The sequence below is a fragment of the Notothenia rossii genome (genome assembly GCF_949606895.1).
Source record: "Notothenia rossii genome assembly, chromosome: 4".
Classification (NCBI taxonomy): Eukaryota; Metazoa; Chordata; class Actinopteri; order Perciformes; family Nototheniidae; genus Notothenia; species Notothenia rossii.
The window spans coordinates 31,055,007-31,118,689 of record NC_136902.1 but is presented as its reverse complement, the minus strand read 5'-3'; the positions used below and the strand labels follow the sequence as shown (position 1 = coordinate 31,118,689).

At 39.9% G+C, this 63,683-nt stretch overlaps 1 protein-coding gene across 2 annotated transcripts; it reads right to left on the bottom strand.

The window, feature by feature from the left end:
• Positions 1-3,618: 3,618 nt before the first annotated feature.
• On the bottom strand, positions 3,619-32,006 carry LOC307037227 (neuronal acetylcholine receptor subunit alpha-4-like). 2 transcript variants are annotated; one of them, XM_079678007.1, is made up of 6 exons: positions 31,870-32,006; positions 10,753-10,904; positions 9,023-9,067; positions 8,830-8,939; positions 5,354-6,788; positions 3,619-4,508 (listed from the first exon to the last, which is right to left on the bottom strand). In XM_079678007.1, exons 3-6 carry the CDS (start codon positions 9,050-9,052, stop codon positions 4,383-4,385), a joined length of 1,701 nt encoding a protein of 566 aa, XP_079534133.1. In that variant the 5' UTR covers positions 9,053-9,067; positions 10,753-10,904; positions 31,870-32,006; the 3' UTR covers positions 3,619-4,382. The 2 variants fall into 2 exon arrangements, with proteins under 2 accessions (XP_079534133.1, XP_079534132.1); XM_079678006.1 differs by lacking the exon at positions 31,870-32,006 and adding an exon at positions 14,466-14,739.
• Positions 32,007-63,683: the final 31,677 nt, after the last annotated feature.

The following is a 63,683-nucleotide window of genomic DNA, read 5'->3' as shown; positions in this document are numbered from 1 at the left end:
TAACCGTAAACTGTTTATAACTAGTCTACTAACACTCTCTGTTTTACAAAGCCCAGGAGTTTCCAGAGGGATACAAAAATATTAATTTGGCAAACAAAATGTATGGCATGGCCTAAATGTAAGTACTTCATACCCATGTTTCGGTCAATTGTGCACACCAAATGTGTATAAAGCGATACTATACCAGACCAGCCTTTTTTCCCAAATGAAGTACAGTGCACCTGCTTAAGTATTGGTATTATTATTATGCAAGGGTTACACAGGTTGCTAGCTCATGAAGATGTAAATTATCCTGGAAAGAGATAACCAGTTGTGGAAATACTTCATCATCATCATCATCTACATAACGATATAATCCTCAAGCTCTCAATGTCTTCGCTAATTGCCTTTTATCAACAATAATCCATTGCAGAGCTAATGTTGTCAACATGTCTCGTTAACTCGTCCACGGCTAATGTAAAGCTTAATTAAAAGGCTTCTATTTATTGCCAACTAAAACTAAAGACATGTGTCTTAAGCAAGTGGTGGATGGAATCAAAACATGGGAACACTTCAATTAAATGTAGGTAACGAATGAGTGTATATCTTGTTGCCACAGTTAGTCAATCATTAGTTCAGCATTCATATGTTTTTTTCTTTCTATGGCCACTCCCAGTCTCAGTACTGCTTCAATGCGCACCTAAAATAAAATAAGGATTTGCAGTCAGGACGGTGGGGATTATTTTCAAGAACAGCACCTTACTGAAGCAAAAAGTTCCCCATGGTGTCACTGTTGGAGGATCCACTATTAGCACTTTAGCATTTTGCCAGGTCCATGGGTGGCATGTGGTGGGAGGGGTAATTTTGGTCACAGAGTGTGGCTGTTGGGTTGTGCATTCGTTTTTTTTTAACCATGCAGACATACAATAATGCTGTGCCAATAACTACAGTATATAATTTGACAGTTGTGAAGTCATTTTTTTTTGTGCAATCCATGATTTGACGTGGTTTGAAAAAAAAGCTTTACCTTGCAAGGTCTCGAAGTGTGTGCCTGATGTGCGTTTTTGTCAACTTGAATTCAGTTAAAGAGGACCTATCATGCAAAATACACTCTTGTATGTCTTTTATACATGTATATGTGTCCCCGGTGTGCCAGGGAACTCACTAAGTGTCAGAAAATACAACCCTCTCTCTTTTCCTCTATACCCAAATAAAAAATAAAAAGGGGCAGTAACAGATCTGATACAGACTGATCCAGATTTGAATTATTTTCTACGTCACAAAAGGGGTGCTCCGCTTAGTGTTCCATTCTCCACCTATCAGGGGAATGAGAGGTTGGGCCACGGCCGGCCATTGCCGCTCGAAAGTGCTGGAGACGCTGTAGTACATATGCCAGGCCTGTCAGTGGCGCTGTAGTCTGCCACAAAAGCAGCGAAGAAGACTTCCCTTGCATGGTTGCCATGGTTGCCCTTTTGTTTATTCTCCGCTGTGGCTCTTTTTCTCCCTCACCGAGGCAAGCGTTTGCGCCTCCTGCTGAAATATCATGCTGAAATGAATAATGACTCTATATAATCATATGTAAGGGATAATGGGCAGCGACGCGGTCATTATGGGGAAAAGAACACCGACAGGCTGATCAGGAACCCGGCGCGAAGCGGAGCGATCTAGATCGGCATGAAGGTGTTATTTTCCCCATAATGACCAAGTCGCTGCACATTATCCCGCTTATTACATGGCCACATTCTCAACAAAGTAACAACATGACTCCCAATATTAATTTAAATGCTTTTACGGATTTAGAAAATTATTTTAATGATTTAAAAAATAGTTGTATTGATTTAAATTTACATGCATCCGCTAAGAAAAATTGTCCGTTGTTACTGTTTGAACTAACGTAGCAATGGCAGGAACTGCTTCGATAGAGTTTTTGAGGAGCTTTTTGATTACAGATTTGAATACATCGTTGCTCGCTTTAAAAGTAGCACAATTCATTATGTCAAACCTTGGAAAGTATCTAGATATCCCTAGCCTAATGCCAAAGTAACTGGCAACTGAATATGTGTCGCCGTTTGACGTCTATGTCTGGACCGCTGCGTAAAAAGGAGGGTTTCTGCCCCGTTACTTCTCTTCTTACTTCTATAAGAATAAAACACGGAGGACGGAGATCTCTTTTTCTCCCCCTCTTCTGAGAGCCCAGCAGCTGATCTCAAAGCACGCTCCTGCAGGGGGGCGTGGTCAGCTCCAGCTCACAGAATCAGCCCCTGCAAAAACAGTGCTCGAAAGAGCAAATAGAGCGAAATGAGGCATGGCTAAAATGCAGGACCTGTTTGGTATTTTGAAAAAAAACCTATATTTATATACTTTATATAGGTATGGCCCTACAATACATTGTTCAAATATAGCATGATATGTCCCCTTTAATTTGCCAGTTTTGGAATGAGCTAATCACACCGTAATCTTAAAAGCAGTTTATCAAGCTCAACTTGGCCTTTACCCAAAGAATAATAAAGAGGTATTTACTCCTAACACTTGCATTACTAAAACTGAAGCAGAATACGAAAGTATCTTTACCTGACTGCTGATACATTCTTAAATTGACCATCATAGCCTTACACTGGAAAATCGTAAATAAATATGTAGCTAACCTATTTTGACAGTAAGATGGACTAAATAACGTTGAAAAACTAAAATGTACTCAGTATTCTGATAGCAATCTAGTATATTGCATAGATAGAGGCAGACTATAAATCGGTGGTTGACCAAATATACAAATGATTGGAAAACATGAATAATATATTGTTGTCTTCATCCTTGAGATCAAATAAACTGATCCCATATTATATGCATGCATTATTCAGCTAGCTTGTTAAAAACTCATGAACGTGCACACAGAGAATGGCCAAAGTGTGCACTGCTACCTCCTGCAAAATCACACCTATCTAGACTTTGTTCAAGTACCTGAAGTGAATGCGTTTCGTTTCTTGCACCCCTGTACCTGTTTTTCTCCCCACTATATGCAGCCCATTATCCTCTGGCAAGTTGTTTTCTTGCAGTAGAATTCATCTTTGCTTCATAGTTGTAACCGTTTTGTGCAGAATCAATGGTCTTATCATAAGTTTGCAGATATTGAAAAGGTTAATTAAGCAAAGCAGCATAAGTCAGGCACTATCTAAGTTAACACAATGTGATGCTATAAAAAAAAATCTGGACCTATTCAATTATAAAATCTCTTAAAAAATCAGCCTCATGTATAATAATAGCATACTTTTTTCTGTATGCTAATGTGTATGCCCCATTTTTTACGTTGGAATATGTAATATATTGGCGATAATTAACATTTGTGATTTGCCCCCTGGCATCGCTTCAGAAAAGTTTCTCTTTTTTTATAAATATTCAATAGTGTCTTCATCAGTCTTTGTACTCTTGCCACTGCCTGAAACCTCCAACTCATTGGCGCTTCAAGGACTGCTTCTTCATGTTCAGCACTTTTAAAGCCATTTGATTTCCTGTCAGATCTGATTCCATTGTACAAGGTATAAAATACAGTGTAGGGGCTGGTTATCTTTAATCAAGATAATAAATACAAATATCTCCCAAAATAATGTGGCAGTTATTTATTGATATTCACCACTCCTGCTTTACTCATTTATCAAGCAATAGAAGTAGGAAATAGGTGGCCAGGTTTGAGGCGAGGAAGGTTAATTTGCATGACTGGAGAGAGTGACTTTAATTCCCTTGCTGTTAACACCAAAGTGCTGGTTGGTGACAAAAGGAGTATTGAATAGATGCGTTTAATTTAACTGCTGCGATTAGAAAATCAGAGAGCTTCATGTGGGCTAAACTGTGACGACTGCAAAAAAAGCGTCACACCTGAACACACACAAATTCTTCAAAGATTATTCACCAAATGCTGCCAAATCAGGCAGCTCTGAAACGTATATATTTGATGAATATTGTCAGGGTACTATATCATTGAAAGTAGGAATGTTATTGTAAATTCAAACCAAACCTTATACAGTTTTATAAACATCTTACGTTCTCAGAAAATAAAATATTCTTCCTGAGTCTTTGATTTTTCTGCAGTTGTAAATGGTTAATCTCTATTATTTTCTCTTTATGGTGACAGCATGAGCTATACTGCTCAATGTCAAAATGGAGTGGTGTGAAAGGATATTTTTCACTGTTGGCCTTTTGCCCTCATAAAGAATTGATATGCCCCGCTGGAATCAATGGAATTTATTTCAACTCGGTTCTCCGTGAGTAACCTTTTGATAACCCGGGCAAGACTGAGAAGTAGGGCTAGTAGTTCTTCTGAAAAAATGAAAAGGTTAATGATAAACCATTCTTTTTTTTATACAAGACAGTCATTGTTTGTTGCCTCTCTTTCCTTCAATGGGGAGCTTCTAGATCATTCCAGCCAGCCAAGGAGGAAGGAAGAGTCCAACAGATCCCAGTATACACACCAGGACAAACATCCAGAGGAATATCCTGTCAATGACCATGGCCACATACTTCCAGTCCTCTTTCACCTAGCAGAGGAAAGAGACACAGCAGAGAGGGGACATTTCTATTTCCACACCACACAATCTCTCTATTTTTTTTTCTTCCAGATGTCAGTTTTTACCCTTGATGATTTCTCGAATGGCAGATTTTTTCATTATGAGGCACCTATCGCCTAAAGGTCAGTCAATTTTGGCTCGTCTCTTGATGAAAAATTCAAGGTCAAATTCAAGTGGTCCCATTGTCCCAAAGACGGGGGTTCTCTGGCTAGATAAAGACAGTGTATTGTAGTACTAACAATGGCTGGTGTCACTGAATACAATACCTTTTTTATTTAAAGTTTGGTATGATTGGTATGACTCCAACCTCCAATCTTCTCAAGAGACTCAACAATGAACACTGAATCAGAACTGTATGGACAAAAGCCTTTTGCTGCTTCCTTATCAAAATCAATTTGAACTGATAAGCATTTAAAATAAATAAAGATGAGTAATGTAACTATTTACATTGTCATCACCAGAGAACTACAGTATTAACAACCAGCTCTTAATTATTTGATGAACACTGGCTCAGGGAAATTCTCAATTATGTTATGCAAGTTAGTTTTGTAACAATTTGCAAACTTGAAGATTGTGCTCGTATTTCATTTCTACACAATTGCGGATATAATATATATAATAATATCCTCTTTTTTTCCCAGCAAATCTCTGGGGACAGCCCTAATGTATGTGCTCAGGAGATTGCACTTTCTATAAATAGCTACAAATAGTGTGTATATTTTTTTGAATTATAAGCATTACATTAACATTTAGAAACCTTTATATGTTTAACAAGATTTTACATGATTACTTAAATGAAGATGATTTCAACTCACTGAAAAATCTTCATCCTCTGCCCTGAGATGATCAGCGACGTACTGAACTCCCTCTATGGCCCGCTGCATGGCTGGGGAAATGATCAGACCCAGGGTCTGTTGGCTACACATGTCTTTAACGGGCTCCACTCTGAGGGGTTCTGTTGGTTGATCTGTGGCAGGCTGTTTCTTCACCCAGCCTGCGATTCCCATGATTCCTGGTCCTTCATCGTGCAGACAGCAGTACTGGAAGCTGCTGGAGCGACATCGATGGCCAGCTTTCTGAGGAAGCTCCTTCTGTTGGTCAGACATCTGCTCTGCGCTGTGGGAACGACCATTTGGGGCCATTGTGTGTATTTCTTCCCTGGATAGGCTACGGAGTGGGCACATTGGTAAAGTAAGGGGTAAGGACGTATGGGAAGAAGACGAGGTGGCAGAGTTGAGAACCCGTAGGGGTTGTTTCTCAGAGAGAACCGAATACTGTCCAGATCCAGGGCGGGAGAAAAGGTTGGCCTTCATTGGGTGATCATTCCCGTTGTGGTTCTCAAGAGGGGAAGAGGGTGGGGAGGGTGAGCACACATGGATGCTTGGACTGTCGGATGGAGTCTTTGGAAGGGTATCGTTTACCTGGCTCATCTGTCTTAACCCCGTCTCTAACCCTGTCCAATAGGCCAGAGAGTTGCCCGTTGCAGATATGGTGGTTGGACGGTGCATCATCTCGATGAGCTTCTTGCAGTTCTGCTTGGCGGTGCCAGGCGGACGCTTCATGAAGAGGACTCGAGGCACCATGTCCAAGAATACTCTCCGCACCCAATGAGGCATGCCGTGGGTTTGTGGGGACCGGTGATGAACGTTTAACACAAAGACAGTTATTACGATGGAAAGCGTGACAAAGACCATGGTGAACAGAAGGTATTCCCCAATTAATGGAATCACCAGCGATGTGGACGGTATAATCTCTGTGATCAGCAGGAGGAATACAGTTAGGGACAGTAAGACGGAGATACACAAGGTGATCTTCTCTCCGCATTGCGATGGCAAATAAAACACCAGCACAGTCAAACAGGAGATAAGAAGACAGGGGATGATGAGGTTAATGGTGTAGAACAACGGAAGCCTCCGGATTATGAAGTAGTAAGTGATGTCCGCGTAGATCTCCATGCAGCACTCGTACTTTTTGGTATTGTACTTGCCCACTGCGTTGATAATGACCCACTCCCCGCTTTCCCAGTAGTCCATCTGATCCACATCACTGGCCATGCTGATCAGATCGATCTTGGAGCGGTCGTAGGTCCACGACCCAAACTTCATCTTGCAGCTTTGCTGGTCAAATGGGAAAAATGTGACGTCTATGCTGCACGAAGACTTGTAAATGGCCGGTGGCATCCACTTTATCCGACCATCATGGAACAGGTGGGCCTTCGTGAGGTGAGTTACCGCAAAGTCGCCATCAGCGCTGCACATAAGAGGGGAGGAAAGTGGATTTAAAAAAAAAAAAAATCTTTATTAAAATCTTATTCCTGGCCAAGTTCTTCAAGCTATACATTTCAGAGGACTTAAAGTGGACCGTGAATCTTACATTAAAATGTTCTTGTTTGCAAACACACAACTTAGAACAATTATAGAACTTTTTTAGTCCTAAAGAAAATTCCGTAAATACTTAATTCGAGCTTGACTTTAAGTAACTACATGCTAAATGTTTTTTTTTTTTTTGAATAATTAACATAAGAAATAATGAAACCTTCTGTGCAAAGCATATAAATATACGTTTTATAGACCTGATGTTTAAAAAAAATTATAGCAGAACATAAAAGGAGACTAAAGTACTATGATTTTGTACATGTCTGAACATAGGATGTGCAGTGCTGTGCAATTTAGAATACAAGGAAAAAAAGAAATTTGGCGCAATAAATTGTTTTTGGTGCCAAAGATAAAATACTGAAAGCAGGGGATGTAATCTCTGAAGACGGTCATGGGGACAGCTGCCCCATCCTGCTCTCTGCTCTCCCGCCTCTGTAGTCTGATCCATCTTTGTTAGAACCCTCTCATTACACACCTGAGGCTCACCCATTACTTCTCGCTCAGCTCATCTTCTAACCTATTCGTCTGTCCACATTGTTGCCAATATCTTCAGCAAATCGAGATTAGTTTGGCCTGTATGTGTTTTAGACATATGCTTGCCCAGCCTCCTGGGTTCTTTCTTTTTGCCAAATGTAAAATTGTGTTTTTGACGTAGAAAACGACCACTTAAGGGTCAATGTAGTCTCACAAAGTAATGCAATAAAGTGTATTCAGTTATATTGCTGTATTTATAGTTTCAAGGCCTAAATTCAGGACTACACCAACGTCAGCATTTTACCAACAAAACAATATATCAGATATAAGAAAATAGTTGACTTTGTCAATATTTAGTCTATATCTTCAGTAGGATTTGAAATCAGATATCTATAACTCCTTCTGAACATTTAGTTTCTCATGTCTAAGAAAGCTGAACAATTAGTAAATTGAAAAAGGTTGAAGAAAATGTGTTTGTTAAAGAGGCCCTATTATGCTTTTTGGGGTTTTCCTTTCCTGTAGTGTGTCATATAGGTTTGTGTGCATGTTTGGTCTGCAAAGCCTAACATCCCAAAGTTCTCTCCAGAGGGCGTTCATCTCCCACACACTCCCCCCCTGCCTGAAACGCCTCCATTGGAATCCTTTGTTTACTTTCGTAACATAGTGACATCACTATGCAACATTTGAGATTTTATAGGCTAGTGCTCCAAGATATTATACGTGATAGAAATGTTCCAACCCTTAGCCTAAGTGGTTCACCAATAACAATAGAGCCGTCCAGCTAACCAATCAGAGCAGACTGGGCTCTGGTTTCTGAATGAGTGTGCAAAGAGGTGCTGCAGACCGATAAAGAGCTTTTTGAACATTAAAGCATCTAAACATGTCACAGATAAGGCACAAAATACAAATATTAACCTCAAAATCAGCATAATATTTCCTCTCATTTTGTTAGTCATCCTCTTATATGAAGAATTTACAAATATGATATTATATTAAATGTGCTTACAATGAAGTTGCAATGCGCTAACTGAGCCTTGGTTCATATTTGTAAAACGATGTGAATATAATGATACAGTTTTTCATATCCATTGATCTGTGGAGTGAAATAAATACAGATCTACCTGAGGCACGAACATGGATACTTTTAATCTGAGGCCCTTTGAAAACCATCCAAATTAAATGTCATCGTCTAATTTTTAGCCTAATGTAATGCTTTGTGTGATGTTTCGAGCGTAGTTTGTAACCACATCCATTAAGGCTGACCTTGTCCATTTATTCTGGCTAAACAACATTGGCAATGGACAGTTTGGCACCACAACAAAATCTTCTCTTCCATCTGTTGGAACTAAATCATCAAAATGCAAACATTTGTTGCTATATATTACCGGTAATAGATAGCAGAATCCTCTTTACATAACAACGAGCTATTGACACGTCCTTACTTGTTGTAGAGGACAATGTCTGGCCTCCAGATGATTTCGGAGGGAATCCGGATGGAGGTGACGTTTTCGTATTCCTCCGGGTTCCAGCTGAGTTTGTAATCATCCCATTCCTGTTCGAAAATATTTGTAATTTACTGTAGTTTTATATTTGAATGTATCTTTAGCATGCGTTTTATATTTCAATATGACCTACTTGCTTGACCCAGACATTTGTGGTCATCATCTGGTTCTTCTCATCCTAAAAAGGAAGAGAACATTATTTTGGCATTCATCTTCTTTAAATTTGGAATTGTATGTCTGGACATCATCCTCGCATAGGTCTTTGAACATATTGATATTTCTATAGCACAAATCAGCAACACGGCCTTCTTTTTATAAAGATATTATTATTATTGAGTTGTGTAATACACTGGGAAAAAACACATTCTTCAGCCCTTTGTGCACAAACGCCCTCACTGCACTGTGTCTGTTGCTTTGCTGCAACTTCTGGCATCTCCAGCTTTTTCCCAGCAACATCTAACACACAGCAGTCTGTGTGAACCCACTGTTGGAGAAGACACCTTCACCAAGAGCTGACTGTCAGGCATGTGGATTATGTTCTATCAACTAATTGTGTGTCAAAACGTATAGAATCATTGCCAAAGCCTGCAGGCTGCACATATTGAAGCTGCACCAGGCATTTTTGCATGGCTCACAGCAGTTTAAAGTGTTTAAAACAGTTTGTACCTAAGTCAACAGAAACCCTTTACCATAATAATGTCTGTAATGCAGCGATAAGACAAGAATGAATGAAAATGTTTTTTTGTTTAGACCAACGGTGGCTGGATTTGAATATTTACTGCCAGTGTTAGCATACTTGACAACTGAATTTAATTTGGGAAAATAATTCAATCTATTCTGTTGTGGTTTTCATATCCGCTGATAAGCGATCTGTATTTAGATTTATCTCTCTTAGCTTTGAGCTGGTTGCCATTATGAATCATAATGAATATAAAACATGAGACGGATAGAGTACAATTGAAATGTATCGTTTACTCAGCTGCAATGCACCGACATCATGACATTCATAACACTAAATCCAATTTTATAAGGCCACACAGCTTCTGAAGTGATATTTGCAGGTACGTTTATATGTTTTATATATGCTGCATTTGATCAGTTTATTGGCTATTCACCATGCAAACTGGCATTAACAGTGCACATTTTTGTACGCATGTTTGGTGGCTCGTTCCACAAGCTGAGGTGTGAGACAAGATGTGTGTTTATGTTTGTGAGTTGGATTATAAGGAGACTTTAGCAGGAAAGCTAATATCAGAGGTCTTTGGCTCTGGTGTTGTGTGACAGCCTTCTGTCTTGATGTTGTAGTGGTGCCTATGATAGAACTGTGAAGCAGCTTTCTAAAGAAATTAAAAAGGAACCAATGCAAAACCAATCAGCCAAGTTGCAGTTAACATCCATGTCCAAATTGTAATCTTAAGGTATTTGTATGTAATTTTCATAAACAGCAATTCAATTAATAAGTTGTGGCAAAAAATGTGTGCTGCCAAATTAATCTTGACATTTGACCGCCAAATTCAGGTCGGATCTTTCAAATCAGTTCATCCTTGAGTCCAACTGGACGTTCGTGCCAAATAAAAAGATATTTCCTCAAGGCCTTCACAAGAATGGGTCAGACAGACGGACATACAAACCAAAAACATAATGCCTCCGGCCATGGCTGTTTCAGCATTAACATTTAATTTTCAAAATGTTTCTTCCTGATTTTTTCCTCAGAGAAGACCACAAGACAATATTTAAACAGAGCAGATATGAATTCTAATAAGTAAAAGAAGGAAACTTTTTAAAATATCAGTTGGACCTTAAAACTGGTATCCGGTGTTTCACTATTGATTGCACTTAGCAATGCCGTGTGGTTTTACTCACCACATCGATCAGCTGGGCGATGGACAGTCCAAAGTGGACGAGCACTGCGTCAGTTGTGTTTTTCACAGGCCTGGACAGCTTATTGTAACTTGCAAACAAATCATGGAGAAGTCGCTCCTCGCCTTGAGCCCAAAGTCCAACTTGGGAAAAAGCTAAGGGGAGAGAAGAAGAGATTAAACCCACAAGGAAAGCTCTGTGGCTTCTCCTTTAAATGTGCCATTTAATACCTTTGCTTAAGACTGAATGTCATTGTACATGCATCAGATAACATTGTTCCTCCTTTGTGCCCAATCATGACAACGCCTATAGACTTTTTTTGCACATTTAGACTTAAACCTTCATTTCAAATGCATAAGATTAATACTGGGTATATTTTCAAGCATGTACAATACATTTGTCTATAATGGATTTAGCTGATCCTTGCCACCACCAAGAATTCACTGTACAGAGTGTAATCTGAAAGGAGGGTGACCTCTATTATACAGGTGGCGTATGGTTACAAGAGACCGTATCTGCTGAGAGATGAGGGGGGTGGGGGGGGGGGGGGTGGCGGGAGATGCCAGCAGAGCAGGTCTGAGGACATCCGTTGCGTCTCGGAACAGACGTGCAGATGGAGGGATCTGTGCAGATGGAGGGATCTGTCCAGACGTCTCACTAGCCCCCCCCCCCTCTCTTACTCTCCTCTGCCATGGAGCAACTCAACCCCCCCCACACTGAGGATGACCTAACAAGGTCTGGGAACAATTTAGGAGATGAGGAGCGTCTCTAAACTACCATAGCACAGTGTCCTTTGTATTCTGATCTTTTGTTTCATATTCAATAAGGCATTTTTTCCATTTTGGATACTGTGCTTTTGTAAAGTAAATTCATCAAAGGCTGGGATTTGATTTCACCAGCCTCACTGAAAGTACATTATGCCATGCATATTTCGATGTCCTTCTTCTGTGGAGATATACTGTATATGTATTATATATATTGCATATATAGTCATGCATATGCAAGGAAGAGTCTTGATTCATCTATGCGTCTACCTATGTTCGTCAGAGGTGCTCTGTTGTTCCATTTGTGTTCCTAAATCAGGGACAGCGGTATTGTTGTCATGCTGTCGGACTTCCTCTCGGGTTCTCCTATGCTATCAATCAAAGCTGATGGACTGTCCTTCAGTTGCCTGAAAACTGGCACCCTCTGTTTCTAAAGGCTTGGGATCAATAACTTATTAAACGGATACATTTTTTTACTTTCTTTACGTGTCGAGCCGCTCAACAACCTTGAAACGTCACTGGGTTTTTCAGATGAAAAAAAATAGACAGGGGTATCTTTGTTTCATCACATCAGCCGCAGAGTGATATCTGTTGAATGCCACTAATATTCAATAAAACGGGGACGCTTCAATAGATTCTAAAGCAGCGTGGCAACTAATGGGTTTAGGTGAGGGGAGCTTGCAGGGTCTCATGACTTTGACAGCTTGCGGGTCAGAGCGGTGATGTGTGCGGGAGAAGGCAGGTAAGTGTTGGATGAGTTTACTTCTGGACAATGTGCTCTACAGGACACTATGAATAGGTCTGGTACCGACTGTGATGTACCGGTCACTCAGACAGCTGGGATGTTCAGGTTTCTCTATTCTGTCACATCATGACTCAACTTTATTTTTTCTATTTCAGTGAGAACATCCAGATTGTTTACTCTAAAACAATTACTTTCCCTTGGATGCTTCTCTATGGTATCTGTTCTGAAGTGTATTAATGCATATGATGAACAAAAAAGGAAACTAATAATGTTAGTCATCTGAAAAAAGTCTTGTTGAAAAAGCAAATATCCTTCTCCAGTTAGGTGTACTTTCTGAAATGTTCACACCAAAGACAAGCCATTACATTGTCAGATCTGCCAGTTCTGTCCTCATAAGATAAATGTTCTCTAGTTGGCCACATTTTGGAGTTTAAGCAAATATCACTGAACAGACAAAAATATCGTTACCAAGTCACTAAGCAACAGTTTCTAACTCCTTGTCCAATCAAAACAGCAACGTTTTTGTGAATTGAAGGTTGTGTGGCCTTTCAGAAATAATAAATCAAGGTTTTGTAATGCAACATTGGGACTGGAGCAGATAAATTGTGCATGATCATTGGAATCGAGAGGGTGGTGGGCTGAACCTTGCATTTAAATTGTATTTAAATAAATTAAATCCTCCTTGTTTATATTTTCTTTAGACTTTATTTTCTTACTAAAAACAACATTATCTCCAACAAAAGTTCCTCGACAATTAAACTGCACTCTCAAATACTTTTTTCTGGAAACACATTTTCTCCTGGATTACCGTTCAAATCACTTAATTAACGGCGTAATTGAGACAAAGAGCAAGCAAGACAAAACAACACAACTACTCAGTTATGTTTAGGTAACACAACTGGTACTTTAAGGTTGGTTAGAGATCATGATTTGACTTATAATAATCATGTTCGTTGCATTATTGAACTGACTGATTTTCATTGAAATAACTGCACATAGATTTTTTGTTTCATTTGGGACTCGAAGCAGCGGTCTGCCGGAAAAGCTCCATTGTTCTGTTTACCCATCCCTCTATCAATACTGACCAGACTACGAAAAGTAACGAGAGAAAATAAATGTATCTTCTAATGTGACTGACATTAAAGGACAGTGAGGAAATCTCTGTGTTGTAACAGACATTTTCTGAAACAAGGCTGCAAAGTAAATATTCATTGCATAAACACATTTCAAAGAAATTCAGGAAATAAAACCACTATTATCCATGGTTAATAGGGATGTAACGATATATCGAATATTGCGATAAATAAATGTCTCAATACCGTTGTGAGAATGACTAAATCTACCGTGATTTTTATTTTTTAAAATCTTTATTTAACCAGATTTGTCCAACATGGCAGCAAGTAGGTTACAACATGAACATAAAACAACAGATAACACAAAAGGACTTTGTATTTACAGGGCTACATGTACATACCTAGAGACATTGAGAAGTACCAACAGTATATTTATATCTCGCCCTGTCAATAAGCCTCACCTTCTTGGCAAAAACTGTATTGTTTTTGAAGTGGTGGAGAGACAATGCAGTTTGACCCACTGCTGTCACCCATGACCAAAGCATATCTCTCTGTCACAGCAACATCAGTACCAAGCAAGAGAGTTCTTTCCACAGCAGGGGATATTGTAAACACCCAAACATCCCAGCTTCTACCTGGAAATGTGGACATGCTCATATTCCTAAAAGATAATCTTGATGATGCTGAGTGAGTGAGTTAGAGTTGAGTTACCTGATAAACCAAAGTAAAACTTGATTTATTTTATTGCAGGGTCTGATTATTATATTTTTGACACATTAAATACTACTATCTTACTAAAATGCTGTACAAATCAGATTTATTATTTAATAAAGAATTGTTTTTCAAGTAAAAAAAAGAAAAAATATTCACATTTTCTTTTTTCTTTCTTTTTCAATATCGCGATAAATATCGTACCGTCAGTTTTTGGTATCGTTACATCCCTAATGGTTCAACTTAAAAACAGGACATTATCTGGGATGGAGCACTGCAATATTTTTCTATTTTTCAAAATAGAATGAGTAAAAGTTCCCTGTTCTCCAAATATGAAGCACCCCCTCCCCAAAATAATCGTCACATAGTCCCTTAGGTTGTTAGAGACAAGTGGAAGAACTGTCAGAGGATTCAAATATTTACCTTCTGAAGGGAGAATGAGGAAAAGTACGCTCAAACATTTGTATAAATCCATAGTGAGCTCCCCCCAACTTCTGCTGGATGTCATTCCCGATGGTGGGTTATCAGTCCGTCAGGAGGTTCGGATCAGGGTAAACAGCCAGATGGGGGGGGGGTCATGTCTCAGCTGAGGGCCTGGTGCTCCACCTCGCTCCATTCCTCCATCTCTTCAGTGTGCCGAACGAAGGACCACGGATTCCCCAGATCCAACACTTAGAAGTCCCTCCTCGTTCCACAGGAATCCTTCATCCAAGTGTGGCTTCTCCCTCTCTTCTCCACCCTCCCAGTCTACACCACTCCCTCCCTCGCCTCTCATCTCTCCGCCTCCTCGCCTCATCTCCCTTTCTCTCTCGCTCTGTCCAACACACATACACACACCTCATTTCTCTCTTTGGATTTCCCTCCCACTTATTTGCTTTTCTCCTTGTTCGAGTTTTCTATCCCTCCTTCACTTTTTTCCCCATGAACTTTCTTATGTGCAAGGGGAAAAAAGAGAATATATATACAGGCCAGCATATACTGTATACATGAGCAGTGTTGTGTGTGTTTGTCACTGTGTGTTTTTGCTGACCAGATATTAGTATGTGAGTGCAGCCTGCATGTTCATGTCTGTCAAAATCCAGTGTGGAAGAAGTGCCGTGAGTCATAGGACCTCTGGATACTCTCTTTCTGCGCTGTCTCCAAGGAGCATATTATCCCCCCTCTCCCTTTATCTTACCCCCCCCTACTTTTCTCTTTTAAACCCCCCCCGCCCCCTCCCTGACCCTCACCTGCTGTACATTTTTCTCCCATCATAATGCCTTACACACGGACAGAGTTTTCCCTTTCTCTGCCACCACTCCATGCTTCACGGCCAGTCTTCTTTACAGCTTGTATACGTCAGCAGGGCTCAGTGCCAGGGCTGGCCATCTATTGAGACACTTACATTTGCTTGAGGTTTGTTTACTGCTGTCGCACATAATTTTACATTTCACCAGCAATGCCAAAATGTCATGTTTTGCTAACACAAAGCAAAAGGGAACATCCAGATTCACTTAAAAAAAACCTTGACTCGAGAGTCATGTTTACTTAAGATTGGAAGAAGACGTATTTTGCCTGTGTTACATGAGAGAGTGCAACAAAAAGCGCGCCTGGTGGAGATATATTTTGTCAGATGCACATCTTTCAATAAACTCACAGAGCCCACAGAGAAAAGCCCCCGCAGTGTACACATTGATTTTTTCTAATCAAAGACACGGCTCTCTTGATCCGATGATGACTAACAGTGACTTGACAGATGATGAGATTCTCACCGGTGTGCCGCCACATCGCAGATGTACGTTTTTAACCATTAGAGATTCGAGAGCTGATTACTTAGTTGGCTGACAGGAGTCCAACAGCAATTTCTAAAGTGGGACAACGCAGCAGCATGGGGGCCACCGGAAGAACATTCACTTTAAGTACAGGGCAGGGTTCAAATATAGGCCAAATAGAGCCTGGTGGCTGTCACATACTACACATTATTTTATCTCACACCCACATATAGACACATATAAGCTCCCTCTGTGGTCACCTCAGCTGAGAAAGACCTACCATCTGTGTATGCGATCCTATGGCTGTATTCCTCTCTTTTAACAGCTTCCTTAATAATTCAACAAAAATCCTGATATGGGAAAGGATTTTTTGAACCCAATGCAAGCCTCTGCTTCAGATTGTTTCAACCAAAACACAATTGCTGACCCTTTTTGTAAGGGGCAGAGATGCATGGCTGCTATATAAAAATTCCTGAGGTTAACAATCGGGGAAAAAAGCTACAATGAGTGCATTTACATACAGTTGCAAGAAAAAGTATGTGAACCCTTTGGAATTACCTGGATTTCTACATAAATTGGTCATAAAATGGAGGAAGCCACTGCTGTCCAGAAAAAACATTGCTGCACGTTTGAAGTTTGCAAAAGAGCACCTGGATGTTCCACAGCACTACTGGCAAAATATTCTGTGGACAGATGAAACCAAAGTTGAGTTGTTTGGAAGGAACACACAACGCTATGTGTGGAGAAAAAAAGGCACAGCACACCAACATCAAAACCTCATCCCAACTGTGAAGTATGGTGGAGGGAGCATCATGGTTTGGGGATGCTTTGCTGCCTCAGGGCCTGGACAGATTGCCATCATCGACGGAAAAATGAATTCTCAAGTTTATCAAGACATTTTGCTGGAGAACTTAAAGCCATCTGTCCACCAATTGGAGCTCAACAGAAAATGGGTGATGCAACAGGACAACGACCCAAAGCACAGAAGTAAATCAACAACAGAATGACTTCAACAGAAGAAAATACGCCTTCTGGAGTGGCCCAGTCAGAGTCCTGACCTCAACCCAATTGAGATGCTGTGGCATGACCTCAAGAGAGCGATTCACACCAGACATCCCAAGAATATTGCTGAACTGAAACAGTTTTGTAAAGAGGAATGGTCCAAAATTCCTCCTGACCGTTGTGCAGGTCTGATATGCAACTATAGGAAATGTTTGGTTGAGGTTATTGCTGCCAAAGGAGGGTCAACCAGTTATTACATCCAAGGGTTCACATACTTTTTCTTGACTTTTGCTATCACTCCCACAGTGACATAGCAACCCCTTGCACTGCTTTGTTCAACATATCACCTCACAACAGTTTGTATGATATCCAACATAAAGATTTTTTCTTTTTGAATTCCGTTTTCTACAACATGGAAAAGTAATAAACATGGAAATGTTTATTTTAACCCAGTACACAAAATATACTCTAAATATACTCTAAATAAGTTAACTTGTTTAGTGATCTTCTATCATCACTCACGATAGTTACGGTTATGTATAGTTATGGTGAATCATTTTTCTTTGGTATGAGAAGGAACACTAAATGAGAAAAGACGGTTTTCTTGTAGAGCTATATAGTTGTATGGTTATAATAAAGTGGAACACCACAGACTTGAGACTCAAAGGTTATTCAGACTTGAGTCACATTTGAATTCCAAAACACATTTAAATTAAAAATGTAGAACTCTTGCTTGACTTAAACAACAACAGGCGCGTTCACACCGCAGTACTTTTCCCACTTTTGTTCCGATATAGTTCCGAAATGTCGCGTTCACACCAAAAAGAGCCAGAACTCAAATTAGTTCATGAGAACCTTTTTTACCCCCTTTTTCTCTCTCTCTGCTAGAGAGCAGGTACTTTCGTGGTAGAAAAGGTTCCTATGTCTGATTGGCTGGGCGTGGCGGAATGCAAACCACGCCCAGTAAAACTCTGAAAAAGTTTTGTGAAGCCGCCATTTTATTATCCTCGCATTAGCATTATTAGCATTATTAGCATTAGCCCGGCGCAGAAACGCAGAGAGACTAACGCAGCATCCACACGGCAGCGTGCGTTGAAGCGTAACTTACGGCAACACAAAATAAAACATGGGAGCGGTGGAGATGAGGAGGTCTCGGCGTTCTGGCGATTTACTCGGAAGGCTTCAGTAGAAGCTGCTGTGAGTCCCAGCAGCTTCTACTGAAGCCAGTCCCCAACTGGGGACTTCCGGCCGGGGACTTCGGGTGGCAGTATACGCCGTGAAGTTGTTTGTGGCCTGCCAGTGAACCCAAAGCAGCAGAAGAAGAAGTGACATCAGCTGCTTCATTTGCCTAATCCTCCCCCAGGAACTTTTACACTTTTCCACGGGTGTGAACCCGATCTGTACTTAGGTCATGAGAACTAAAGAGTTCTCATGAACTAAGTTCTCATGAACCTTTGTGGGAAAAGTACTGCGGTGTGAAAGCGCTTAACCTCTCAACACTCCATTTGGGCTTTAGCCTTTGGCTTGAAATGAGCCGAGACTCTGCCAAACCTAGATTATTCATCGTGATAGTGTGATTCTGCTTATCATTTTGTTACTCATGGGGGAAAAAAGGCAAGATTGTTAGAGGGCAAAAACAAAACACAATGTACCCTCATAAGAAATACTATGCCTATGCTGCGTCAGTCTGTGCATGTCATTTTATATCCGAAAACTGAAAAGGACAAAGGTACAATTGAAGCAGAAGCTTCTTGGCCCTTTGAGTCCTGTGCTAAGCGGTCCAAAGGTAAGCTCAAAGAAAATTGTTATAATGTTATAATCATCAGTATTATTTTAAGAATTGATTGATTGGTACATTTGTTAAGGGAAATTATATTGGGTTAAGTGTACATAAGAACTGTGTTTTGGGACTTTAAAAAATGAAATTGCCTTCAATGCCACGACTTGACATTATCCCACCTGAGCTTTCCTGATGTAGCTTTGCTTCAGGTGATGTTTCTTAAAGTAAGAAAATGCCTCAAGATAATACCCAGTGGAGTAGAAACTTAGTAAATTCAGATTGAATAGAGGCTGACAACACGTCTTGCTTTAGCTGAAAAGCTTTTAGGGGTGCACCGAATGGGAAATTCTTGGCCGAAACCGATACCGAAAATAGGAAACAGTTGGCCGAAAACCGAATACCGAAAATGATTAATAGAAATATATATATATATATATATAATGTATACATTTTTTACCAATGTTGTTCAGCTGCCTGATTATGGAAAAATAAATGATTATGGCAAAGCTTAACTTAAATAATAATCACTATTATGGGTCCATAAAACATTTATTCAGCACTTTTGAATGCATAGAGTACATTCATTCCAAGTCAAGTGCATTTTCTTTTCTCTGTAGGATAACTACAACAAAGTGCATTCAGAACAAAGCCAAGGTGCTTTAAAATAAACATCTAGGCCAGTAGGCCTACAACAAAATAGTGTAAATAAAGACCTTCAACAACAACAAATGCACCTATAAGTGCATGCATACAAATGTGCAAACTGGATAAATCCACATGAATGTAACTATTTACAAATGAAATTACAATTCAATTTCAAGAATCTGTAAATAAGGTGGTCTGTCCTCATGAGCAATGTAAACAACATTGTATCATTTAGATACCGAAAGTACAATATATTGAACACTGTGCTGCTGTCATTTCCCCCCAATGATAACCTGAGATGGTGAATTATAACTCACAATGAAAAATGTTCAGGAAAGTGGGTATAGAGTAGACATGTAGAACTAGATAAGCTTATGATAAGCCAGCCTTGTCTACTTATTAAGGAAAAGTGGGAGGTTCTTTTTAATGAACATTAGCTTCTCTGCTTTATCAGCCATAAGTCTGTTCCTCTTCTCATCAAGCACATGAGAGGCAGCGCTGAACAGTCTCTCGCTGTCAGTGCTTGTGATTTGATCTTACTCCGCATATTTGTCCGGGTGTTTTGATTTCAAGTGGTGGAGTAATCCCGAAGTGGTGAAAATCTTTGCAGTTACACCCCCTCGAGAAATGTCAGCTGAACACGTTTTACAAATCGCAATCCGCGCCTCTTTCTCTGATATTTTTAAATATCTCCAAGCGGCAGACATGTTGGCTGTGAGCCAGCCGCGAGCATCGTCGCGCGCCGTGCTTGTCGCCGCGTTTTGATTACGTCATCACAACAACACGTTAGCTTACCAACGTAACCCTGTTCTCTGACATTCGGTGATATTTTTTCGGTGCCGAAAGCCGAAAGGGCCTTTTTAACCATTTTCGGCCGATAATTTTCGGTGGCCGAATATTCGGTGCATCCCTACTTTATACTGTAATTTTGGTCTGGCCTAAATGATATGTTCTATTTGATTTTAGGTTTGCTGATAAATAACCAAAGTTATACATTGTATCACTATGTAATTGAAAGCATTTATTAACCACACAATGAACTCATAACAATGACAGCTAGAAAGGCTCTTGGCAATATCGTTTAAATGTGGTGAAAATGGCACATCATTTCAGACAGCCACTCATGGGAGACATTCATTGTGTTGCACTCAGTTGTATACACAAAGTGACAGAAATAGTTTTGTCAATAATAAAAAAAGCTGGAGAAAAAAAGTTTAAATGCTGCCCTCTTTTTCAACTCCCCACAGCTGGCCAAGTGGGATTGAGTGTTGGATTGTAAGCCTCTAAAAAGTTACAGAAATAGTCTGACACAGCCAACCCAGCATCTGAAAGGCTGGGGGTCGGGACAATTGGACCATCCAAAAAAGCATCTCTGATGTAGTATGCTGGCCCCTCAAGGGTACGGCATGAGGTGCAAATGGAATGCCCATCGTAAAAATTGAGCAATGTGACCATTGGGAAAAAAGCCAAAGGAGTTAGTGCCCATCCTTAGAGTTGCTCCAACCTGCAACTGATTGTCCTTCAGAAACTCAAGCTTAATAACCTTCACTAACAACTTAACGCTTCAGTTCACTACGCTACTCTGTGGTCATTAACAATGATAACGACATAGATCTTGTACATCGACGTAGCCTCGTAGCCTCGTTGTTGACCAGACAACTCTCAGTAACCATAAGGGGATTGAATCATACGTGGGAATAGTAGCATTATTGATGTGCCTGAAACCGTGAAGCATCTGTAATATAACTCTCTCTATTGATCCCAGAGAGAGTTGCCTCTGAAGCCAGCCTCTGTGAGGATAGCTCCCTGGAACAGCCCCAGGATCTCAGATCACCAGGTCAGCTGGCGCTCAACAGCCAACGTTTTGCCTTAGTGACTCACAAAGCTCTCTTTGTTACACTCACACTAACATGCATCCACACAAGAAACCCACACGGACACAGGGCCTCATCCCATGCATGCATAAACACCTAGCCCACTCGGATTGCCAAGACCACACGTCAATCAGGGCTGCTTTTCCTGCATTAAGTCTATACAATTAAAAGGGGTTGTTTAGCGTGTTTGAATAAGGGTTGTTTGAGGTAATCAGGTAAACCGCCAACAATGAACAATTACCTCATACCGTACAACCGCCCTTACAAACTATTCTTAAGGTGTTTCAAATGAACCTCTCTGTGAAATAAATGTAGAAAGTAAGCTTAAATAATAATAGTGTTGTAGCCCTTTGCTGCACCCTGATGCAGTGGATGGATTATGAATCCATTCTGAATGCTGTGGGCAAAGGCAAATGTTGACAAAGTCAGATGCCAAGTGCTTAGGGGTAAACCGAGATGGCCGGTGAACAGGTATCAACAAAGATGGGGCCCTTGTGGCACCTGTGAGGTGAGTGCCATCTGTCAGCCTATTGCAAACAGACAAAATGACATTAATTTAACTCCATTATTTATTGAAAGACATCAAGTTTATCTTTACTTTTACAACAGTGGGACAATTTATACTTTCACAATGGTTGGTGCCAGAAGCTTGTATTGGTGCTGTTGGAGGTCAATATGATATTGATTGCAGTAAAAATCAATATCAAACACCATCAAACTAAATGATTCTATGTCTTGGGATAATAGTAGCTCTGCCTTCATGTGTTCATTTGGTAGTTGTTAATACATTTATCATCAAGATGATATCACAGATCCATAACAACGACCTTATAATTGTGATAGTGGATGTCACAAGTTAGTCAAAGTAATGATAGGCGCTCTTATGGCAGAAAATTGTCATGTCAATGTTGGGGCATGCGCATTAGAACGTATGAGTGTGGGGCGGAGGGCTTGTCTTGACTTATACATTTTACATTTATAGAGAAAATTGTGTGGCTACTTCCCTGATGACTGAATTTATCATGCAATTTTTTAACTCACTAACATGGTCAACAGCAATAAATGTTTTATTTTTTAAATACAATGATAAATTATTTGCATATATAATGGCAGTTAACCTGCTTTTTAAAAATGGAAACACTAGTTCAGTGATTCTACATGATTATTGTAACATTGTTTCAGCAAGGTAAAGCCACAAAATAGCACACTTTATTACCATTCTTTTTTTATGAGCCAATACTCAACTGGCTTGTTTGCCATGATTGCTGAAACACAGTTTTGTTTTCCTGCGGCAACAAATACAAAACTCCAAGCAGTATTCAGGACACCCATAGCGTGAATAACCTAGCCCTTCCATTTAACACAGAGTACGTTTTTCTCTAGGAACATATTGACGCATGCCTAACAGAAGAATGGCCGTTTTGTTATTCTCCATAAAGGAAAGAAAACAATTGTAATGGTAGTCAGAATATAATTGATCAGTCATGTTTAAGATGGGTTAAATGCAGATAAACAGTATGTGTTGAGAGGAAAAGAGGCTGAATGCATTGGCCAAAATGTTCTCTTGGAAAAAATGTGTTTTTTGTTTGATAATGATTTAGCTTTTCTAGCAAAATATTACCTGGTAAACTGGCTAAATGTGAAAAGACAAGTCATTAACGTTGTCTCTTAACTCCAACATATTTTTAGTGTATGCTAATCGGACTGTAAACAATGCGGTGTGCACTGAAAAGAAACATTTTTCATACCCCGATAACCAATGGCTTTATAGTTCAAAATCAAAACCACAATAAATATGTACCCATGCCACTAGCTCTATAGAAAACATCCTGTAACCGTAATTACTGACAAGGTTGTGTGTTGCCTCATAGCTTTGTAATTGGAACCATGGTCTTCATTTATTTCTTTATTTTTCAATATCTATATTAGACTTAATTACCTAAACAGCACCCTGGGGCAGGTAAAGCTAATACAGTCAAATATGTTTGTACACAGTGGGTGTAGAAATAAATCAATTAATGTTTAATTTCAATAAACAGAAGATTTGAGCCCTGTATTCTTGCTGACTGCAGTATTTTCCAAGCAAGGGCATGCTTCTTGTAGATATGCACACAGAGGGACAATGTGCGTAAGAGATGTTTACGGACGGAATAATTCAGTGACATTCTTGGATAACTATTTTTGCCTCTGTAGAATACTCATACTCACTCTATCTAACTTCTCAGGTAATAGCTTGAGCCCTGGAGGGAGGCATTTGACAATAATGCAATATTGCTTTATATGACATACATTTGCATCATAGTGAGTTTGTGAATGCTTGGGGCATGGCATAATTACAAATGTTAAATCGCAGGAAACGGTAAGTGTGCTACTATTGTTGTTATTCCAAAGGGACATATTCATCCGCCTTGGCAGAGGAACACCCAATGTAATGTGTATTCACCTTTAACCCTTTGAGAACTGAAGCCTCGCAGCTGATTTCCCATGGAACCCACTGTCTTACTACTGTACTCATACATATTCTAACCAATGTTTGCTGTCAGAACATTTGCAATATACTGCCAACTGAATTTATTAAACGAGAAAAACTAATGTTCAACGTTATCCCGATATTATGGGTTCAGAAAAGTTCAGAATAAAAGCTTATTATAAACATATTTGAAAATAAACAGTTTGAAAAGCATGGTAAAGATCATGCGCAATGTCTTCAAAGGATGAGAATTCATGTCAACACTATTCATACTGTGCATTCACACCCACTTGATGTTGAGTCATGGCAGGGGCTGTTGATGCCTCTGCTTATAAACCATATAGGAAGTATACTCACATTGAATTCATACTTTATTTAAACTAGAATAGTAATAAAGATGTGAAACATGCCCAATCCTTTCAAAGGGTTGTTTGTGGCTACACCTATATACTTATTTTTCTATAAACACGAGCTGGGAGAAAGACTGTCATTGACAAGTGCAAGTCTTATTCAAGAACCAGCAAAGAAAGCCAGTGTCCTACAACCCCTCCTCTACTTTGATTAAAAAAGGAATCCAATTGAAATGCTCACAAAAGCAACAGCAGAAGAGACAATAATACGTTGTGGGTTAAGCATACACATATGTTTCCCTCATGTTTCTGTATTGCCCTATAATGCAATAAAAACCTAAATTAGCCAACAATATGGCCATAAATCAACGTCCTAATCATGTTTCTGCAGTAAATAGCCATGACGAATATTTGCTGCATGCATCATCTCAACAGTATGCCACCCTATAGTGATATATCTGGAGGATGTGTTTAGAGGATAGTGTTGTATGTGGGGGAGTATGGTGTGAAGTCCTCGGTGTGTCAGCAACATATCAGTGAAACAGCTGAGGAGGCTCCTCTGGGAAACAGTGCCGGGGCACAAATTCACCATTCTCTGGGGGGGGGGGGAGGGGATTCAATTATCTTCTTTCATTTTACTGTATTGAGCACATTAGTTTATGTATGCAAACTACAGTGGATATTTGTTTTAATTATTAAGAAGTGTTACGAAGAACCTTATCTACAACTAACATTTGACTTTAAGATTTGAAATAAACTCATTTAAGGCAGACTGCACATTACGTCCCCATACTGTGTATGATCGCTCTCCTTAAGAGTTGTTGTTCATAAATGCAATAATTCAGCAAGATATCTACACACATAATATAAACATAAGCAGCAACAAACAATAAAACTGCCAACATTGACTACATCAAAAACATATAACGTTCCCATGGAAACAGCCAAGTGAGTGTAAGTTTGGATAATGCATAGACTACGTGTGTGTGTGCGTGTGCGTGTGTGTGTGCACATCTGTCAGCATTTCTATCGTGCATTCTTATACCTTTTGCATTTTTGCCATTTATTTTTACTTTGTGTTATTTTAATTATACTATAAGCAAGGCAATATATACAGTTTTAACATGTCTGAAAGAATGCCCCTATTACTAATTTAAACCACAACTCTGAGATATGGGGAAAGACGTCCATAACAAATCTACAGAAAATAATTGTATCCCAAAACAAGGTAATACGAATCTAGTAGGTAAATATGAATATACAAAAAAATGTGTTGACATTATTGTAAACAGCGTTTGTCATTTGTATATCCCATAAGGAAATGGCTCATAATAACAAAAACACTTCCAAATGAAGGTCAGTGAGTACACAACTAGACAAACCAAGCATTAAGTGTCAGTTTATGGATGATTGGTGTTAAAATATGGAATGGACTGAACCCGAATCTCTCAAGTGTAATTTCAATTCAACACTCAACAATTCAAATCAAGGAATATTTTACTAACAGATTACACAAATGTATGTAAATCAAAGATTCTTATATTGACTTTCCTTAGATCGGTTACCCAATAACTTGTATTTGGAGAATTAGAAATGTCGATGTGTTTGGTTTATCTTTAAATAATTTAAATAATGATGTTATAGTAAATGTTTTTGTGATCTGTATATTTTTTTAATAATGTATTGTTGTTATTTAAGCCCTGTAAATTACTTTGTTAAGGTTCTACCTTGAGACTTGAAATCTAATGGGAAAGATATTTTCTTTCTAAGCTATGCTTTCTGTCTCGCTCAAAATCATTTAGTTTTCTTGTGCCTTGCCTGTATAAATTGTCTTCTATTAATATTGAATTAGCTGTATTGAAAATATATATCAATGTCATAGAATTCCAAGCAGCATTGTACTGTAAGCTACTGAATATATTTGAATCATTATTGTGGTGATTGCAGTCTAAATTTGACTTTCATATCAGTATGTATTGCTTGGATATATCCCAACTTTAAGCTTCACTAAATGAAAATCACAGTACAACCTGCATTTGCACTGGGCTCTCCAGCCAGGCGTAAATTGGTACCGCAGGATTGTTGCATATGAATGTAATTCATAGGAGACGGGTGGAATTAACGAGACGTCTGGAAAATGTCAAGTGAATTAGGGAAAATCTCCAATGAATATTAAGAGTCATTTGTCTGGACCCAGAGTGAGCGGCCCACAGCAGAAACCACAACATCGTTTGCATGTTGCAATATGCCTCCATCATCCATCACGAGTCAACCTGACAGGACACTGGTTGACTACCACTATTAGCCTCTGATCCCATTGCCCATCTTACTGTGTTTCCCAGCATGCCATGTGTGATTTTTTTTCTCCAAATGGTAATCCATCAATGACATGATTATTACAGGTACCATTTCCACATGCTGGCACCCTTGTTGCGCTAATCTCTCTTTGAGAAGGCCACTGTCAGGAATGCAGCATGGTCGCAAATGTGTTCAGTCTGTTCACCCTTTGAGTGTTGGGATGGATTACGATTTATTTTTATTACTGTCCTAATGCTTGGTTTAGACATTTTAATCTAAATAAAACAATGCATTTTATTCAAATTAAATTGCTAGTATTTTAGCCAAATGCACTTTTTAACAGACTGTAAGAGAATTTTGGAATACAGAGTTGCCTTCATAACTTCTGAATTACTTAACTTGAGATTTTAGCGAATAAAGAAACATAATAAAACAGGAATAAATCAACACACTTTCCTTAAAGGGTCCTGACAATTATAGTTCTTAGCTCAGGTCTCTATCCTTAAGGCAAGCACTGCCCAAAAATACTGTACAGTGATCTACAGTGTATTTATTGTATAGAGGTAGGGGTCATCTTATTACAATGTTAATATAACATCTCCGCCCTATCCCAACCTCACCCTACTGAAACTTGACAAGAATAATTCTCATTCTCTTATTACAAGACATGTAGCTCGAGTATGTCCCCACCAGCTGGAGCAACAATAAACATAATGAAACTCACCTCATGTTGTGTCCTCCGTAACAATGGAGGAAGAAGAGGCTGTCTGACTCCAGGCAACAAGGCTCCTCCGAGATTGACAAGGAAGTAATTTGCACTGTCAAGCTTTTTGGGGTGTCAACAGCCGGAGGCCTTTTTCTCCAGTTTCCATATCTACTTTATTCAACACGTTTAGAAAAGCATGCATACTGTATCGTCATCATTTAAATCATCTTTGTACTCTTGAAAGGCAGCTGAACAAACTGTTCATGTACTATATAAGAAAAATATGTGAATTCTTCAATGTTAAAAGTCTTGAGTAGTTATTGTCTAAATAAAATACTTTCAACATAGAAACCTTGAACACTGATTACTGGCTGGACTGCGAAGCCATTAAGAAACTATTTTCTAGCTCTCATAGCAACAACCTTCACCCTTACAACTAAAGCATAGAAACGAAAAATCTGAAGAAATATGCATGCTGGCTACAAAAGTAATGGAAGGACGATGTCCTGATGTTGACCTTTTCTGTCTGTATCGTTTGTCTCCTACTTCTGTGCAAACTTTTTTCCTTCCCCCTCTCTCCGACTATGTGTCCCTCTTTGGGTCTCTATCCATCTCAATCTGTCTTCCCAAATCCACCTGCTGTCGTCTCTTCAGTATAAGGATGGTCAGGGGACAGTGTGTGTGTCTCTGGGTATGTGTCCTGTTTTTTTTAACAATTAAAAGATGTTCACTGCTGACAACATCACCCAATGAGGACATTGTGCCATAGGTGTGTGTTGGAAGCCAACTGAGGTCAAACTTGTTTACATCGAGGGGAAAAAATAATCACATTTTAAGTGAATGAGCTTAATATCTAAATGTAAAGCAATAAAGCATAACACCTAGATGGTTGAAATGTTATGAAAAATCTGTAGCAATTCTTTTTTAGCGAGCACACACCACATATTGCATTTAGAAGCAAGGCTGAGTCACTGCCACTCATTACAAAAGACAGTTTTCATTGCAACTAGATTACATTCTTTCAGCGTTTGGTCCTTCACCTCAGTGATACCTTTTTTTAAATAAGTTTCAGATCATCTAAAGCGTGGCAAATATTCATTTTCGAGGCAAATTCCTAATAAACTAATAGACCAAGTATTTTCTTTAGCTAGTTGCTATTGATTTCTCTATCCACATTCATTGCAAATCGCTGGACAAAAGCTAAGGCTCTTCACTAAAAGATGAAAAAGGCATATTGAGAAATGTAGAGAGTCTCTTGTGAAAAAAGAGTTACTCTAAATGAGAAAGCTTCAGTAAAATGATTATTACAATATCACAAAATACATGGAAGTAAACAAACAGCAAAAAATGTTGATTATACAAGTGTAGAAGCTAGGCCTTTACTTTTTCGCTAATATTTAAAAGAATATTCGTGACAGCTGCAAAAATGTGCACTTTCTTATTCTGCCATCCAGTTTTCAATAAGTGTTGCATTATATAATGCAGAGTTTTTATTTAGGCCTGGGAAGGCCCGCTAGAGTAAGTAAACGTGTGTGGGCCTGCAGTCACCCCTCACAAATTAAAACCGTTTTTTCCGACCCTTGCTAGCTCCAAAGGTAGCTCTCTTGGCCTGCAGTTCTCTTATACCCCTGTTGACAAAGTATGCAAGTAAAAAGGGAAACCATTACCCACACTGTTAGATTAGCATCCCCAGCCACTGTTTATCCTCTGTAGGATCTCACAATTCCTGACATACTGTAGAAGCTCATGATGTAGATGCCATTACAAAGGAAGAATAAGGAGTCCAATACACATTCCACTACTAGCTTTAGCAACATCATAATTCATGTCTCCGTCAACAACGCAATGAAGAAGCAGTTAGAGATCAAAAACAAAAGCATTGGAGTTAGCCAGAAGCACGAGTCTGCATTGATCTATGGTCTCTGGTCCCCAACCCACGAGAGGTAACGGTTGGATATAAAACAGGATTACTTAATTGAATCGCTGGCTGACTGGTTATTCTAGTGAAAAGGGATTTGGTTTTGTCAATAAATGCCTTTTCCAGCACCCTATAGGAATAAAGACAGGTGTTTGTGTCAACTTCGACTTCAGGGACTTAGATCTCAGTAAGTCGTAGGTGATAGATTGCATGCTAGGTTTATAGCTTGTGTGGAATTAAGTAGCTTAGTAAATGTTTCCAGGAAGGGAAACCTTTAACTTGCTGACTGATAGTCTTACTCCCCGTCACATTACTCACCATTTCTCTTTCTCTTTACATCTGTACCACAAAAATCGATGTATTGTCCCTACTTCTGTAGTAAGTGATGTGTCTCTTTCCTTTTTAGCAGATGGTGTAATTTAACAAGGGTCTCTGGCCAGTTTCACAGTAGGTCAAGTTATACGTTAGGGTTCAATATGGACTAAAATGTGCCATTCAACCTTGTTTTAGGGCAGAAACATTGACTTCTATTCCTAATGGCCTCACTTGAGTGCCATAGCACCATCTTGGCTGCTTTCCACCGTCTTTATCATGACTATAGGAACTCGGGGCCAGATGGCACATATAAACGATATGACTTTCGAAGTCGTCAGAAATGCTTTAATGGTTAGATTATATGAATACCCAATTGTAAGTCAAGACGACTTACAATTTGGTATAATGGTGACATGGGGGGGGTCATCCAAGACATTTCAATAGGAATCCATAAGAATGATGTCTTAAGTTGTTGCTACTGCTTAAAAAAAGTGACAATACAGAATTTGTATTGCTCAGATCAGGTGTCTTTAATCAGGTGTGGATTTTATCGATGATATCCAAAAAACTGTGAGCAAGTGAAAATAAGGTCTAAATATGATCTGAAAGCTTGCTATTAGGCTTCAAATGTGATTATTTCTTGTCCAAACACATGCTGGATTCATCAAACAGACAAATGTCTCATTACACATAATTCAGTCCCCTATATAATTATTTTAATGTTGATGGTAATGAAATACTGTATGGTTGCACATGTTTAAAACAACCATCTGTTTTTAAAGGTACAAGAAAAGGCACTTTTGGAAAAAGAGCTTTGAGAGCCCTGCTTTCACACAGATGCATTTGACCATTGGTTGCCGATTGAATTTCGCAAATATATTTGCACATCCTAGAGGGCTCTTGAATGCTCATGCAACAATAACAAGAATGGTGTTTCGATTAGTAAAACGTGTCAAAGTCAGTGAGAAGAAATTATCTAATGTTGCAAATTCCAGGAGGCAATCTTTCAAATGTGTTGAAATCTTCCTTATTTCCAACGTAAGAGTGATGATCACACACTGAACTACTATCCATGGTGACTTAGCTGTCCACAGTCTGGTGTCCTGGGAATTCCTTCCCACAGTCTGGTGTGATACAAGTTTGAGGTTTTGCTAGCTTGTTTGTTTCATAATGATATATTATTTATAAGAATAAATCCATCTGGAATAATTTTGCCCAAGTCCATTCTGTGTGAAACAATTGGCCAAAAATGATGAATAAATAAACCAACAGTTGCAAAGTGTCTGAAGCTTTTGAATATATAATCAGTACTGTAGGTCCCCTGTGTGGTACCAAGCCAAGGTAAGTTAAGACGATGCTCCTGGTAGTGGTCCTGCTGCACTGTGATACATTGTGCACGACAGATCATTGAAATGGTAAAAAAAAAAACATTTATGGTTCATGAGATTATTTCATTAAATCTTTTTAAAATGTTAATAACAATGGGGTTTCTTTTTCTAATTCCATTTAGACATTTTAATTCAGGAAGTTAATTTGCAGCTGTTTAATTTTGCAGAACAATACAATGAATGCACATACTACTCTGATAGTATGCTTGTATACCATCAGAATTGTAGGTGGAATGTATCACAGTTATATTGGCTCCAGTATTGAACCGCTAAGAATGACACATTAAATACCATCTCTACCCATCATTTTGAAATCAACATCAGACTGTAGATAAATTACATTTCACACCATAGCGTGGATGATTATTTTGCTTTGGGGACGTGATTCTGCAGATCTTTAAAACAAAAAATGTATGGAATAGAAAATTGTTTCTCCTTTAATAGGCATCAAGGTTATTATAGTGGTGATATAGAATAATACAAAAATATTCCATGTCAAATATTAGCTTGAATATTTTCTTCTGCAATATAAACAATTTAAAGTATCATGTTACATGAGGCGCACAGTTCTTTAATTTTCCTATTGTTAGGCGTCTTGCACTAATGCTTACAGATTACACTTTGAAGAACACCTCATTCTGATAGCTTTAATTAAATACTTAAGTGCTGCCTGAGTGGCTACTGCTGCTCCCCTGATGCTTACTGTAGGTCACCATCCAGTTCAGTGGGGGTTTGCCTCCTGTCAATATCTCAGCATATTCTCAATAGTGTGAAAGTTTATGCTCCCATGGGATACAGAAACATGCAGTGATAAATGATGGTGCATAAACTGAGATTACCTACTGTAACCCCCAGTTTCTATGAGTAAATGGCGTAGCCCTCTAAGGCTATCGCTATTGGGTAATCCCCCTGCGCACCCGCAAGGTGGGCCCCACCCTCGGGCTTCCTTCCGGTATAAATAGGAAGGAGGCCCGACAATCTGCTCCCATACAAAATAACTTTTCTTCAGCTATTCGTAGAGCCAGTGGGGCCCAGCACTTAGAGGGCTACGCCATTTACTCATAGAAGCTGGGGTTACAGTAGGTAACCTCAGTTCTATTTCGTATACTGTATATGGCTTCGCCCTCTAAGGCTATCGCTATTGGGTTAAGGGCGAAGCATGATGTAGTCTGCGCCCCACTGGGTCCGCCCGGCCCTAGAAGCACAGACACACCTGCTCAATAACACCCCATGCCTGTTGCGCCATGCGTAATGGCGCATCACTGTCCCTGGAATATAGCATAACATGAATATTTTCCATGAGGGGACGAAGGCTGGGAACAATACATACCTGCCGCTGTGAAAAGTAGAGACGAAGGTCATACTTTGCGCAGTGACAAAAAGAGGGGGAACTGCAGCTCTCTGAGAGCCGCGTCCGCGTGCTCTGGCCCCAGGCAGGATTCGCACATTGCGTGCTGGTCATAGCTCATGATATATCCTGAGCCACAGGAGGGACAATTTCGGACGCAGTTGTTGCTCATGATGTTTAATGGTTCTGTGCTTCAGTAACTGCCATGGTGTGCTGAAGAAAAGAGGGAGCAGAATGTCGGGCCTCCTTCCTATTTATACCGGAAGGAAGCCCGAGGGTGGGGCCCACCTTGCGGGTGGGCGTGGACTACAAGTGTTTCAGTGCTGCGCGGGTGCGCAGGGGGATTACCCAATAGCGATAGCCTTAGAGGGCGAAGCCATATACGAAATAGAACCTATTTCAACCCATCCTGGCTTTCGACGGTCAGTCTATTTTTAGTGATGCATACTGTAGTTACTTCGAGATGCATTCAATTCAGATTGCTGTTTAACCAAAGCTTTCTGTCTTTATACACACCTCTTAATTCATTAAATGAGTCTTGGGCATTCATGCCTTTAGGTTCTTATCCACTGGGAATTTTAAATTAATGGAAGTTGTTTCAATGGTGTGTAAATTGATGGGCCAACGCTTTTTACACTCGTCTTAATCCCATAATTCAGCAACTCATCAATATTACATTCTGGTTCAAAGGCTTATAACAAAAGTGTAACCTTTGGAGGTCTGAGAAAGAAAGAAATTGGTTTTGAAACATACGGGTAAGCAGCCTTTAGAGAAACCTGTACAACTGATTCTACAACTAAAAGACACAATAACAACATACTCATTTATTTCTTTAAATTCATGCACCCGGGGTCTTTGGTCAGCGTGGGTTGCAACTCACTCAAATTGACATGTTTACAAATATGACGGCAGAGAAGGTTCATGTCCTTGTCTCCACATTAGTGACAAGTGGCTCCTCGTAAACAAGGGGAATTTATGGTGCCTCATCAAGATGTTCCCAACAAAGGTGCCTACATTTAACGATTTAATTTATACTTCAGGGGAGATTTGTACTCGTTTCTCACCCAAGTCAGGTATTAAGCTTTTATCATTTGACTTTAGTCTTAATTTTTGCATGTTACCTGAGCCACACAAAAATAAATCTCAGACTACAAATAAGTTAGTTTACTTTATCCACTCATAAAAGAGACAAAACGCTAATTAAAAATGTCTGGCTGAAAGCATTATTGGTTATTTTCTCAAAATTGTATTTAGATATTGCCATTATATCACTAGCGTTAATTATTTCAGTCATCCTATTCATGCAATGAAAATATGATATTGTGAACAATATTTGTGGTGTGTATCCACAATGAAAAAAAAATCTTGTTTTAACCTTACCCAGCCAATGCAATAATATTCACAATATATTTTTCTGGTAATTTAAAAAAAAAGAAGTTTAACATCAGACTTTTTCGAAGGCACAAGATCCAATTCCTCCTTTTGAATGCCAGCTGTGACAATAATTGCAAGGTGAGTACTGCTCTGTTAGTGGAGATGGAGAAGATGGATGAGATATTAAAGATGGATGAGCGATAATTGTGTTGCAGAGCTCGACAAGACTTCCTGGGGTTCCCCATCGTGAAGTCCCACGCCACCCACTGTGGCTTGAGGGACGCTTCACAGATCTGCCATCATTTGCTTGGTACATAGGGGTTTAGTTCAAAAAGTTGTGTCATGTATTATTTGTAACTGATATAATAAGATGTGCCTGTTTTCTGAACCAAATGCAATTCAATTTTATATATTTCGATATTTTCCAATTTACAATGGGTTGGATGTTATCTTCATTCAATTTGCACTTATATTATTTTGTGTGATTTTGAGAAAAAAAAAGTTGGCTGGAACATTTGCTTAGCACATGCTTTGTTTGGCTCTTTGCATCAACAGTGTTTTCCCAAAAGGCTTGTGAGACGTGAGAAGAAGTTAACAGCAAAACAAAAAAATATTATTGATTATGTTCACCTCACCCTGCCTAAACCTCGAGAAGTATTACACAGTATATCACAACAACTCTAATGCATCAGAGGTCAGAGAACATCCAGCTTGTTTTCTCTGAGAGTGTCGTAAATTATTTCTGGTCCAAAACTGGTGACGATGTTTCGGAGGAAATGGCCAAGAAAAAAAAGGTGGTTTTAATATTTCCAAAATGTTTCACTTGTCATTCATGACATTTGAAAGCTAATTAAAGATATCCGTCCTGGGTTTACTGTTTTGTAATGCCATCCATTTCTACCAAACAGCAAAGTGTTTTGTCCCTGTGTGTGTGTTTTGTCCCTCTGTTGCTTTTTGGTTGTCAGCCAGAAGATTGAAACACTCCACTGGAATCAGTCCAGACCTTGAAAAGACCAGTGACACTATGTTGACTTTTCCTATTCAGATTTTGAAAACAAACCCCACAGTGTCATTTATCAATAACAAATAGAATAGGATTACACAAAGAACATGTTTACCCTGTTTAAACAATATAATATAACTTTTCATCAATACTACCTGTACTGCAGGATTCACAAAACCACATTAATGTGATTGTTAAAATTCAGGTCCGAGTCCATGACTTCTTTTTTCTTTTTTTTTTGCTTACTTTGTAATTGTCTTAATTTAAGACAATTACAACGTAAGCATCACCTTAACATTCTGTATAAGAATAGAGGACAGATAATGTTTTCTCAGCATTATCTGGAAAAACTTCATGCATTAACTCCATTAGTCTTGACTACCGTAACGCCATCATGCAAGTCTCTCAGGCAAAAAGCACTTTCTTTCAAGATAAGATCCAATCTTCCTATTCCAATCCCCAAAAACTATTTTCTATCTTCTCCACCCTGTTGGACCCCCCCAAAGCCCCTCCCCCTTCTGTCAAGCGACTTTGTTAACCACTTTGAAAAAAAGGTTGATGATATTCGCTCTTCTTTTTCTGACTCACCTTTACTCACCGCTGGGTCACCAGACCCTCCCTTCACCCACACAGTGACCTCCTTCTCCCCTCTCTCTCCAAGTGAGGTTCTTACCCTCATTACCTCTGCCCGTCCTACTACCTGTCCTCTGGACCCTATCCCCTCAAACCTCCTTCAGACTATCGCTCCTGATATTCTACCGTTTCTCACCCATTTCATCAACACTTCTCTAACTTCTGGTCACTTTCCAAACAGTCTCAAGGAGGCAAGAGTAAACCCTCTCCTAAAGAAACCCACTCTCAACCCGTCTGATGTTATAAACTACAGGCCTGTCTCTCTCCTCCCGTTCCTGTCTAAAACACTTGAACGCGCTGTCTTTAAACAACTCTCCTGTTATCTCCATCAGAACAACCTTCTGGATCCGCACCAGTCTGGTTTCAAGGCAGGTCACTCAACAGAAACTGCTCTCCTTGCTGTCTCTGAGGAACTGCACACGGCTAAAGCAGCCTCCCTCTCCTCTGTCATTATCCTTCTGGACCTGTATGCTGCATTCGATACGGTGAACCATCAGATCCTCCTTCGCACTTTCCCTCCTCACCTCATACCTCAAAGACCGCACCTACAGGGTAACTTGGAGAGGGTCCGAGTCCGACCCTTGTCAATTAACTACAGGGGTCCCTCAGGGCTCTGTTCTTGGTCCCCTCCTCTTCTCCTTGTACACAAACTCGCTCGGATCTGTCATTAGCCCGCATGGTTTTTCATACCACTGCTACGCTGACGACACCCAATTAATTCTGTCCTTTCCCCGCTCAGAGACCCAAGTCGTCGCACGCATCTCTGCTTGCCTAGCTGACATCTCTCTGTGGATGTCTGCTCATCACCTCAAGCTCAACCTTGACAAGACTGAACTGCTTTTCCTTCCGGGAAAAGATTGTCCCACTCTTGACCTAACAATCAACATCGGCACCTCTGTTGTTTCCCCGACTCAGACTGCAAGGAATCTGGGTGTGATCCTAGATAACAAACTGTCCTTCACTGCAAACATTGCTGCTACAACCCGCTGCTGCAGATACACGCTTTACAACATCAGGAGGATACGTCCCCAGCTGACCCAGAAATCAGCGCAGGTTCTGGTCCAGGCTCTCGTCATCTCACGCCTAGACTACTGCAACTCCCACCTGGCTGGTCTACCTGCATGTGCCATCCGACCTCTGCAGCTCATCCAGAATGCAACGGCTCGTCTGGTCTTCAACCTTCCAAAATTCTCCCACACCACGCCGCTCCTCTGCTCCCTTCACTGGCTTCCGGTAACTGCTAGAATCCACTTCAAGACACTGGTACTTGCGTACCATGCTGCGAATGGATCTGGCCCTTCCTACATCCAGGACATGGTTAAACCGTACACCCCAGCACGTGCACTCCGCTCTGCATCGGCCAAACAGCTCGCTGCACCCGCACTGCGAGGGGGACCAAAGTTCCCATCAACAAAAACACGTGGGTTTGCTATCCTGGCTCCAAAATGGTGGAATGAGCTCCCCATTGAAATCAGAACAGCAGATAGCTCGCACATCTTCCGGCACAGACTGAAAACTCATCTCTTTCGACTCCACTTCGAGCGATAGAATTACTAAAAAAGCACTTATATACTAATAAAGGGCTGGCTTATCTAAAGCCAGTTGAGTAGCACTTGCAATGTTTTGGCTCTATGAAATCTGATGTACTTATATGATTCTGTTTTCTGCAAGGTTGTATCTTACTGGTCGAATGCACTTATTGTAAGTCGCTTTGGATAAAAGCGTCAGCTAAATGCAATGTAATGTAAAAGCCTCACAAAAATCTATTAGAATACTGCAGCTGATTCAGAATGCTGCAGCTCGAGCCCTCACTGACACCAAGAAAGGAGATCATGTCACTTCATTTTTTAGGCCTAAACACTGGCTTGTCAAAAAAACCTGACTTCAAAATACTGCTGTTGATTTGTGAAGCCTATGAATGGTTTGGTGCCAAAGTACATTTCAGATCTTCTGCTACATAATTAACCATCCAGATCTCTCAGGTCGTCTGGGACGGGTCGTCTTTTTGTCCCCAGAGTCAGCACTAAACATTGAGAAGCAGCGTTCAGTTATTATGCTCCATAATAATTTCAGCTAACTGAAGGATCATGACCCCAAAGTAAAACGTTCTTTCTGACTGTAACACAGCGTCCACACAGCGGCGTGCGTTGAAGCTTGCCGGTGGGCGTGTCTGAAACTCGACACACAAGCACGCGGTTTGATTGGCTAGAGCTTGTACTGGCATATGATTTGATTGGCTGACGCTTCCGTTGAAGCTTCAAAAGTTGAACATTGCAAAAAATTTGAAGCGAGCAACGCGAAGCAACGGAACCACAATGCAGTTCGGCAAAGCTTGACGTCACCCCATTCAAATTGAATGGGCAGAAGCGTTGACGCTTAAACGCACGCCGCCGTGTGGACGGGCCGTCACACATTCTTTGAGTACAATATAAACAATACTATTTTCAGTTAGGAAAGGACATTGATTAGCAACCGTTTAGTAATACTCACACCTCACGCCTACCAGAAATGAATCCTTCAACTATCTCAGCTCAAAACATTGACTTGTCTTTTGCTCATTTAGCTTTTTTCCCCCTTCCTCTACAAAAGCATTTCTACGAATATTTGTCTGCAATATTAGATGAAATGGCAAAGAATTTTCATAGACATTTAGATATGGACCCGGTGTCTTTGATTTTAGGTCTACCAATTAAAACACTAACTACTGCTGCTAGTCAAAGATTACAGATGTAGCGATTCATTTCAGACAGTTTGAAACGCGAGGGCCGTGATTGGTACGTGATCTGCCCTCGCTCAAGGGAAAACCTCCAGTTTGACTTGAGACCGCCCCCGTGATAGATAAATGTAATTATAATGAAGCCAGCTGCAATGGATCATTGATCCACCAGGGGGTGCAGTGGGGTTCCACACTGGAGCTCATGTGAAATAAAGTCAGATACAGTACGCTGCATGTACAGCGGAACTTTGTTAAATCCATATGTCACGGATATCATACTCTGTGCTAAATAAGCGACATGTAATCATTTACAAAACATCACCATGTTGTTATTTAACAAAATAATGTTGTTTAGTCGAAAAAAACGAACAGGAGGAAATGCAGCCCGGCTCTCGATTTTTAATCCTAATTTAATCATCATCTTCACCACGATCATTTATGTTTATGTTCGCCGAATTGACATGAAATCACTGACACATATGAATATACTGTATTCAACTTCATTAAAATTGTATTAACGCGCCTAAACTCAGTAATTCACTAAAAATATTTATATTTTAATGGAGCCTCGTCGGCAGATCAGGATCTCAAAGCGTGGCGGAAGGATCCTGATCTGCATGACGGTTACTATTTTCCCCATAAGGAACAAGTCGCTGCAAATTATCCCGCTTATTACACGGCCACATTCTCAACAAAGTAACGACATGACTCCCAATATTAATTGAAATGCTTTTATGGATTTAGAAAATGTTTTTATTGATTTAAAAAATAGTTGTATTGATTTAAATTGACATGCATCCACTAAGAAAAATAGTCCGTTGTTACCGTTTTTTAAACAGTCTGAATGAAACGGCAGCTCTCAGCTGTGTATTTACACAACTAATGGCCCATCAACCACAGCTCTCTCTCCCCCCCCTCCCCCCCTGATCTTTCTTCTCCAGCAGCTAAATTAACAGTAGGTTACTCTGAGTGACCATAGACTGTATGTGACAAGCTTACAGTTAGTGACGTAACAACGCCATAAAAGCTGGTGGGTTGAAAGCAATACGGGAGGTAAAAATAACTAGAATATTTGTGATTCATTTATTGTGGCTTTTATGTTTTTAGGTATAAAATGTTATGTAATTCAGGCTTATAGTTCACCCTTCTCTAAAACCCTTCAACAATGACAATATTCACAGTAATTTAATAAATCCTTCCAACTCACATTGTAAAAAATAGCCTACTGTAAGTTAAGAAATCATTCCAATATGTACATCTTCTGATGTAACAACAATAACATTATAAATAGTAACATAGCTGAACATGGTATTGCACATTTAGCTTTGAGTGTTACTGACCTGAGATGTTTTTATTACATGAATTAAGGTGACTGAGGCTTTTTAACATACAGGGATGCAAAATCATCAGGTATGAAAAAGGTGACAAGGATCCGAGCCCCCGGCTCCCCCACCCCACGGAATAACAGAGGATTTTAGCAGTCAGAACAACTAAATCAGCAGTGTTAATAATAACAGAAATGCCAAAGAGTCACATCTAATAGAAATATATAAAAGGATTTATTTTAAATTGTGTAGCAGTCAGTTTATAATTTTGGCAGCACTGTTGAGCATTTTGAAAATGTATTTTCATGCCTCTGTGCAAGGCTTAAGTCTTTCTATCTTTATAGCCACATGGTGTAAAGTAACTAAGTTCATAAACTCAACAAGTACTATACTTGGGCACAATTTTGAGATACTTGTACTTTATTTAAGTATTTCAATGTTTTGCTACTTTGTTCTTCTACTCCACTACAGTTCAGAGGTACATGCTGTAATTTTCCTCCACTCCATGTATGTAATACCTTTAGTTACTTTACAGATCTGGATTAATTAAGTGAAATATAATCAAGTGTTAATTCCGACTTTAGTTCCACCTGGAGTAAATCCACAAGCTCCCCTGCAGTATACAAAGTCATTCAAACTAGCTGCACCTTTAGCAGCTTTGAGAACACTTTCATGATAAATCATTATAAAACCTATCATATCTATTATTCTGAAATGGACCAATCTGCAAAATGACTACTTTTACTGTCGCTACTTTCACTATATTTTGATGATAATACTTTTCTACTTTTACTTGAGGAACATTTTGAATGCAGGACTTTTACTGTAACAGAGTATTCCTACACTCTGGGACTATTACTTTTACTCAAGTACAAGATCTGAGTACTTCTACTTTTACTCAAGTACAAGACCTGAGTACTTCTACTTTTACTCTAGTACAAGATCTGTGTGCTTCTACTTTTACTCAAGTACAAGATCTGTGTACTTCTACTTTTACTCAAGTACAAGACCTGAGTGCTTCTACTTTTACTCAAGCACAAGACCTGAGTGCTTCTACTTTTACTCAAGTACAAGATTTGAGTAGGCTACTTCTACTTTTACTCTAGTACAAGATCTGTGTGCTTCTACTTTTACTCAAGTACAAGATCTGAGTACTTCTACTTTTACTCAAGTACAAGACCCGAGTACTTCTACTTTTACTCAAGTACAATATCTGAGTACTTCTACTTTTACTCAAGTACAATATATATATACTTATACCACCTCTGTTTATAGCCTATGAAAAAAACTATTAGAAATAGAAGGCTAAAGCTAACGTTAGCAGATAGTGACAATGTATGCTAGCTAGCTAGCTCAACGATTCCTTAAATAATATTGCCACAGAAAAACTTTTCAGTTCACATCACGCTCTGCCGCTCCGACAGGGAGCTCTGCTCTGAACACCTGAACGGCCCGTTCTAACAGCTGTTCACCAGCGGTCCAGTCTGTGCCACAGTGACTCCGGACGCACAGTTATTATTAACGAACGCACCCGTAGGTAATGTAGCTGCTGAAGCTAGACCATCGTCGCGGAGCAGCAGAGCCTTATTATACATCCATGAGCAGAGCCGACAGGCAGGAAGACTCGAGCACACAGCTCGTACTTCATTATAATATATAAAAAAAGAACACCATGCGTGTCATGATGGCACATAACAGCTCACGGCCGCAGATTACTCCGGGTCCCAGACCCCCCCATACCCCAAAAGTATTTTTATTGCAGATCTACATGAATCACACAAACGACTTATTTTGGATTCAGAACGGCGAATTTCGCCGAAAGGTGACAAGTTTGCATCACTGAACATAGGCAGAGCACAACTGAAACATAACATCTGAGATGTAACAACATAATACACTTTTTGGGGATGCTTGGGATGTGAGTGAGGGACACGGCTTAGAACGGGCGTGTCGTCTGGCAGGACAGGAATGTGTGTGCACCAGTATGCCTTGATCTATGAATTCATGTCCGTGACACTCACTGCTGCCCACAGCTGTTTTATAGAAGGAAATTCCTTCAGTTCATGAAAATGTTTTAAACACACACACCTCTACACACACATGACGGGTGTTATTTTCCCCATAAGGAACAAGTCGCTGCAAATTATCCCGCTTATTACACGGCCACATTCTCAACAAAGTAACGACATGACTCCCAATATTAATTTAAATGCTTTTATGGATTTAAAAAATAGTTGTATGTATTGATTTAAAAAATAGTTGTATGTATTGATTGATTGACATGCATCCGCTAAGAAAAATAGTCCGTTGTTACCGTTTTTTAAACAGTCTGAATGAAACGGCAGTTCTCAGCTGTGTATTTACACAACTAATGGCCCATCAACCACAGCTCTCTACCCCCCTCCCCCCTTGATCTTTCTTCTCCAGCAGCTAAATTAATTGTAGGTTACTCTGAGTGACAAGCTTACAATTAGACACAACACTGTCATTGCAAGTGACCCTCAGTTAGTTGACTTTTATGTTCAACTGCTAAATTCGTTACTGATAAAAAAAGGGCTTCTACTGTACCTAATTACCTTAACACTAGAACCGCACAAGGTTTTTGTATAGGCCTACCTAAACCCGTCAAATCCCGCTATTAGAATGCAATTTTTAACAACATAGGGTGCTACATAACACACTTTCAGGAAAAGTCACGGACTGGGAGACTTTAATATTTTATTGAAAAAAAGTTACATTGCACACACACAACACACTTCACACAAATTGACCCGATTGGCGGTTCTAGTGTTAAATAAACTCACTAATTAATGAAACCAGTTCAATACGCATTATTCTTATTCTTATCATTCTTTATGAGCGCAGAAATAGTCTTAAAATCAGATCTGTTTTTTAAATGAAATCTGACGGCAGGCAGTTAGCTCTGATCACCTATGATAAATGCGCCGCACCTAATCGCTGGCCATTCAGCCACAGATACTGTTCGAAATGGGGGGGAGCTGGAGCTTGGGTCCCCCGAAGAGGGAGGGAGCTCCCCTGAAGGCTGACTTTGAGATAAATAGGGGGAGCCCAAAACAATCGTGCATATTTGTGTCACACAGATTAGAAATGTTGAGTTTCTGTAAATAACAGTTCTTGAAATAAATAATAGTTATTGTTCATTACAGTTTCTGAATATTTGTTTTATATTTGTGAATATGTCTGGGTGTTGCCATCTGTACGTGGCGACGCTGCATTCTTACTTACGTTGCTATGGTTATGGCGGTGATGCCAGCGCGGTATTTGAAATGTTCATATTGATATTTTTTTAACTCTGGCTTTGTAATAAAAAATATGGCAAAACGAAAACAGCCAAGCGTCACAGCTTTTGGATTCACAAGCAAAGAAGCGGAGGAGTCTATAAATGACAACGTGAACGGAAAACAACTTTTAGTTGGCCGGCTGTAAGCGGCGTTAGGGTCGAGCTTGACAGCTCCACACCGAGGGAGAGGCCTGCCGATGCGGAGCCTGAAGAGGCTTCAACAACGGCCACATCCGCCGGCATAGTGACACCGTCTGTATTAGTAGAAGAGTGTTTTTATAGCAATTGATCGCATCCGCGCTGCTGCGCCAGTCAAGAGAGCGTGCATGTGACATATTTAGTAGCAGGATGTGCTCTGAAAAATAGGGCTCCCCGAAAGCAAATGGGTAATTCGAAAACTGACAGAGCTCCCTCTATACAAATCAAACTGTAGACGGTGTGAAAGCACCTATTGTTTTAAATAATGGTCGGAATGTGACCTGTGAGCCTTCTGAATTACCGTGGGACAGCACATTCTAAACTAAAATGTTCAATCAATAAAGTAACATCTTATCTTATCTTAATAATATCTTCATATTAATAATAATAATAAATCATACAGTATGTGTCCGAAAGGGAGCAGGAGGAAGCAAATACAAAAATATACAAAAAATATACTGCATATTAAAGCAAACGATTGTAAAGGTAAAAGTATGAGCATAACAAATAAAGAAGTGTAATGTAAACATTTACATTATAATTATGATTATTTAATATATAAAGACTATATATTATTGAATTACAAGATTAGATATACTTTAGTTGATCTAAAATATTGATGTGTTCAAATGCTCTTCAAAACACAACTGAAAGTCCATGAAACTTGTCTTTCTGTATTTGTGAATGAAGCGCCATCTCCTGGTTAAAACCTGAAATTGAAAATCTGGCAACGCCCTCTTGGAAAATAGTGGGAGGGCTTAACATTCCTCTATACTGGTCTTTGGCAGGTCGTAGGCAAGAAGCTGTAAGCTGGAGTCTGAAATTCAGTGCTCCATCTGTATAACATGTTCTTACTTTCACTGCTAGGAAAAATATACTAATATGGACTAAAGATGAGGTCCCTTCTCTCAATGGCTGGCACAGCATTATATTTGAGTTGGTTCCCCTGGAATATATTAATAGTATTCTAAATAGCAAGTTTGACAGTTCTATAAAATCTGGCAGCCTTAATAAAATGTCCTTGGGACTGATTCATCAGCTATTATTATTAAAGGAACCTTCTGAATCTCCTGTAATCATAAGAAATGACAATCATAAAAGTGATTATCCTGTAACCTCCAATTTATGTATGAAAACTGAGCCGTTTGTTTTATGGTTTGTCTTTTGTATGTTGGTTTTGCTTTGTCATTATGTATTTGTCATGTATCTGCAATGTCATTATAGTGTTTGTAAAAAATTAAGAAAAATCTAAGATATTGCTCCGGACAAGTGACAATGCCGACTGCGTTCATTATTGACAACTTGGTCACTCAGCCTACTGGCAGTCAGCTTTTCACTGAACAGATGTTAGATTTGAAGAACATGCAGGACAGATGGGTCTCCCCCACATGGCCATCTTAATTTGCTTCCATCAAACACGCATCTTCTTTAGCTCCATCATCACTATTCTCACAAATTGATTCCTCTTTCATATAATTAGACAGCATTACTACACTCACCATATTTTATATATAGAATTTATATTGAGCTTTCCACTCACGAACTCACACTCTTGGTACCAGACTAGTTACTATGTTCCCTATATGCATGAGAAGAGCCATTTTCACACGTCTGATGATGTTAGCTTTAGGCTAGCTAATGACATATTGACTGGTATAAACAACTTATAAGAAACTTCAAGTAATTCTTTTTTTCTTAAAGAGTCAGTTTTCCCACTCATCTCTGTAGGTTTCTCAAACAGATTAATTAAGCCTTGGCATTGGTGCGAATCTTTTCCTAAAGTGGAAATGTTTTGAAATTGCAATGACGTGGGTTAATTTCCACTGTAAATGCAGCCATGAATGTCCTTCTATTCTATCCTTCTATATCTGAAGTTTAGGAGGAGCCACTCGACGTGAACAAATCACTCAACATTTCCTCATTCACACTTCTCAGTCCACGCTGTGGGCGTTAATGTTCAGGAGCTTGCGAGTATCTTGCTCAATAGCAAACACTCTGTAAAGACACATCCTGCACATTCTCCAAACACTTACTTGTTGTTTAATTGTTGTAGTAGGCTAGCACTTGAGGTTTGTTTGTATCTGTAATCCTGGAGTCCAGGGACATAAATAAGAGGGGTCCTTGATATTACAAAAATGATCTTCTCAGACATACTGTAGCATGTAAAGACTGAACTTACGGCCTACCACTGCATTGCTTTTTACTTACTTACAGACTAATGGTCTGGTCTCCTGGATAGCACAATTCACTGCAACCTTTCTGAGTGCAGCCTTCTATAATTTATTCCTACCTGAACTGAATTGGTTCCAAGACGTTCAATTTGCCTTTTTCATGGTCTTACCATTGTTTCCTATCATGAGCTTTATCTCATGTGCCCAGACCTATCCCCTTTGTACTCCACTCATTCACATTTATCTCAGTGGTACTTTTGTCTTCTACTGATTCAGTACTTGCTGACCTTCAACTTCCCATTTCCATTCACATGTGGTTATCAAGGAAAGAATGAAGGAGGCTCCACTTCCACCCAAGAGCTTAGATTTCTCTCCTCAAACTTCACTAGCGTCATTCAAGCACCGAGACCAAAATGCTTTGTGGGCTCTGCAACTCTTTTGAAACCTGTGTTAAACTATATGAACTCAAGATACGCCAAATATGCGTCTCTCCAGGATACCTTTTTAATCACAACATCCTCACAGGTCGCCACACATACTGTAGACACACATTTCTGCCAAAATGCTCTCTTCGGCATCAATACATGATCAATTATTTCTCCTCCAAGTAATGTACATGGCAGTCAGACTGCCATGTACATTACTTGGAGGAGAAATAATTGAACAGTTTCTCACTCCTTGTTTTCCCAGTCATGTGTTTTCTAGCTTTCATTTCCAGAAGTATAGAGCCACTCTAAGGATTGTAGATAAACCACCAACAGCTTCCTTTAGCAGCCATCACATAGTACCAGGTATTCCTCAGAAGAACTTTGTTGCAGTTGAGGGGAACCCTGCTTTATCAGAGTCTCAGATCTTCAGTAAGACTTCACCCTAAGGCCCTGCGAGATCGGCCACGCTACTCCCACTGAATACTAATGAGCGGAAGACACTGCTATACTGACAGCTACATTTTCACCCGCACCAGAGGGCTGCTCTGAGGCCAACTTTGTCCTGCAACCTCCATGTGGAGAGGACAAACAAATTGATCTTGAAGAAATAAAGCCGCAACGCTTGACCACTACTTCAGTTTTCACGATACGAACTGTACAGAGTTTCTAGGCTCTCTTTTCTAAGTTTACATTTACAGCCTGGTCATTTGCACTATGTTGCAGCTGGCCAAAACAGTTCAACAGTCTGCAAAGTTGAGGCTGGCCAGAAACATGTTATATTATGGGATCTGTGTCTCAGTTTGCAAATCAGATGATCCTGATGAGATCTATTTCCTTGTCTAGGTCAAACCAGTCATGAAGGTCGTCCTTTTCCATTTTTAGGCAGGCCAGGATCGTCATTACAGCTCCAGAATGCAGTGTAAGCAGAGTTTGGATTATTTTCCTCCATCTGCAGCATTGTGACTTGTGCTGAAGTTAAGTAAAACAATTTAAATTAAAAGCTCCTTTTGTAAACAAGGAATCAGCTGAAAACGTTTTCCCGTTTATTGTGGTGCTTAAGTAGCATTGTTTCTTGGTCTGCTCCCAGTTTAAATGTTTGTTAGCTTAGAGTTTAATTATGTTTTGTTCATTGTGCTGAGAAGGATTTATTGAGCTACATTGAGCAACCCTTAATGGGATCAGCAACTCTTCCCATTGTTGAGCTATATTTCCATTCATTCAAAAAAAGAATCTTAAATTGAAGTAAAATTGGAAGTACGAGTACTGTTGTAATGGAGTTTTATTCAGTGTAGTGGTACCTAAGGAGTGTTTGTAATGCATTGTAATTGAGTTAGTACATTTAAAGTGTATAGATGTCAAACTGTTCAGAGTTATGTGTCTCTATGAACATCTCCAAAGCATTAATCAGCCATAAGCTCGTTTTAAAACATATTCAACATCAGAGGGCAGAAAGAAGGCCAGCTGATGAGAAACAGCATCAGTGTGTTCACCATTTTCCAACTCAATATCCTTGACCAATCTCTAATTTACGAGGAGCGTTCTTGAAATTACAGAATAATCATGATTGACATTAGACATCATCACTCTATAACTATGAAATGAAGATCTGTCAACTTCAATTTTGGTTCTTCCAATCTTACGGAAGGTAATCACCAAGTACTAATTTAGTCAAATGTACCTTGTACAAGATGACCTTAACCTCAATCCTACCAACCAACCGATATATATCTTACAGGTGCTTTATGCCATTATTCCAAACTTGAAAACGTAAATTAATTTGTTTCCAAGTGACTTTATATTATAGTTTTCTCTTTGTTTAAATTACCAATGTTCAGGGTGCTAGGGGAAAGGGCTGCACTCTAATCAAATAATGAATTAATTTTATTGAAATATCACCATGGACTGTTACAATCAAATTGCAGGAGGCACAAAACAATTCAAAATATGTATGAAAATAAACATTTATAATAAATAATGATAGAGCTGTAGTAGTATCCCGGCCTACAAATCATATTCTACTGACCTAACATAACATACTGTATGTTTGGTGCAGATTGTCTTTAAAAAATCTTCCTTCCTTCCTTTCTTTCTTTTAATCTTTAAAGGTTTCAGTGAAGCTTTAACAGTTTAATTGTACATTGAAATAGGTTACAAAAGTTTCCTTGGCCTTACCTTACCTCCACCAGCTTACAAGAAACACATTAGAAGCTATTACCACTAACAAACCATTACATAAATGGTCTTGACCCACCATTGATCACAGATGAGGTTTCCTTACTTCCTGTAAACTCTTTTCACGCTTCTGCAGAAAGAGAACTGAGTCAGTGTAATTTCCTGCAGTCAAAAGGAATAAGCGACAAGAAGTATGTAACAAAGTCTACAGTCTACTTCAATTTCAAACACTTTCCTTTTCATTGTACACCTCCAGTTTGACCAACGACGCTGAAGTTGGCTTCCGATTCAGAGCATCCGATTTGGCAGTTAAGGGGAAAGTTAAGGGACATTTAATTTACAGCGCTGAGCGAACAATCCTCCGTGTTTGAACCTCTTAAATCGCTGCATAGCCGATTTAATTTGACTGGATTATCCCAGAGAGTCTAAAGATTATTTATAACCCAGTTTGAGATTTGTGAAACCTTTATTCTATTTGTGAAAATACAAAAAAGGGAGATTTCAGTGCTTTTTTCACATGTAGACCACATTAGACCAGGTCCTGATCTAGACCACTAGACCTAGATTCATCAAATCTGGACTGGATTATCCCAGAGGGTCTAAAGATTCTTTAGAACACCCTTTCAGATTTGTGAAACCTTTATTCTATTTGTGAAAATACAAACAATGGAGATTTCAGTGCTTTTTTCGCATCCTGACCACATTAGACCAGGTCCTGATCTAAAACCACTAGACCTAGACTCATCAAATCTGGACTGGATTATCCAAGAGGGTCTAAATATTCTTTATAACACCGTTTCAGATTTGTGAAACCTTTATTCTATTTGTGAAAATACAAACAAGGGAGATTTTGCAGCTTTTTTTTTTTAATCTAGACCACATTAGACCAGGTCCTGATCTAAAACCACTAGACCTACACTCATCAAATCTGGACTGGATTATCCCAGAGGGTCTAAACATTCTTTATAACGTAGTTTCAGATTTATGAAACCTTTATTCTATAAAACCTTATACCTTATACCTTATTATACCTTAAAACCTTATCTTAATTCCAAGGGCAGCGGTCAGTGCAGCTGACAGTAATACACCTCTGTGCTGCTCACATGCTGAAGTTGATCATTATGAAGTTGTCCATGGTTCAGTGCAGAAAGGAGACAAAACACTTTTTTTTTGTACTGTTTTGCCCTCCTTCAAAATGCTACTGTATTTGGCCAGGTATTGTCAATTTCAAGGTGTATGGTACATGTTTTTTCATCAAAGACTGAAACTAATGGATGCAAGAAACATCTCTCAGCACTGCAGGAGGCCATACGGACACAGAAGTCAGAAAATATCAATTTCAAAAATGAAGATGAAGACCACACACCTTCTGATTTTGAAGACATGCACAGATCTCTCACAAAATCATCCCCTTTCTTTGCTCCTATGAAAGAGGTGGTCACACAAGCACAGGAGGAAGCAGGGAAGGAGGATGATGCAAACGGAGCATGCCAGCCAAATCCTCATTATTGTGAGGCACTTGTGGAAATAATTCTCCATTACGCTGGTACTGTGCCTCTTTGGACAGGTCTGATGCTTAAAGATCTTGGCAAAACCTGTGACAGTAATGCTGTTGTAGAGAACTGGTTCCGCACAACAACAAAAAGTGATCCTTTCATCAAAATTGCACAGAAGAGCAGGAGACTTTCTCCAGCTACAGCAAGAGTTTGTGGTTGGAAGACTCAAGGGCGTTGCAATAATGAAAAAACAGGTGCATCCTTCAAAAAGATACGCTGAAGACAAAAGACAATCTGAGGGACCAGAGACACTTCCTCTGTCACAAGAGGAGACATGGAGGAAGCGAAGTAAAACGCAGAAAAGAAAGTCGAAGTACTTCAGCCACCCTACTCCAACTGCTCAGAGAAAAAAGTATAAACTGTCTGAAACAGATGCAAGGGAAAAGCAAAAGGGATGCTGTCCACGTTGGGGAGGAGAGGGAACAATTGGACAGCAAACTGTGTCAATGACAAACACTTGCACAGTGGACAACCTCCTATACACCCTGCATCTCGCAATAAAAAGGAGACATTACATTACATTTAGCTGACACTTTTATCCAAAGCGACTTACAATAAGTACATTCGACCAGTAAGATACTATCTTGAAGAAAACAGAATCATATAAGTACATCAGGTTTCATAGAGCCAAACATTTCAAGTGCTACTCAACTGTCTTTAGATAAGCCAGTCCTTTATTAGTATATAAGTGCTCTGTTAGCAGTTTCTTTGTTTGTAATTCTATCTTTCGAAGTGGAGTCAAAAGAGATTAGTTTTCAGTTTGCGCCGGAAGATGAGCGAGCTATCTGCTGTCCTGATTTCAATGGGGAGCTCATTCCACCATTTTGGAGCCAGGATATCAAACCCACGTGTTTTTGCTGATGGGAACTTGGGTCCCCTTCGCAGTGCGGGTGCAGCGAGCTGTTTGCCTGATGCAGAGCGGAGTGCACGTGCTGGCGTGTACAGTTTAACCATTTCCTGGATGTAGGAAGGGCCAGATCCATTCGCAGCATGGTACGCAAGTACCAGTGTCTTGAAGTGGATTCTAGCAGTTACCGGAAGCCAGTGAAGGGAGCGGAGGAGCGGCGTGGTGTGGGAGAATTTAGGAAGGTTGAAGACCAGACGAGCCGCTGCATTCTGGATGAGCTGCAGAGGTCGGATGGCACATGCAGGTAGACCAGCCAGGAGGGAGTTGCAGTAGTCTAGGCGTGAGATGACGAGAGCCTGGACCAGAACCTGCGCTGTTTTCTGGGTCAGCTGGGGACGTATCCTCCTGATGTTGTAAAGCGTGTATCTGCAGCAGTGGGTTGTAGCAGCAATGTTTGCAGTGAAGGACAGTTTGTTATCTAGGGTCACACCCAGATTCCTTGCAGTCTGAGTCGGGGAAACAACAGAGGTGCCGATGTTTATTGTTAGGTCAAGAGTGGGACAATCTTTTCCCGGAAGGAAAAGCAGTTCAGTCTTGTCAAGGTTGAGCTTGAGGTGGTGAGCAGACATCCACTGAGAGATGTCAGCTAGACAAGCAGAGATGTGTGCGACGACCTGGGTCTCTGAGCGGGGAAAGGACAGAATTAATTGGGTGTCGTCAGCGTAGCAGTGGTATGAAAAACCATGCGGGCTAATGACAGATCCAAGCGAGTTTGTGTACAAGGAGAAGAGGAGGGGACCAAGAACAGAGCCCTGAGGGACCCCTGTAGTTAATTGACAAGGGTCGGACTCGGACCCTCTCCAAGTTACCCTGTAGGTGCGGTCTTTGAGGTATGAGGTGAGGAGGGAAAGTGCAGAGCCTGAAACTCCAAGTTTTTGGAGAGTGTGAAGGAGGATCTGATGGTTCACCGTGTCGAATGCAGCAGACAGGTCCAGAAGGATGATGACAGAGGAGAGGGAGGCTGCTTTAGCCGTGTGCAGTTCCTCAGTGACAGCAAGGAGGGCAGTTTCTGTTGAGTGATCTGCCTTGAAACCAGACTGGTGTGGATCCAGAAGGTTGTTCTGATGGAGATAACAGGAGAGTTTTTGAAAGACAGCGCGTTCAAGTGTTTTAGACAGGAACGGGAGGAGAGAGACAGGCCTGCAGTTTATAACATCAGACGGGTTGAGAGTGGGTTTCTTTAGGAGAGGATTCACTCTTGCCTCCTTGAGACTGTTTGGAAAGTGACCAGAAGTTAGAGAAGTGTTGATGAAATGGGTGAGAAACGGTAGAATATCAGGAGCGATAGTCTGAAGGAGGTTTGAGGGGATTAGGGTCCAGAGGACAGCTGGTAGGAGGGGCAGAGGTAATGAGGGTAAGAACCTCACTTGGAGAGAGAGGGGAGAAGGAGGTTAGTGTGTGGGTGAAAGTAGGGTCTGGTGACCCAGCGGTGAGTAAAGGTGAGTCAGAAAAAGAAGAGCGAATATCATCAACCTTTTTTTCAAAGTAGTTAACAAAGTCGCTTGACAGAAGGGAGGAGGGGGAAGGGGCTTTGGGGGGTTCCAAGAGGGTGGAAAAGATTGAAAATAGTTTTTTGGGATTGGAATAGGAAGATTGGATCTTATCTTGAAATAAAGTGCTTTTTGCCTGAGAGATCGAAGCGGAGAAAGAGGAGAGGAGAGATTTCCACCATTTCCGCTCTGCTGCCCGAATGATGGTTCTATTAGCACACAGTGCGTCATTTAGCCAGGGAGCAGGAGGGGACTGACGAGCCTGCTGAGATGTGAGAGGACAGAGAGAGTCCAGAGAGGATGAGAGAGTAGAGAGGAGAGTTTCTGCAGCAGAGTTTGGAGGCAGGAGTTGGAACGAGTCAGAGGAAGGGAGGGCTGAGAGCACCGATGAGGCAAAGGTAGAAGGGGAGAGGGAACGGAGGTTACGGAGGTTACGGAGGTTACGGAGGTTACGGAGGTTACGGAGGTTACGGATGACAGGTGCAGGATGAGAAGAGATTAGTTTGTTATGTTTGGTAAGGGGTAGAGAGAATGAAATGAAGAAGTGATCGGATGTGTGGAGCGGGTTTACAGAGAGGTTAAAAGTAGTGCAGTTCCTTGAGAATATGAGATCAAGGACATTGCCAGCGTTATGAGTTGGTGGGGATGGAGACAGTGAAAAAGCAAAGGTGGTTAACAGAGATGTTAGTTTGTCTATCTTCCCTGTCTGGAGGTTGAAGGTCTAGTGGTTTTAGATCAGGACCTGGTCTAATGTGGTCTAGATTTTTTTTTAAAGCTGCAAAATCTCCCTTGTTTGTATTTTAATAAATAGAATAAAGGTTTCACAAATCTGAAACTGTGTTATAAAGAATGTTTAGACCCTCTGGGATAATCCAGTCCAGATTTGATGAGTGTAGGTCTAGTGGTTTTAGATCAGGACCTGGTCTTATGTGGTCAGGATGCGAAAAAAGCACTGAAATCTCCCTTGTTTGTATTTTCACAAATAGAATTAAGGTTTCACAAATCTGAAACGGTGTTATAAATAATCTTTAGACTCTCTGGGATAATCCAGTCCAGATTTGATGAGTCTAGGTCTAGTGGTTTTAGATCAGGAACTGGTCTAATGTGGTCTAGATCTTTTTTTAAAAGCTGCAAAATCTCCCTTGTTTGTATTTTCATAAATAGAATAAAGGTTTCACACATCTGAAACTATGTTATAAAGAATGTTTAGACCCTCTGGGATAAACCAGTCCAGATTTGATGAGTCTACGTCTAGTGGTTTTAGATCAGGACCTGGTCTAATGTGGTCTCGATAAAAAAAAAGCATCAAAATCGCCCTTTTTGTATTTTCACAAATAGAATAAAGGTTTCACAAATCTGAAACGGTGTTCTAAAGAATCTTTAGACCCTCTGGGATAATCCAGTCCAGATTTGATGAGTGTAGGTCTAGTGGTTTCAGATCAGGACCTGGTCTAATGTGGTCAGGATGCAAAAAAAGCACTGAAATCTCCCTTGTTTGTATTTTCACAAATAGAATAAAGGTTTCACAAATCTGAAACGGTGTTATAAAGAATATTTAGACCCTCTGGGTTAATCCAGTCCAGATTGGATGAGTCTAGGTCTAGTGGTTTTAGATCAGGACCTGGTCTAATGTGGTCTAGATTTAAAAAAAGCATAAAAATCTCCCTTTTTGTATTTTCACAAATAGAATAAAGGTTTCACAAATCTGAAACGGTGTTATAAAGAATCTTTAGACTCCCTGGGATAATCCAGTCCAAATAAATCGGCTATGCAGCGATTTAAGAGGTTCAAACACGGAGGATTGTTTGCTCAGCGCTGTAAATTAAATGTCCCTTAACTTTCCCCTTAACTGCCGAATCGGATGCTCTGAATCGGAAGCCAACTTCAGCGTCGTGTTTGACCTTACAGAGGCTGCTGTGATGTTAGCATTTCCCTAACACATACAGTACGTAGAGCTGGTAATATCACTATAATGCCGTCAGTTACTGTGATGCATAATGTATGGATTTGTGCATGAGCTTTTAAAAAAGTTTACAAATCCCAAATATATTAAGTTAAGCTCTTTGAGCGTATTCATACAAATCGAATGTTCTATTCAGACCCAAGGGGCGTTGGAATTGACCTTTCGCAAAGCCACGCCCCTAAATGCCCGTTGTCCAATCATATTCGATCACGTGCGCGTCTCCCTGTGGAAGTCCGACAAGCTTAGCGTTCAAATTCATTGCGAAAATGGTGAAGCGTTGTGCTTATGGTCTTTGCAAATCGGATAGCAGATATCCCATAAGCTTAGAGGTGGGGGGTGATATTTTACCCGTTTCCTAAACCCAAAACCCGAGAGGAGAGATGCCGCCAGTGGATAAAGAAATGCGGCAGGCCCCATGCCCAGCTGAATATGGCGAATATCAACAAACACAAATACGTTTGCTCCAAGGTAAATACGTGCTAACGTAGCTAGCTAGCTAGCAAAGATTACATCCACAAATTAACTAACTAATTTAATTAACTAATTTCACTAACTAACGTTAGCTAAAGTCACACGACTACAGCTGTAAGCTGTGTGCTTCTAGGTCGTTTTGACCATGTATATCACTTGATGCATAATAATGTCTGAACAGCTGAGCTCCGTTATTAGTCTACCTGTGGTCAAAGTACAAACAAGAAAGCCAACAGGCAATCATTCATTTATATTTTGCTTTAATCTTTGTAGCATTTTGTTAATGGAAAGCCTACTGCCGACTTCCCTAATCCTGCTGCACAAGTGGGCACCCCGACCCCCACAAAGGAACAACAAGGTGGATGCAGAAAGCCACCAAGGAAACGGTAGTTAACTTTAGACAAACTACAACATTTAATGCCTCTTGTGATTGTATTGTTTTATTCCAAAATAATAATAATAATTCCGTTGAATTTGACATACAGCTCATGTGGTTTTTCACTCTTGCACTGCGACCTGTATACAAGTGCCTCTATTGATGTTGTGCCTCCCTGTTTTCTAATGTTTATACTATGGATATAACCCTCCATAGCGTATTGTAGCCGCTTTTGTCGGGACCTGGAGGATATTGCTGCGTTATTGCTCCAAAATGAGTCTGTTAAGGCGACTCCGACGTTACGGAGACCCTCCATTATGGCTTTGTTTAACGCATCTGGCTCTCAGCTTGTCGGACTAGCAACAGTAACCAAGGGGGGGCGTGGCTTTGCGAAAGGTCAATTGCAAAAGAAAAAGTCTCAAGCAAGGTAATATTATTTGTTCGTGCGTGTTTACAGTAGCTCCGGTTTTAAAGTTGCGCTAATCAATATGACATATTATAGCGGTTCCTACACTAGACAACCCCTCAACGCCTGACTATTCAGTACATCTTATTAAAGGCCATGTAATGCATCTAACACAGGTGTTTTTTAACATGTAGTTTAGATATCACCAGAATAAAAATAAATAAAAATGTTTAAAGTTTGGTCATAATTAAATGACATACGTTAAAAACCGATGTTGGTTCCGAAGTTTGCCGAGTACGCCCCCGATCACTCCCGAACGAGCGGTGACGTGACACGTGGCAAACATTGCCATTTGATCAAATCAGTCCAAATGGCAAGCAACGCGACAACTTCAGACAGCGACAGCGATCATTCAAGCTCAGATTCGGTGGGTTATCTGGATTCAGTTACAGAAGTAGAGAGTGAACCAGCTAGCCTTTCACTTCAAGGCATCTTGCCTTATCAGTACGAGCCTCCTGCCCGGCAATCGAACAACGAGGCAGAAACTTGTGAAAGAGAAGCGGATTCCGCAGCCGGCGAGACTCGAGTCGGCAATACTGAATGGTAAATTCAGTTTTATTTAATTTGACCTGCACTAAATGTCGATCTTAATTTGTCATCTGTTCCTCACACGTCCGGCAGATATTGTTTTTTTTTTTAATGTTATGTACAATATTCAGGTGTACATGTCAATGCTGTGAAAGCATGCCCACTGCAGATGAATGTGTATGCTGCAGAGAGATCTGGCAGGTAATGGAACAAATAGACAGTTTGCAACCTACTGACCAGATAGCAGAGTCCTGCATCGGGTCGGGTATCCGCGGGTACCCGACGGGTGACCCGCAAAAAAGGTGATTTGCGGGTGTTATTTTTTCAAACGCTTTTTTCCGGGTTCGCTTCTGGGTAAAACAAAGATGATTCGGGTCCGGTTGCGGGTGTTGCATAATAAATATATTTAAACAATAATAATTTAGTTTAATGTTTAAATCCTCAGACCTCTCCTCCGCGGAACCGAGCATAATCATAACCTCTGCAGTGCATCAATCTGCTGCTGAGCGCACCACATTCTGAATGGCTGAGGTGAAGCTCTCTAGCGGAGAATACAGCATTTTCAATAACTCTTCCTCAAGAGCGAAATCCAACGTCTGGGAGGCTTTTGGTGTCATCCTAGATGGAGAAAATAAACAACATCCCAGGCTTTTTGAGCCAAATATGCAACTGCGTGTGTTAATAATTGCACGTTGTCACTGCTTATATATATGCGGGTTCGGGTCGGGTTGCGGATCTTGTGCCGGCGGCTCGGGTCGGGTTGCGGAACTAATTGGCAATATGTGCGGGTAGCGGGGCGGGTTCGGTATTGCACGTCACGGGTGCGGGTCTTGAAAATCAGACCCGTGCAGGACTCTGCCAGATAGAAGACACCGACGAGAAATCAAGGTGCATTATTAGCCACCCAGGCTTTAGAGAAGGCTGTCTCAGTGTTTGGACACTGAAAATAGCGTATCTTCAATACAAACAACAACACAGAGCAGTTGATGGCCCACTACACCAGTAACTAAATATTGATTGACCCAACTGCCTATTGCAGCTTTGCTTTCATATAATACTTTTAGTCGCTACAGATATGGTACACTTTTAAAGATACCATTAAACTCTTTCAAGCAGTCAAAAACAGCTTGGCTTTTATTTTTTCTGTGTATGCAAGTTCAATGTATGCTTGGGAAAAGAAACAACTACACATGTGAGGAAATATATAAGAGGTCTATGATTCTGTCAAGCAGTCATGTACAACCTCATATTTATTTTGTTCAAGTAAAATACAAATATCATGTTATAAGCCAATTTGTAACCATTGCTACATAATAGTCTACTACATAACATTTTATTTTTCTCCAAATATATTTATAATCTGTATACTTTTTTTTCATTAGGAAGTATCAATATACAGCTTATCGACAGTTTTTACGTTGGTGCTGGGGTGTAGGCCTACTCGGCCCAAAAATCAGAGTCCCGCTGCCTGCATGTGCTGTAACCGAGATACGGAAGACTTACCCTGAACCGGGAGGCCCCTATCAGGGATTTCAATGGCCAAATCTGTAATTTGACATAAGTCATGCAGCTGAACTGGTTAAAATGGTTTTTCGCATGATGTAAATAATTTACAAAGTACATCATTTACAATATTATTTTTCCAAAGAAACATGTAAATATAAAAACATTTTCCAAATCACAATTTTGTAAGATTGTATTAATTTACTGTTTGATAAATAAAAAAGGGTTCTTTTGTTAATTTTTCACTTGTAACATTTGATCTTTATTGCAGTGTACATTAGTCTATTTTGGTATACAGGACTGTCTCAGAAAATTAGAATATTGTGATAAAGTTCTTTATTTTCTGTAATGCAATTAAAAAAACAAAAATGTCATACATTCTGGATTCATTACAAATCAACTGAAATATTGCAAGCCTTTTATTATTTTAATATTGCTGATTATGGCATACAGCTTAAGAAAACTCAAATATCCTATCTCTAAATATTAGAATATCATGAAAAAGTATACTAGTAGGGTGTTCAACGAATCACTTGAATCGTCTAATTAACTCGAAACACCTGCAAGGGTTTCCTGAGCCTTGACAAACACTCAGCTTGGTTCAGTAAACTAAATCACAAGTATGGGGAAGACTGCTGATCTGACTGCTGTCCAGAGGACCGTCATTGACACCCTCCATCAGGAGGGTAAGACACAAAAAGAAATTTCTCAAAGAGCAAGCTGTTCACAGAGTGCAGTTTCAAAGCACATCCACAAAAAGTCTGTTGGAAGGGGGAAATGTGGCAGGAAACGCTGCACAACCAAGAGAGATGACCGCAGCCTTAACAGCATTGTGAAGAAGAGTCGCTTCCAGAATTTGGGGGAGCTTCAAAGACAGTGGACTGAAGCTGGAGTCCAGGTATCAAAAGTCACTGTTCACAGACGTGTCCGGGAAATGGGCTACAATAGCCGTATTCCCATGGTCAAGCCACTTCTGAACTCAAGACAACGGAAGAGGCGTCTGACTTGGGCTAAGGAAAAGAAGCACTGGACAGTTGCACAGTGGTCCAAAGTCCTCTTTTCAGACGAAAGCAAGTTTTGTATTTCATTTGGAAGTCAAGGCGCCAGAGTCTGGAGAAAGGCTGGAGAGGAGCAAAATCCAAGTTGCTTGAAATCCAGTGTGAAGTTCCCACAGTCAGCGATGGTTTGGGGAGCCATGTCAGCTGCTGGTGTTGGTCCACTGTGTTTCATCAAGCCCAGAGTAAATGCAGCTGTGTACCAAGAGATTTTAGAGCACTACATGCTTCCGTCTGCTGAAAAGCTCTATGGAGATGAGGAATTCATTTTCCAGCATGATCTGGCACCTGCCCACAGTGCCAAAACCACCAGTAACTGGTGTACTGACCATGGCATTACTGTCCTCGATTGGCCTGCAAATTCCCCTGACCTGAACCCCATAGAGAATATGTGGGGTATTGTGAAGAAGAAGCTGAAAGACACCAGACCCAACAATGCTAATGAGCTAAAGGCCGCTATTGAAGCATCCTGGGCATCCATAACACCTCAGCAATGCCACAGGCTGATTGCCTCCATGCCACGCCGCATTGATGCAGTAATCCGTGCAAAAGGATTCCCAACCAAGTACTGAGTGCATTAATGGACATTTTCAAATGTTTGATTGTGTTTTGCTGTTATAAATCTTTTTTTTTTACTTGGTCTGAGGAACTATTCTAATTTTTTGAGATAGGATTTTTGAGTTTTCTTAAGCTGTATGCCATAATCAGCAATATTAAAATAATAAAAGGCTTGCAATATTTCAGTTGATTTGTAATGAATCCAGAATGTATGACATTTTAGTTTTTTTAATTGCATTACAGAAAATAAAAAACTTTATCACAATATTCTAATTTTCTGAGACAGTCCTGTATGTGCGAGCCCACAAATAATTAAAAGTGGTAAAAATAATAAAGATATTCAGACGTAATTTATTTTTGGCCTTACTTATTTCACTTCAACTTTTATATATTTCAGTCACTAGGCAAGTTCACTGTACTCTGGTGACATTTAGCTCAAGCTGGCATAACACCTGTAGTAACTTAATTCTGACCCGAGTTTTGTGCAAAATCTTCCAGCACCCATGATCAATGTTTATAGCAATCAGGAAACATTCACAGCTCACAACTACACATCGCTTCCCCTTCATGAATTGTTAGATAAAAAAAGTTTAGCGAGGTCCGGTTACACATATGTTGAGCGAAAATAGCGGAAGGATACAAAACAAACAATCCAGACGAGGCTGGTGTTTGCCACGTGTGACGTCACACCGCTGGGTTAATGGCTGGCAAGCTTTTCGCTACCGGAGCGGAATAACACGGGAAAGTGGCACACATTTCATGTTATTTGGGGGGTATTTATGGAAAGAATCATTGATGTTGATATGTCAAATGAAACAGTGGAAAGTGATGAAACGATTTATTAACACAGAATAACGTTTATTTTGGACATTTCATGGACTTTAAGCCATCTGTTAATTTAGCTATAATTCTTATTTGATATATGGATTTCACTGTTTTGGCTCAGTTGCATTATGCTCACTACCGCAGTAACAGTCAGTTCTCTTCAGCAAAAAAGCTTTTAAAACTCTGCGCTAATTGCCAAGCCTCAAATTGCAAGCATAGACAACGTCTGCAGCCAGCTATGAACAATTGTGGAATAGAGAGAGGCAGCCATTTTTCTCAAGAGTTAGTCAATACCAAAACAAATATTCAGAAAAGAGAAAACTGGATTTACATGTGTCATGTAACCTGAAACACAAAACAAAACACTAATGTAGCTATTGAGCTAATATGATGCTACATTTGAAGTAGACCAGCAAGTGTTGTCTTTTAAGCTGAGCTTACTCCACTGCCAACAGTTTGAGCATTATATTTTAAGCATGGTTTGAACTACAGTAAACTGTCAAAGTGTAGATAGGAAGAGAAAAGGAGACTTACATTCAGCATGATGAAGGCAGCCCAAAGCAGCTATCATAAAAGGGAATGTCAGGAAGGGTTAACGAGCATACAATTGTGATCACGTGGCTAATTGAAGGAAATACTGAGGGCCACTGGTGGACAGTTTGGGGATAACATCACCATAACAAACCCTTCCTCTTATTTTGGTCGAAAATTCTACATTTTTTCATTATTTTCTTTTATTGGACTTGACTTGACATTACTTCTGATGTGTGTTTTTTAGCAGTGAAGTCAATAATCATGAATTGAAAATAGCGTTTAAAGTTGGTATGTCACCCTTTTAATTACATTTTTGACAAATTAGCAATTGTATTATTCAAATCAATACCTAATATAGTAATATTACATAAAGGTGCACTTATGGCTAATTTAGCAAACATATCTAGCTAATTTTGACTTTAAAAAGGGACTTTGATCAAAATTAGGCTATATTAAATAAGCAATATATTGTATGTGGAGGCATGTGGCGCAGTGCATAGAACCTTCGTGTTGGGATCAGGGGGTCACAGGTTCAAACCCCACTGCTGTCAGCATGTGGTTGTGTCCCTGGGCAAGACAAATCACCCCAAATTGCTCCAATTACAGTATGTAAGTCGCTTTGGATAAAAGCGTCTAACAAGTACCATGTAATGTAATGTATGTATAATCCCATGATTTTACAATGCTTGCATTATAAAAGGTATGTATCATACTGTACATATTGCCCTAAATTACTTAACTCAAAATAATGATATATTATGCACTGAAACACAGCTCTCTTCGCTAAATGTGTTCACATTCACGCACAGTTACAGATTTGTGACTTTTTCTGTCTGATAACTCGAATATAAAGCTAGTTAGTCAAGTCAGGTTAATTACGTTAATACTATCGACATATCCTTCCTCTGACTGAAAAATGTTGACCTGATTTGCCTTCGGTAGAACCCTGAAGGGAATTAAGATCAATCCCATTCTGTAATTGTCTCATGATTAATGATAAGCTGTGTGCATTCAATTTATTCAAAAGTATCATTCTCTTACAGGAACCAATTTCTAATTCCATACATTATTTCAATTTGTTTCAATTACACACTGAATCTATAAACATGACAAGATTTATTATTTTCTGTACATAAAGTATGCTGTCTATCCTTAATTTGACGATATTTTCTTCGAGTATGCATTCATGATTTTCCATTTGGTTACCAGAATGACATTTGCCGTTCTTAAGCAGAAAAGCAGTACAGATCGCTCTTTTCATTTTGCAAAGCCTTGTGTCTGAGATGCAGCCTATGTGTAATGAACCTAAATTGTGATATATGTTCACCAATAACATTTATGCAACTGTTAATCCCAACCCCAGTGTCTTTATGGACCCACATGTCTCTATGTGTGTGTAAATAGAGACAAAGGAAGGTCACCTGCATGACTCTGCCCTTGTTGGACATCGATTGCATTTTACAGAACACTAAACATAAATACAATGTTTACATGGAGTCCTATTCACAAACACAATTGATGCCAAGGTCACACAGTCATTACCACCTCTGCGTCTGTAAACAAAGAAAGTAATCTCTGGCAAATGAAGGCTTTACAGCTGATCAGAGCTAATTTAAAGAAATAGAATGTAAGTTAATTTATATATACATTTGAAATACAATCAAAGCAGAGGTCATTGGTGTGATTTTTCAAAGAGTAGTCAATGTCTAACGATGAGGCTACTGCATTTTGTTTTTGCATTCCTGTCAGTGCACTCATGGTGAAACATGTCAGCAGCACATTACCAAAATGCATACCATCCATCTTTTTTTGGCCTCTCTCTCTCTCCCTCTAGGTCTGCCACAAGAGCCGGATCACTAATGGTTTCATTGATTGTTCAGGTCTTATCATTCATCACCAAAGGGGTCAATGTCCTACCTCCATCTAATGACACTGTTTAAACGTAAATGTCTCATCTTTGAATGAAATGTCCCCTGCAGATGGGCTGCAACAAACCGATAGGCATCATTACTGTGCTCATGATTAAAAAAAAAAAGAAGAAAATGTGGCTTGTATTGATAGATTGTAGTTGTTGTTACTTAAACAATATTTTCAATGTTTAAGATTCAATTCCCAAATACATTCTTATAATACTACTATATACGTTATTATTATTTATTTAAGTCATGTTTTTTTTAAATTTCATTTAAATGTAACTATTTTATCAGAATTTGTTTTAACTCATCATTATTATTTTTCCCTGTATTGTTTTTTGTGTATCTCCTTGATTTTTTTCCGCCTGATTGGTTGGTTTTTCAGATTTTTCTGTAATCGTTTTTTTCTCTCTTAAGGGGGATGTCTGCTGTATAAACCTGTGGCTCCCTAACCTCCCCTGACACATTCCAAATGTCCCCATCATCTGGATTTGATGCAGTCTTATGTGCGGGCAAATAAATAAACTGAATTATACCCACTGCCGTTCAAATTATTTTCTCTGCTGGTTGTTTGTCCTCTGGTCAGTGGTCCAGACATATGCAGCCCCCCAAGGTGCTGCCGAGAGTAAATAAGACTTAGGTGCTGTGTCGCCATCATCTGACTTTTATTAATGAGCCAATCAATTCCTATTTGTATCACCCTTTCAACTGAAATCCTGGCGTCACAACACTTAACAAATTGGCTGACCTAGAGCGGAGCATTGAGGCATGGAAACGCTGCTTCGCTGTTTCACTGACATTAGCCAATTGTTGTTAAATAGGTTGTTAAATAAAATGTGTCAGGAGAGAGCAATGAATAAATCAACTTTTAGCTGACTGAGTTTTAGTGGCTTTGTTTATACGATGTGGTCAAATGTGGAGAGAACACATGCATTTGTGCACCTTAAGTCTGTTTTTTTTTATTCAACAGTTAACTTTCTGCTGCAAGGCCCTTTCTCAAAAAATTAAATAAAGGAGTTTGTTTGCATTATAAAGTACCAAGGGATTATAGGAGTCGTTTTCTTCTCAACGATTGCCGTCGTGGAGTCAGTGGTTGCCTTCGTTCAATTTACGGATTTCTCTTGTTTTGAAATGTGTTCGAAATTGTTGAGTTTTGTAACTTTATACATTGTCATTAGAAAAGTTAATTCAGCAACACAACTCTAGTAGACAAATAGAGTGTTTCCAGAGTCTTTTTACAACATTTTGGGGATTGCCCTTTCGAATAGTAAGGTCCAAAAAATAAATGTTTTCCACATTGTGTGTGCAAGAACTCGGTTGGCCTCCGCAGAGCCCTGACCTCAACCCAAACCAAGTCTTCAGGGTGTGCTGGAGTGCAGACAGTGAGCGGCCTTATTGCCCGTTGTCAGTGTCTGACCTCACTATTGCTCTGGGGGCTGAACAGGAGCAAATGCCTGCAATCAGGTCCTACAATCTTGTGGAAAGCTTCACCAGGCACTACATTTAGAAAAGGGTTTTAGAAATGACAATTAATGGTGTTATCATTGGTAATTGATATTATGTAAATGCTTTAGAGCTCAGTTACTCTGTAGATCTGTTATGAGTATTAGAGAACTACATGGAGATCTAGAAAATTATTCAGCCTTTTTGTACTTCCAGCTCCTTCTCAAAGTCAATGGGTTTTTTGATTATATTCTTGAAATACAGTATGTGGTTAAAGTAAAAGATTTTTGTTCTACAGTATGTCATAAATAACACCAGTAATTACCCCACGCATGAATTTCAAAAGGGCCATATTATGCATTATGCTATTGTGGTATGTAGGTTTTTGTGCATGTAAATGGTCTGCAAAGGCTAACATCCCTGTTCCCTCCAGAGGGAGTTACTCTCTCACACACTTTCCCCTGCCTGAAACAACTTGATTGGACTCCTTTGTTTACTTCTGTAACATTTAGACATCACTCTGTAATACTCCAGCTTCTATTGGCTACTTACCCTGCTAGCATGCAGTGCTACATACAGCTGTCACCTGATTGGTTGTGCGTCGAAATTTCAGCGGTAACTATGTCAAAGATGAAATAATTAGAACTTCGAGCACAGCACTCACAGACAATTTTCAGCGAATAAACGACAGAGAGGGTAGAGCTTCCGCCTAGTCGATCCCTCTATAGAAACACAATGTCGCGCAGAGCTGCATGCTAGTTTCCATATGAATGCAGCTTAAGGGGCGGGACATCAGTAAGTGATTGACCAATCACAACAGAGCTGGCCAGCTTACCAAGAGCAGACTGGGCTCTCGTTACAGACAGAGGGTAAAGAGAGGTGCTGCA

Bases quoted from the DNA above. Each gene is read 5' to 3' on its own strand.
- LOC307037227 (XM_079678006.1), bottom strand. From the start codon at position 14,550: ATGACATCCAGCAGAAGTTGGGGGGAGCTCACTATGGATTTATACAAA. The intron at 10,905-14,465 runs GTAAATATTTGA...CTCTCCCCTTAG, and splicing joins CCTCATTCTCCCTTCAGAAG to CTTTTTCCCAAGTTGGACTT. The intron at 8,940-9,022 runs GTAGGTCATATT...ATTTTCGAACAG, and splicing joins CAAATGTCTGGGTCAAGCAA to GAATGGGATGATTACAAACT.